Genomic DNA, 72089 nt, shown 5'->3' on the forward strand with positions numbered 1-72089 from the left:
AATCTCGACCGTAAGGACCAAGGGCAATCCGACGCAGGGAGAAAGAAGGAGCGGACACTCACCAGGGTCACGCACCCGTCGTCGGGGCGCATCAAGGGCTGTGAGAAGGCGCTGGCGTCTGGTTTTCCCAACGCGACGGCCACCCGCCCGTGGAGAACGTCGATGGGAAGAGGATCCGAGGACATCCGCGAGCCCTCCAAGTTGGCCTCCGGCGTCATCTCCCAAAGTGGCAACCGCCGCTCCGCCAAGGGAAGCACCCTACGATGGTGAATGGCGGCAATCACCCCCTCGGCGGTGAGTCCTCCTTTCCGCAACACCTCCAGGGCCTTGAGAAGGGGCTCGAGGTTTTTCTGTCTGTCGTGCGGGGTCCCGTAGCGCCAAGCATCGGCGGCGGCGGTGACCACTCGTTGGGAAAACAGCGGGAGCATCTCGCCGTCATTTCGGAGGTAGAACCACCGGCGCTGCCACCCTTTATTCGAGGACGCGGGGATGGCGGGGATGTACAGCGACGCCCGCGACTGCCTCAGCTGAAGGATACAACCGCCAGCCCACACTGCCGCGCGGACCCTTCTCTCCCCCGTCGGCGAAGCAAAAAGCTCCTCGGAAAAGAGATGAGTCCACAAGTCCCAGTGGGGGCGATCCCCAAGTATCCTTCGCACACCGCCACGAAGATGGCGGCTTGCGAGATGGAGTTGGGGCTGAGGTTGTGCAACTCCACCTCATAGTTGTACAGGATCGCCCGCATGAAGCGGCTTGCCGGCACACCGAACCCTCGCTCGTGGAAGGAGACGAAGCTCACGACGTACCCCGGCGGCGGGGACGGGGCAGCTCCGCTTGCGGGAGGAATCCACTCCGGCTGCCTCTCATCAGAGAGAGGGCAAAGTAAACCCTCAGCAACAAGATCCTCCAGGTCATCCGCCATGACTGTGGAGAAGGGCCATGGATCGCGCGGCGAGATGATGGTCACCTGGTCAGCCATCACCGAGCAAAAGGAGTGGCGGCGGGAAGGACTGGGTGGGCGGTTTCCTTTTCTCCGGCTAAACCTCTCAGGTTGCGAAAACCTAAGGAGGAGGCGAGAAGCGGAGCAAAGAACCGTCGCCAGACCCTCCCCCGGATATATAAAGACCAAGGCGAGACCCGTTCAACGTTTCGCTCGGACCCGCCGCGGGATTCAAAAACTCAAAGCGAAATGGTCGTTCCTCGAACGGCTCACACGTGCAACGGCCGCCCCGCGAACCGCTCGCCCCATCGCATTAACTCCACGGCGGGACAGGCGGCGCCTCTGGCAGGGGAAGCGAGTGACGCTTTGCCTTCTCCATAATGACCACGTTAAAAAAGGTACGCCACGTCATTCGATTTCGAATCCTTTTCCTTTTCCTCTTTCTCTCTCTTACAACAGGGGCCGGGAAAGGGGGATACCCCGAAAAGGATCCTTCTCCGTGAAGGAAGCAGGCTCCGAGCCTCCCTACTGATCAGAGGTTCGAAGGCTGGCCCCTCGGAGGGGTTCAACAGCCGCCTCAGAGCGCGTGGGCTCCACACCCACTACTGGTTAGAGGTTCGAAGGCCGGCCCCTCGGAAGGGTTCAACGGCTGCCTCAGGCCACTCGGGCTCCACGCCCACTACTGATCAGGGGTTCGTAGGTTGGCCCTCGAAGGGTTCACAGCCGCCTCAGACACAGAGCGAGGGATGACCCTGGGTACGTTCCATACATAACCGAGGCTCGGGCTACGCTCCCGAGGTACCCTATGACATTTCCGAGACCAGCGGGAACGATCTTGTAACGGAATCCCATCAGAGGGAGGCATCGAGCCCTCGGACCCCGTCGACAGGGGACCGGGTCCGGCAGATCACCCGCAGGTACTTTTGGGCGCGCCTTTGGGCCCCTAGCCGACCCCTAGCAAATGGGGCACGGGCGTCCACTCGGATTACCCGCCGGCAGCTCACTGGAGACACCATGTTCGGCGCCCTCCGAGGGCAACATGGCGCTCTCCCCCATCCTCCTTGCGGAAAGGCGACGCAGGGGCGTATCTAAAAAAGTCGAGTCTGTCCCTGACCGTCCTCTCGCCCTGTGCAGAGGCTCGGGGGCTGCTCTCGCAAACCCGGCTCCGGCCAAACCGTTGACAGCGTCAACATACCAGCCCGAGAACTTGGAACCCGACCATGCACCCGGGCTACGGCCAGCTCGCATGAGGGAACGACCAGACCAGTCGAAGCATTGCGCGAGGCATTAAGACCTCGGAGGAGTCAAACCACTCCTCCGAGGCCTCGGGGGCTACACCCGGCGGGTGCGCTCGCGCGCACCCACCGAAACAAAACGCAACCGAGAAAGGCTGGTCCCCTTGCAAAAAAAGTGCGACAAAATCCTCCAAGCGAGTGTTAACACTCCCTTCGAGGCTCGGGGCTACTGTTGGGGACCATAATTAGGGGTACCCTCAAGACTCCTAATTCTCAGCTGGTAACCCCCATCAGCACAAAGCTGCAAAGGCCTGATCAGTGCGACTAAGTCAGGGATCGGTCCATTCGAGGGACTCGATCACGCCTCGCCCGAGCCTAGCCTCGGGCAAGGGCAGCCGACCCCGGAGGATCTCCGTCTCGCCCGAGGTCCCTGTAACACCCTGAATTTGGGGGTATAAAATTTCTTTGCTCATATTCACAAATTCAAGTGTTACTTCTCTTTTCACATCCTTCCCCAATCTTATCTTTCTCATTTCTATAGGAGAAGAGTGGTTATTTTGTTTGTAATTATAGTCTATTAGCTCAAACTCCAAGGGAGTATGAATTGTTACATTTTGTTGAACCCTAGATTTCACTTTTGTTTGGTGCATAATTCTTAGAAAGTCTAATTTGAATTTGTTGCTTATTTGGATTTGAAGCAAATAGAGAAAATAAAAAGAAAAGAGAAAACAAATTCCAGAATAAAAGGAAAAAGGAAAGAAGCCCGTTTCCCCCGCCCCCTCAGCCTTTCGGCCCAGCTAGGCCCATCCCGCGCGCGCGCTCTTCTCCCCCCTCCTCTCTCTGCCCCGGCGGGCCCGCCCGTCAGCGCGGCCGCCTTCTCCGCGCCCGCCCCCGCTTTCCCCTCTCTCTCTGCTCGCGGGCCCGGGCTGTCAGCCCCGTCGTCCCCGCGTAACCGCCGCCCGAGCTGCGCGCTGTCGCGGACTCCGCGCCCACGTTGCGCGTGGAGCTCGCAACCGCCCCGCCCCCGGCCACTTGAGCCCAGAACCCCACTCGCCCTCTCCCCCTCCCTCATTTGCGCACCTACCGACCCCTCTCTCTCCTCCCCCGCGCCGTGCACACGCCAGAGCGCCTCCGCCATTAAACCGCCGCCGCCCGAGCCCGTTTCCCCATCGCCGTTGGAGCTCCGCCGTGTCCTCTGCCACGGTGAGCTTCGCCCCGACGTCCGCAACCCGGGACGCACTCCAATTTCCCCTCCCCCTCCCTATTTCCCTCTGCCCGCGCTCACCCGCCGTCCTCCGTGCAGCCACGGAGGTCCGCCACCGCCGACCCGGGCCGTCGTCGCGCCATTGCCGCCACCGAGGAGTCCCCGGAGCCCGCCTTGAGGTAAGGAACCTCCCCTGCCCTCTCCCTTCCTTTCTATTGCTCCCTGCTGCGCTTAATTCCTCGCCGGAGTTGATTAACGCCGCCGCCGAGCCGCTTTGTCGTGGACCGCCCCCCCTCCGGTGCCCCTGCCCCGACCCAGTCCCCACCGGACGATTCCCCGCGCCCTCCCCAATCTTCCCGGCCGCTCAGGTCGCCCCAGGGACCCGCCGAGCGCCCTCGCCCCTCGTCTCCGGCGAGTCCTCCGCCGCGGGGACAAGCGCCGCCGTCTCTGCTAGCCGTAGGAAAGGCCAAGGCCGGCCACCCGACCCCCCGCCGTTTATCCCAGATCGGGCGGCCCTGATTCAATTAGCCCGGGCCCAATCCTGGCCGTCCGCCGGAGATCCAACGGCCCAGGGCCGCTTCCCTCACACCCCGCGCCCGCTCTGCTCGCTGGCCCCGCCTGTCAGCCCGCCCGCGCCCGCGCTGCCCGCCTGGCCCCGCCTGTCAGCCCGCCGCCTCGCGCTGCCCGCCTGGCCCCGCCTGTCAGCCGCTCAGGCCGCCGCGCGCTCGCGCGCCCGCCCGCGGATCTAATCCTTCGCGTTGATCTGAGATCCGACGGCTATTAGAGCCCGATACCCCTTCGCCCGCGCATCTTCTTAAAGAGACCCCTGGTTTTCTGAAATTTAACCCGCCGTCCCTGGATTCTCGCAGTTAGGTCCTCGGACCTTTTATTTAATTCAAAATAAGTATTTAGAGTATATTTTTAATCCCTAAACTTGTAAAATTCATAACGTTGTCATATGAACTCCAAATTAGGTGCTTCAAATTGCAAAATGCTCACAATATTTTTGTCTATCTATTTAAACCATGTTTCCCTGTTGTTTCCATGTCCCAAATTAATAGTTGATCATTAGGATAGGATTAAGGTTATTGGAACCCTATTTGAGATAATTAGAAGATGGTAGACTTTAATAAAAGTTGGAGCACCTATGTTTATGGACTTAAACACCCAAGTTCAGGGACTTAAAACCATGCAATGATTTAACCCCACCACTGACTTAAACCCGATTAGTGGATAATGAATCACTTTGTATAGTCCTCTACCCTAGACCTAGGGAACACCAGAGTGTCTATCCCTTTTCTATTATGAACTTGTGATCTCTCTGTTGCATATGTTTGGTATATTGCTTTTGTTTGTTATTTTCCCAAGTGCATAGTGTGAATGATTACTTTACGTAGACAACGAGCAGTCTGTGTTTCCCGAGGAAGTTGCAGAGGAAGTCCCTGATCAGCAGTTTGGTGAAGGCAAGTGTCCTCTGTCCCATTATGTCCTATTCATTTATAACTTACTACCCCGCATTACTTACTTGAAACCTAAGGATTGACTAGCTTTACACTTTACTTTATCCTTGATGACCTTATGGGCTGTTATGGTTAGCACTCTGCTATTGCCTTAACTTAATCAATGAACATGATGTGACTATTTATGATACTGTTATCCTGATGATGTTGATGATCTGGTGATACTCTAGGGGGCTCAGGCTGTTTCCTGAGTACCTCTCCGTAAGGACCTGTTCGTTGAGAGACCACCCAGGATAACAGTGCAACCATGAGGGTGAAATGGGATGCCCTTAGCTAATTAATTAGAGGAACTAGAGGTGTAGTTGCTTAGCCGTCGTGCCGTCAATGGGGTCCAGGCACAGTGCTTGCTCTGCCGAGGCTGAGTGCCGAGGTTCTTTCGTTTTGCTCTTTGTTAGTCACTCTCCTGCGGGGAGGGGTACTGTGTTTATCAAACTGGAGAAACCTAACGGGCAGCTATGATCTCTAGGGAATCTTTGTAAAAGCTACGTAGTGATGCCCTGCCGGACCACCTAGGTAGTGGTCAATGGGGATTAGCTCTCCCCGGGTAGAAAGGGAATCATAACTCATGGGTAAAGTGTGCAACCTCTACAGAGGGTAGTGAAACTGGTATATCAGCTGTGCTCACGGTTAAGAGCAGCCTTGGGATCCTCTTTGATTAGAGATACAAATGGTTCGAGATACAAGGATTATGTTATGGTTTTGGTTCGACTATGATGATGTTGTTCCTCGATGAGGAAATGGTTTACGGGTTGGTTAATGCTAAAATCTGGCTTCTACTAACAATAAATACCTGACCAACTAAAAGCAACTGCTTGAGCCTAACCCCACATAAAGCTAGTCCACTTCAGCCAAACGGGACATTTGCTGAGTACGTTGATGTGTACTCATCCTTGCTTTACCACAAAACACCAGGTTGTCCGCATTGTAACCACTGCTCAGGAGAAGGTGAAGCCGTGGAAGGAGACTTCCAGGAGTTTCAAGACTACGACGAATTCTAGGTGTGGGTTGGCGGCAACCCCCAATTAGCTGCCTGTGAAGGCCTTATCTTTACTGCGTTTCGCTAGTACTTTGATTTACCTGTTAAGACAATGACTATGTGGATGTCTATGACTCTGTGATGTAATAAGTTAATACTCTTTTACGTTATTATTCGAGCACTGTGCAATGATGTTCATTTATGTAATCGCTGTGTACGTGAGTTCTGATCCTAGCACGTACATAGTTCGCATTCGGTTTGCCTTCCAAAACCGGGTGTGACATAAGTGGTATCAAAGCCGTGCTGACTGTAGGACCGCTGACCTAGAGTAGCACTGGTCGTACTAAGGACTATTGACCTTCCCTCTCACCTTGACCTCTGATGTTACTTCAAAAGTCGGTCACCTCGACCAACCCTATGTTTTACTACATATATATATATACTATATTATACCTTGTTAAAATTTTTATCTTATTCTGTCTATGGTTTATTCACTTGTCATATTAGTTCTGCTCTTACTCTTATGCTTACGGTGTCTTTTGTAGATGGCTCGCCTTAGACACACTGCACGTAAGTCGGTGATTCCTTTCCTGCCGTCTCGACTTGCGAAGCGTCCTCTGCGCCGCACCGTGTCCGGTCAGTCGAGTCACCTGGAGAGACTGCACCACCGCCTGCGTGAGGAGCAGGAACGCCGGCGCCAGCACAGAGAGCAGCAGGGCTCTTCCTCCCCACCTCAGCAAGAGGTGGAGTCCATGAGGCCCCGTTCCTCTGTTGCCCAGCTGGAGGCGCCCCCTGCACCACCGCGGGACGCCCCGGCTGTTGGAGGAGCTACTGGAGGAGGTCCTGGAGGAGACCCCGACGACGACGACTCGGACCACAGCACGGAGTCTTCTGAGCCGCAGGAGGCGGAAGGATGGGTCGCCCGACCCATCACCCGTGACGCCGCCCACGACTGTCACTTCCACGACGCACTCGACACCTTGCTGCGCCAGGCTTTCGACCGGCACACCTGGTCGATCGAGTATCGTTGTGTAGTCTACCAACACAGTCGCGGGAGGTACCCGGACCGCTGGGAGGCTACCTGCCTAGTTCGCCGTCCGGAGGATGATCTCCGGGGTGCGGAGGCCGTTTCGGAGCACTATTCCATCTCCGAGAGGGACACTGCAGAGGCGGCTATGCAGGATGCAGCACGACGTGCACTCTCTCAGTACTGTTCTTTGTTTGGTGGCGTGGCCGACGGTCTTAACCTTCGGTACTACCCCCGCCGTCCTACTGGCAGCACCGAGAGTGTGGTTGTCTCACCTGTTGGTGAGGGTAACCCTAGGTTGAGCAGCACAGTCAACCTAGTCGCAGTGCTTAACACTGAGCTGGATCACTCTCTGGACAAGCTAAGCAGGGCTCGAACGGAGATTGCGGAGTTGCATGCTGAGCTGGCAGAACGCCACCACCAGGAGGGTGGTTCTCCCGCTCCTGTTGGGACTCAGCACCCATACCGCTCGCCGCCACGTGGTCACCACACTTATGGTTCCCCTGCCTGTAAGACCAGGATAGATCTGGATCCTTAGATCGTTAGCGTCGGAGTTTGTAATAATTCTTAAGTCAGATGTCCCAGTCTTAGGTAGTCAGTTTAGTTTGCTTATCAGTTGCTTCCATTTAGTTTAGTTTGCTTATCAGTTGCTTTCATGCTTGTTATGATGAACTTGTGCTGGATTTGAATCTTTGTAATGACTGTAGCCAACATGTGGGTTTCCCCTGCAGTTTGGCTTAGCTAGTAATGTTAATGAAGACAGTTGTTTAGTTGGGAAACCATTTACTTCTGCTTTCCTTCTTATCTGAGAAGCTGTGTTGAATCATAATGAGGATCAGTGAAGCTCTTTATTCACTCAGTGTCATGAAGAATTCTGTACTCCCTTTTCTTATGCTGAAGGATTGTAAGATCAATGCTGATGTATGAATGTCTTCCACAGATGTCTGACAACAGGCGCCGATGCAACCGGCGTGCTCAGCAAGAGCAGCATGACCAGCAGGAGGAACATCAGAGGCAGCCTCCCCCACCACCCCCGATGTCAGTGGAGCAGATGTTCTTGATGCAGACTCAGGCAGTGCAGGCCATTGGGCAGACTCTGGCAGCCATGCAGCAGGCTCAACAGCAACCCCAACCCCAATTGCAAGTGCAGATGCCCCAGATGCCACGGGATAAGCGTGGCGAGTTCATGAGAGGGCACCCTCCTACCTTCGCCCATTCTGCTGACCCCATGGATGCAGAAGACTGGCTGCGCGCAGTGGAAAGGGAACTGCGCACCGCCCAATGTGACGACAGGGAGAAGGTTCTGTATGGTCCCCGTCAGCTAAGGGGAGCAGCCCAGTCCTGGTGGGAGTCCTACCTCGCCACACATGCTGACCCCGAAGCTATCACCTGGGAAGAATTCAGCGAGAGTTTCCGCAGGTACCATGTGCCAGAGGGACTGATGATCGTGAAGGAGGAGTTTCTGGCTCTGAAGCAGGGACCCATGTCTGTTAGTGAATACAGAGACAAGTTTCTGCAGCTGTCTCGTTATGCACCTGAGGATGTCAACACTGATGCTAAAAGGCAGTACAGGTTCATGAGGGGTTTGGTGGATCCCCTGCATTACCAGCTGATGAATCACACCTTCCCCACCTTCCAGCACCTGATCGATAGGGCAGTTATGACTGAGAAGAAGCGTAAGGATATGGAAGATCGAAAGCGCAAGATGAGTGGACCCCAGTCCGGAGGCATCAGCCGTCCACGTTTCTCAGGCAGTTCATCTCAGCAAGGCAGGCCTAGCCACCCACAGGGATATCAGAATCAGAATCAGCGTCCGCATCAGCAGCAGTTTCAGAGGCAGTACCCACAACAGCAGCAGCAGTATCGTCAGCACAGCCAGCAGGGAAGTAATCAGTATCAGAAGCAAAACAACCAGGCACCTCGCCTTCCTGCCCCCGCAACAAATCAGAGCAACCAAGCAGCCCCAGCACAAGGAGGAGGCAGAGGATGTTTCCACTGTGGAGATCAAGGCCACTGGGCGATGCAGTGCCCAAAGAAGTTGGCGCAGCAGCAGACCAACCCCAATGCTCCAACAAGGCAAGGTGTACTGCAGCCGGCAGCAGGCAATCGTAGCCAAGCGTACAACCGTGGGAAGGTGAACCACTTGGAGGCCGAAGCGATCCAGGATGCACCAGATGTGGCAGTAGGTATGTTCTCAGTCGAATCTCATCCCACGAAAGTGCTATTTGATACTGGTGCAACTCATTCATTTGTCACTGCAATATGGGTAGAAATGCATAACATCTCAGTAGAGGCAATGATGCCGCCCATGAGGATTAATTCGGTTGGTGGTAAAGTGCAAGCAGATAGAATATGCTCAAATATAAGGGTGGAAATAAGGGGGATAGGGTTCCCTAGTGACCTAATAGTAATAGACACCCTTGGGGTAGATGTCATCCTAGGGATGAATTGGTTAATGAAGTATGAAGCGAATGTTAGCTGTGACAAGAGGACCGTAACATTGAAGTCCCCATCCGGAGAGGAGGTAGTGGCTGAGCTAAGGATGCCTAAATCAGCGGAGGGAGATTGTCACCAGATTTCAGTTGATAGTAAGGAGGCCAAACCGCTTGAGGCTATCAAGGTTGTGTCAGACTTTCCGGATGTGTTTCCCGAGGAGCTAACGGGCATGCCACCCGAGAGAAAAGTCGAATTTGCCATAGAGCTTATCCCTGGTACCGCCCCCATTTCCAAAAGAGCCTATCGAGTGTCGGGACCAGAATTGGTGGAACTCAAGAAGCAGATTGACGAGCTGTTAGAAAAGGGTTACATCAGACCAAGCACCTCGCCTTGGGCCGCTCCAGTATTGTTTGTAGAGAAGAAAGATGGTACCAAAAGGATGTGCATAGATTACAGAGCCTTGAATGAAGTCACTATTAAGAACAAGTACCCTCTGCCAAGAATAGAAGATCTGTTTGACCAACTCAGAGGTGCCAGCGTATTCTCGAAGATAGATCTGAGGTCAGGCTACCATCAACTCAGAATCCGACCCTCGGACATACCGAAGACAGCATTCATCACCAAGTATGGGTTATATGAGTATACAGTTATGTCCTTTGGTTTGACAAATGCGCCAGCCTTCTTTATGTATCTGATGAACAGTGTGTTCATGGACTATCTAGACAAGTTTGTGGTAGTGTTCATTGATGATATTCTCATATACTCTCAAAGTGAGGAAGATCATGTGGAGCATTTGAAGATGGTATTGCAAAGACTTCGAGAGCACCAGTTGTATGCCAAGCTGAGTAAATGCGAGTTCTGGATTCATGAAGTCCTGTTTCTGGGTCACATCATAAATCAAGATGGGTTAGCAGTGGATCCAAAGAAAGTAGCAGATATCCTGAACTGGAAAGCACCGAAGGATGTTCGTGGGATCAAGAGCTTCATTGGAATGGCTGGGTATTATAGGCGTTTCATTGAAGGCTTCTCAAAGATTGCTAGACCAATGACAGCGTTACTAGCGAAGGAAGTTGAGTTTAAGTGGACCCAAAAGTGTCAGGAAGCATTTGAAGAACTGAAAAATAGATTGACTACAGCTCCTGTGCTAGTCCTGCCTGATGTTCACAAGTCATTCTCAGTGTGTTGCGACGCTTCTTACACCAGATTGGGATGTGTGCTAATGCAAGAAGGAAGAGTTGTAGCATACTCATCTCGACAGCTGAAGATCCATGAGAAAAATTATCCCACACATGACCTGGAGTTGGCAGCAGTGGTTCATGCTTTAAAGACCTGGAGACATTACCTCTATGGGCAGAAGTGTGACATCTACACAGATCATAAAAGTCTGAAGTACATATTCACCCAGTCAGAGTTAAACATGAGGCAGCGAAGATGGTTGGAATTGATCAAGGACTATGAGTTGGAGATACATTACCATCCAGGCAAAGCCAATGTTGTTGCGGATGCTCTAAGCAGGAAGAGTCAAGTCAATATGTTGGCCACGTACCCAATGCCGTATGAGTTAGCCAAGGAGTTCGACAGGCTGAGCCTCGGTTTCCTGAACAGTACGCAAGGAGTAACAGTGGAATTAGAGCCCACCCTAGAGCGGGAGATCAAAGAAGGGCAGAAGGATGATGAAAACATCAACAAGATCCGGCAGCTGATCTTAGAAGGAAGAGGCAAAGACTTTCGAGAGGACGAAGAGGGAGTAATATGGTTCAAGGACCGATTGTGTGTCCCCGACCTCAAACCTATTCGGGAGCTGATCCTAAAGGAAGCTCATGAGACAGCCTACTCCATACACCCTGGGAGTGAAAAGATGTATCAGGATTTAAAAAGGAGGTTTTGGTGGTATGGCATGAAAAGAGAGATCGCAGAATATGTCGCCATCTGTGATAGCTGTCAGAGGACCAAAGCAGAGCATCAGAGGCCTGCCGGATTGTTGCAGCCATTGCGGATCCCTCAGTGGAAGTGGGATGAGATCGGGATGGATTTTATAGTTGGCCTACCTCGTACCCGGGCCGGTTATGATTCCATCTGGGTGGTTGTGGACCGCTTAACAAAGGTGGCCCATTTCATACCCGTGAAGACAACATACACCGGAGCAACGCTAGCTGAGTTATACATGTCACGGATAGTCTGCCTTCATGGTGTGCCGAAGAAGATAGTGTCAGATCGAGAAACGCAGTTCACCTCTCATTTTTGGCAGCAGCTACAAGAAGCTTTGGGCACACATTTGAACTTCAGCTCGGCTTATCACCCACAGACAGACGGTCAGACTGAAAGAACTAATCAGATCCTAGAAGATATGTTGAGAGCCTGTGCGTTGCAAGACAAGTCAGGATGGGACAAAAGGTTACCTTATGCAGAATTCTCCTACAACAATAGTTACCAGGCTAGCTTGAAGATGTCACCGTTTCAGGCACTCTATGGACGGAGTTGTAGGACTCCGCTACATTGGGACCAGCCTGGAGAAAGACAGGTGTTTGGCCCCGACATTTTGCTTGAAGCCGAAGAGAATATCAAAATGGTTCGGGAGAATCTGAAGATAGCACAATCAAGGCAGCGAAGCTATGCGGACAGAAGGAGAAGAGAACTGAGTTTTGAAGTGGGAGATTACGTCTATCTAAAGGTGTCACCTATCAGGGGAGTCAGAAGGTTCAGAGTTAAAGGAAAGTTAGCACCCCGGTACGTCGGACCATATCAGATTCAAGCAAAGCGTGGGGAGGTGGCCTACCAGCTCAACCTACCAGAGAGCTTGTCAGCAGTGCATAATGTGTTCCACGTGTCGCAATTGAAGAAGTGTCTGCGAGTACCAGAAGAACAGTTGCCAGTGGAGGGTTTGGAGGTCCAGGAGGATCTGACATACATAGAGAAGCCAACGCAGATTCTGGAGTTTGCAGACAGAGTCACCCGGAGGAACACCATCAGAATGTGCAAAGTCAGATGGGGTCACCACTCGGAGGAAGAAGCAACCTGGGAACGAGAAGATGATCTGAAGGCCAAATACCCTGAACTCTTTGCTGACCAACCTTGAATCTCGGGGCGAGATTCTTTTAAGGGGGATAGGTTTGTAACACCCTGAATTTGGGGGTATAAAATTTCTTTGCTCATATTCACAAATTCAAGTGTTACTTCTCTTTTCACATCCTTCCCCAATCTTCTCTTTCTCATTTCTATAGGAGAAGAGTGGTTATTTTGTTTGTAATTATAGTCTATTAGCTCAAACTCCAAGGGAGTATGAATTGTTACATTTTGTTGAACCCTAGATTTCACTTTTGTTTGGTGCATAATTCTTAGAAAGTCTAATTTGAATTTGTGGCTTATTTGGATTTGAAGCAAATAGAGAAAATAAAAGGAAAAGAGAAAACAAATTCCAGAATAAAAGGAAAAAAGGAAAGAAGCCCGTTTCCCCCGCCCCCTCAGCCTTTCGGCCCAGCTAGGCCCATCCCGCGCGCGCTCTCTTCTCCCCCTCCTCTCTCTGCCCCGGCGGGCCCGCCCGTCAGCGTGGCCGCCTTCTCCGCGCCCGCCCCCGCTTTCCCCTCTCTCTCTGCTCGCGGGCCCAGGCTGTCAGCCCCGTCGTCCCCGCGTAACCGCCGCCCGAGCTGCGCGCTGCCGCGGACTCCGCGCCCACGTTGCGCGTGGAGCTCGCAACCGCCCCGCCCCCGGCCACTTGAGCCCAGAACCCCACTCGCCCTCTCCCCCTCCCTCATTTGCGCACCTGCCGACCCCTCTCTCTCCTCCCCCGCGCCGTGCACACGCCAGAGCGCCGCCGCCATTAAACCGCCGCCGCCCGAGCCCGTTTCCCCGTCGCCGTTGGAGCTCCGCCGTGTCCTCTGCCACGGTGAGCTTCGCCCCGACGTCCGCAACCCGGGACGAACTCCAATTTCCCCTCCCCCTCCCTATTTCCCTCTGCCCGCGCTCACCCGCCGTCCTCCGTGCAGCCGCGGAGGTCCGCCACCGCCGACCCGGGCCGTCGTCGCGCCATTGCCGCCACCGAGGAGTCCCCGGAGCCCGCCTTGAGGTAAGGAACCTCCCCTGCCCTCTCCCTTCCTTTCTATTGCTCCCTGCTGCGCTTAATTCCTCGCCGGAGTTGATTAACGCCGCCGCCGAGCCGCTTTGCCGTGGACCGCCCCCCCCCTCTGGTGCCCCTGCCCCGACCCAGTCCCCACCGGACGATTCCCCGCGCCCTCCCCAATCTTCCCGGCCGCTCAGGTCGCCCCAGGGACCCGCCGAGCGCCCGCGCCCCTTGTCTCCGGCGAGTCCTCCGCCACGGGGACAAGCGCCGCCGTCTCTGCTAGCCGTAGGAAAGGCCAAGGCCGGCCACCCGACCCCCCGCCGTTCATCCCAGATCGGGCGGCCCTGATTCAATTAGCCCGGGCCCAATCCTGGCCGTCCGCCGGAGATCCAACGGCCCAGGGCCGCTTCCCTCACACCCCGCGCCCGCTCTGCTCGCTGGCCCCGCCTGTCAGCCCGCCCGCGCCCGCGCTGCCCGCCTGGCCCCGCCTGTCAGCCCGCCGCCCCGCGCTGCCCGCCTGGCCCCGCCTGTCAGCCGCTCAGGCCGCCGCGCGCTCGCGCGCCTGCCCGCGGATCTAATCCTGCGCGTTGATCTGAGATCCGACGGCTATTAGAGCCCGATACCCCTTCGCCCGCGCATCTTCTTAAAGAGACCCCCGGTTTTCTGAAATTTAACCCGCCGTCCCTGGATTCTCGCAGTTAGGTCCTCAGACCTTTTATTTAATTCAAAATAAGTATTTAGAGTATATTTTTAATCCCTAAACTTGTAAAATTCATAACTTTGTCATATGAACTCCAAATTAGGTGCTTCAAATTGCAAAATGCTCACAGTATTTTTGTCTATCTATTTAAACCATGTTTCCCTGCTGTTTCCATGTCCCAAATTAATAGTTGATCATTAGGATAGGATTAAGGTTATTGGAACCCTATTTGAGATAATTAGAAGATGGTAGACTTTAATAAAAGTTGGAGCACCTAAGTTTATGGACTTGAACACCCAAGTTCAGGGACTTAAAACCATGCAATGATTTAACCCCACCACTGACTTAAACCTGATTAGTGGATAATGAATCACTTTGTATAGTCCTCTACCCTAGACCTAGGGAACACTAGAGTGCCTATCCCTTTTCTATTATGAACTTGTGATCTCTCTGTTGCATATGTTTGGTATATTGCTTTTGTTTGTTATTTTCCCAAGTGCATAGTGTGAATGATTACTTTACGTAGACAACGAGCAGTCTGTGTTTCCCGAGGAAGTTGCAGAGGAAGTCCCTGATCAGCAGTTTGGTGAAGGCAAGTGTCCTCTGTCCCATTATGTCCTATTCATTTATAACTTACTACCCCGCATTACTTACTTGAAACCTAAGGATTGACTAGCTTTACACTTTACTTTATCCTTGATGACCTTATGGGCTGTTATGGTTAGCACTCTGCTATTGCCTTAACTTAATCAATGAACATGATGTGACTATTTATGATACTGTTATCCTGATGATGTTGATGATCTGGTGATACTCTAGGGGGCTCAGGCTGTTTCCTGAGTACCTCTCCGTAAGGACCTGTTCGTTGAGAGACCACCCGGGATAACAGTGCAACCATGAGGGTGAAATGGGATGCCCTTAGCTAATTAATTAGAGGAACTAGAGGTGTAGTTGCTTAGCCGTCGTGCCGTCAATGGGGTCCAGGCACAGTGCTTGCTCTGCCGAGGCTGAGTGCCGAGGTTCTTTCGTTTTGCTCTTTGTTAGTCACTCTCCTGCGGGGAGGGGTACTGTGTTTATCAAACTGGAGAAACCTAACGGGCAGCTATGATCTCTAGGGAATCTTTGTAAAAGCTACGTAGTGATGCCCTGCCGGACCACCTAGGTAGTGGTCAATGGGGATTAGCTCTCTCCGGGTAGAAAGGGAATCATGACTCATGGGTAAAGTGTGCAACCTCTGCAGAGGGTAGTGAAACTGGTATATCAGCCGTGCTCACGGTTAAGAGCAGCCTTGGGATCCTCTTTGATTAGAGATACAAATGGTTCGAGATACAAGGATTATGTTATGGTTTTGGTTCGACTATGATGATGTTGTTCCTCGATGAGGAAATGGTTTACGGGTTGGTTAATGCTAAAATCTGGCTTCTACTAACAATAAATACCTGACCAACTAAAAGCAACTGCTTGAGCCTAACCCCACATAAAGCTAGTCCACTTCAGCCAAACGGGACATTTGCTGAGTACGTTGATGTGTACTCATCCTTGCTTTACCACAAAACACCAGGTTGTCCGCATTGTAACCACTGCTCAGGAGAAGGTGAAGCCGTGGAAGGAGACTTCCAGGAGTTTCAAGACTACGACGAATTCTAGGTGTGGGTTGGCGGCAACCCCCAGTCAGCTGCCTGTGAAGGCCTTATCTTTACTGCGTTTCGCTAGTACTTTGATTTACCTGTTAAGACAATGACTATGTGGATGTCTATGACTCTGTGATGTAATAAGTTAATACTCTTTTACGTTATTATTCGAGCACTGTGCAATGATGTTCATTTATGTAATCGCTGTGTACGTGAGTTCTGATCCTGGCACGTACATAGTTCGCATTCGGTTTGCCTTCCAAAACCGGGTGTGACAGTCCCCCTCCAGCGACGAACATACTTCTGGCTCGCCCGAGACCCAGTCTTCGCCAAGAAGCAACCCTGGCCAAATCGCCACGCCAACCGACCAAATCGCAGGGGCATTTAATGCAAAGGTGGCCTGACACCTTTATCCTGACGCGCGTCCTCCAGTCGACAGAGCCGAAGTGACCGCAGTCACTTCGCCGCTCCACTGACCGGCCTGACAGAAGGACAGCGCCGCCTGCGCCGCTCCGACTGCTGTGCCACTCGACAGAGTGAGGCTGACAGGCAGTCAGGCCCGGCCTCAGGCACCATAGGAAACTCCGCTCCGCCCGACCCAGGGCTCGGACTCGGGCTCAGCCCCGGAAGACGGCGAACTCCGCTCCGCCCGACTCAGGGCTCGGACTCGGGCTCAGCCCCGGAAGACGACGAACTCCGCTCCGCCCGACCCAGGGCTCGGACTCGGGCTTAGCCCCGGAAGACGGCGAACTCCGCTCCGCCCGACCCAGGGCTCGGACTCGGGCTCAGCCCCGGAAGACGACGAACTCCGCTCCGCCCGACCCAGGGCTCGGACTCGGGCTCAGTCCCGGAAGACGGCAAACTCCGCTCCGCCCGACCCAGGGCTCGGACTCGGGCTCAGCCCCGGAAGACGACGAACTCCGCTTCGCCCGACCCCAGGGCTCGGACTCAGCCCTGGCCTCAGCCGACAGTCTCCGCCTCGCCCGACCCAGGGGCTCGGACTCGACCTCGGCCACGGAAGACAGACTCGACCTCGACCTCGGAGGAGCCTCCACATCGCCCAACCTAGGGCGTGGACCGACCACGTAAACAGGAGGCGCCATCATTACCCTACCCTAAGCTGACTCAGGCTATGGGGAACAAGACCGGCGTCCCATCTGGCTCGCTCCGCGAGACAAGTAATGATGGCACCCCGCACGCTCTCTGACGACGGTGGCTCTCAGCCCCCTTACGGAAGCAAGAGGACGTCAGCAAGGACTCAACAGCCCCGACAGCTGTCCTTCCGCCAGGCTCCAGCGCTCCTACGACGGCCACGACACCACACGAACTGGGTGCCAAAACCTCTCCGGCTGCCACGATGGCATGTACTTAGGGCGCTAGCTCTCCTCCCCTAGACACGTTAGCACTCTGCTACACCCCCATTGTACACCTGGATCCTCTCCTTGCGCCTATAAAAGGAAGGACCAGGGCCCTCTTAGAGGGGGTGGGCCGCGCGGGGAAGAGGACGGGACTGGCGCTCGCGTGAGGCCGCTCGCTCCCTCCCGCGTGGAACGCTTGTAACCCCCTACTGCAAGCGCACCCGACCTGGGCGCGGGACGAACACGAAGGCCGCGGGATTTCCACCTCTCTCACGCCCGTCTCCGGCTGCCTTCTTCCCCCCTTCGCGCTCGGCCTCGCGCCGACCCATCTGGGCTGGGGCACGCGGCGACATTTCACTCGTCGGGTCAGGGACCCCCCGGTCTCGAAACGCCGACAATAAGATAAACATGATTGTTCAAATATATTACTCCCAATATAGCGGGTTGTTGTTCAAGACAACCCTCCAACACTTTATGGTGTTCAAAGATCCTTGACTAACGTGACAACCCACGAGATATAAAACACAGTTTTAGATCATATATTATAGTGTAACACCCTAAATTTGGGGTATAAAATTTCTCTTCTAATATCCACCAAATTCATGTGTTACCCTCTCATTCCTTTGCTTTCCTTCTCTTTTCTCTAAATAAAGGTGAGTTATTTTGTTATATATTGGCGTAAGACTAGTGTAGTGAGCCCAAGAGGTGCTTTGGTTGTTGCATTCATGTCGTTGCATAGTGTTTCTATGTGCGAAAAGTGTTTGAAACCTGTTAATATATCTTGTAGAAGTTTCCGGTAAATTTTCATAATTTTTTGAATATTTTTTCTATTTTTTTTTTTGAAATTCAAAATCTATTTATTTGAGGTAATTAAAAATATTTTTCAAAAGTTCTAAATATATTTTTTGAGTTCATTGGGTGCCAAATCATGTCTAAAAATTTTACTAAAATTTTTTAAGCCTTCGAGATAATTTTCGGATATTAAAAACGATTTCAGCCTTTTTCTAAAATTACTTTTAATTTTAAAAATGGGATTAATTACGAAAAAATATCTTCAAACCCTAGCAATATATATGGCTGGAATCCTCTTGTCGATTCTTTTCTGAATTTCGAAACCCCATTCCCAGTTTAGATCTGAAACTCCCGGAATTGCTCGTCGAAGTTCGGGACGGTTCCAACTCTGGCGATAACTCTGGCGATAACTCTGTCGAGCAATTACTTTAGATCCATACATCATTGGCGAAATCCGAGGATATCGCCACGTTCATCTCGTCGAGAGCTTCGTCCCGGTGCCTTCGATTCGTCGATCCGACCGACGGTTCGCCGTCGAACGGTGTTTTCCTTCTCGTCTCCGGTGAGCACCTTTTTCTCAGGTGAGCCGCCACCATAATTTTGGTTCCTTTTCTTCATTTTCTTCACTAATTTGTTGCAGCCCATTTCCTGTCCAGCCCCCTCTTTCCTTCTCCCCATGGCCTGCGCCTTGCCCTCTCCCTCCCTCTCCCTCTCTTCCCCTCCTCTCCCTTAGACTGTCTGCAACGGTTATCTCTAAATTTTTCCCCCTATATCACTTTTTTGCGTCACATCATCAACATTTTATCCTCTACTTTTTCATCTCCCGCAGCGGTTCCCTCTATATTCTCCCCCTATACCCCACTACAACTATAAAATATCACTATCCAAACCTACTCATCATTTATTACCATTTTTTCTTCACCTATTAAAAACTCACCTAACAAACAAACAGTGGGAGGGGGCGTCACGGACTCACGCTATCTGCAGCGTGCTCCTGTTCCCTTCCCCTGTGTAGAGGGGCTTCCAGGGGGAAGCACTGCGCGCGCAGGGGCGTGTCTATAGCCTGCATGCAAGGGGAGGGGGAGGTCGCGTGGCTACCGCTGCGCTCAGCCTTATGTTTTCCCTACGTGCTGCTACTTGCCCGCAGCAGCAGGTGGGCGTGCCCCTGCCCCTGCGCGCGGCCCCTTGTGGGCGCGACCGGCGCAGCCGCCGAGGCCCTGCCCCTCCCCTGCCGAGAGATCGTCCTGTCCCGCATGGGCGAGCATGGCCGGTCCCCTTTTTTCTCTCTCTTTGTTCTTGTTCAAAAGAAGAAGACCATTTTGCAGAAATACCCTCAGCGAATTGTGTAAATAAAACAATAATTTCTGAGTCTTAGTAATTTTATCTGCTAGCCTCATAAGCTATAGTTAATTGAGTGTAGAACCCTCTAATTTCAAACGTACATATCTTTCCCGTTTTAAATCCGTTTTGAGCCATTCAAGTTGCGTTAGGTTCATATTAACGTGATCTATGCGTTAAAGTTATCGTCTCATCATTTCACATATTTTAGATAATTTATTAAATATTTGTTTACCTAATATTTTAATATTAGTTTTCCGATTAAAGCTAATTTATCGTTTTAACCCACACTTTTATAAATAAATGCTAACTTAATTATTACCAACTTAAATGTTTGGATTCAATACTTGTTTAGTATAAACGCGTCATCTATTTAGTATTACTCGCGTGTCGCACATCATCGTTTGCGCGCGTTGTAGTTTGCGCGCGTCATCGCCGCTATTCGTGTGCTGTCTGCTCGCTGTTTCGCGTGTGTCCACTGCAGCATTCATGTGTTGTCGCACGATGTTTCGCGCGTTTCACGCGTCGGCAGCATGTTATTTCACGTGTGATATGGGCGCTGTCCGCGCGCGTGTCAAACTGTTTGCTTATATTTACTCATGCCAGTTAATTATCTATTTGCTTAATCGTCCACTATTAAAATAGTAAGTCAGTTAGCCTAAGTAGTAGTATTAATTTACATTTGATAAAGGTCAATTAATATAATTATGTTGAATTAAATATTCTTATTAATACTTGTTTGGTGTAAATGCTGTAACTTCTCGACCGTAGCACCGATTGTCGCGTTTCTTTTCCTCGCGTGACCGTAGTAGCAAGCTCTATTTCATATTGCATGTTTTTATTATGTTTTTCTTTGAATGGTGTAATGTTCTTATTCATATATATATATGTTTGTTTGCTTGTGCATGTTCGTCTTCGCTTTGCGTTGCGATTAGAATGCGGTCCGTTTCCGAGCTTCGGTGAACCGACGATCAAGCCTTGGCGACCAAGTGAACAAGCTCCTCGAGTTATACAAGGTTAAAGACCCTGAGCATGTGTTTGGTGAAGGCAAGTGTCCTCTGACCTATTTATGTCCTATTCACATGATAGTTCATTTCCCCGCATTAAATAATTCACTACAAGAGCTACAGTCATTTTCGGCGGCCAGAAGCTGCCAAAATAAGCTATTTTCGGCGGCTTTAGGCTTATTTTCGGCGGTTCCTGGCCGCCAGAAAAAAATAGCCAAAAATAAGGCCATATTTTCGGCGGCCAAGGTCTAGCCGCCGAAAGTAGCTTATTTTCGGTGGCCCCAAGTCAGTCGCCGAAAATAACAGGTAATTTCCGGCGGCCAGGGAGTCAGCCACCGAAAATAACGTGTGCCGAAAATAAATTTTTTAATTTTCGGTGGCCAGGGAGGCCGCCGAAAATTAACAATTTCAGAGAAAATTGTTTTTTGAAAAAATGCAAAAAAATAACAGAAAATTCATAAAATAACAGAAAATTCATACAATAACAGAAAATTCATACTTGAGTCCACAACATAAAACTTGAGTCCATACAAACATAAAGTCCACAAATAGTCCATACAAACATAAAGTCCACAAATAGTCCATACAAACATAAAGTCCACAAATAGTCTATTACAACGCACAATGCGGCACAAAGCTAACTCCATCACATATCGGGGTCGTTAGAGTTGTGTCCACTACCTCCAGAAGCGAAAAACTCGTTGACGAAGTCGTGTAACGGGTTTGGATTCTAAAGAAAAAAGAAGACATTAATAACGACATTGGTTACATGTATGACCACTATTCAAACAAATTATTTCTCAAACTAACTTCTCCTGGAGTAGCTCCCTCCCCTGCATAAGCTCCTCCTGGTGCTGGTATGACCGGTGGTGGCCTGTTGTGGCCCATAACCCCGGATCTCTACAAAATCAAGTTTAGTAAAGATTTGAAATTAGGTTGATACAAACGACAAGTCTTAACTAAATTGAAGCACCTGAGGTGGAGGTGGAGGTGGTGGAGCATGTAATCCCCACTGAGGCATCGGCAGCTGAAACTGAGGGAAAACAAATGGTTGCTGTTGTGCCTGCTGTGGAAACCAAGACTGTTGCAAATATAATATGTTAGTTATAGAACCAATATCGAGCGTGTTGAGAAGAAATAAGACACTCATGTTCATTGCTTGTTGGGCATGTGCGTTGTAAGCAGCTATGTACTCTGATTGCTCTTTGAGGAATGCCATTTGTTGTTGCCGCAGCTCTTCACGAAACTTTTCTTGCTGCTCCCTCATAGCCTCCTCCATGCTAGATACAGAGCAGCGACTACGGCTACTACTACCACAACCCGCCTGCGACGAAGAGCCGCCACGAGAACGCAACTCCGTCGAATCGATAACACCGGTAAACATAGAATATCTTGAAAAACAAGAAAATTAGCTATTCGGTCTGGGCCAGGATAGTCTGGGTCAGGATAGTCTGGGCCAGGAATGATTAAGCAAAGAAATTAGCTATTTGGAAAAGCTCCTTCAACTCTTCAATCAAGGGTTTTAACATGACATTAAGGTTCTTTCCAAGATAGTCTAGGCCAGGAATGATTAAGCAAAGAAATATAAATTCATATTTCATACAAAGAGAAGGTGGAAGGTTGTATGGAATAACAAAGACGGGCCAACATGAGTATGATGATGCCATTTGATCAAAAGGTGTCAAGCCATCGGTCGCAAGGCCGATTCGAACATTCCTCGGATCAGTTGCAAAGTCGGGATCAAACGTGTCGAGAGCCTTCCATGCATCCCCATCTGAAGGGTGCACGATTAGGTCATCGTTATCACGGACACCTTCTTTGTGCCATCGCATGTGCATAGTGGTTTTTTTAGATAGAAACATCCGTTTCACTCGAGGAGTTAGTGGCAAGTAGCGGAGCTGCTTATGTGCAACATCTGTCATCACCTTCTCACCCTCATCATTAACAACTTCCACAAATCTAGATTGTCCACATTTCAGACATTTTTTCTCTTCCGCATGCTCCTTCATGAAAAGCATACAATTATTTTTGCACACATCAATCTTCTCATAATCCATACCGAGACCTTTGATAATTGTCTTTGAATGGTACATGTCTTTAGGCAACTTATTGGGCTTTGGGAGCACATCTCCTAATAACTTTAAAATCTCATTGTAACAATTGTTCGAGAAAAAGTACTTGGACTTAATGGCCATGAGCCGAGTCACAAAAGCGAGTATACTCACATCTGTGTGTTCATGCAATGGCTCTTCAGAGTCTTTTAGTAGTTTGAAAAATCTGGAAACCTCTAGTGTGGCAGGATCCTCGGAGCTTAGGTTTAATTCTGGACGTAGCGAATCTAGCATCGCATCATCGCCAGCCCAATCATTGTTCTCCTCCTCTTCTACATACCGGTTGGGTACTACCTCACCATGATGTTCCCACACCTCATATCCGGGCATAAATCCAAACTGACAAAGATCTAGACTAACTCTTTCCTTATTAAGAAATATACTGTTTTCGTGCCGCCTACAAGGGCATCTAACAGTGCCGGTTAATGACAAGGAGAATACGTGGTCCACAAAATCTTTGGTCTTGGCTACCCAATCATCAGAATGACGTTCATTTCTACTCCAACCATTGTACATCCATGCACGATCGTCAGCCATTCCTGAGACTGTTAAACGGAACCATATCGTGAAAAAATTATTCAACTTCGTCAAGGGTATCGGTCCTACATGTATAGACAAGGATAGGTTCTAAACCCACATGAACCTAGCAGGACTCAAAAAAAATTCGGCAGCATAACCTCGCTACCACTAAACAATATAAGAATGAACCGCATATAACACATATGTCTTTACTAAACCAAATATACCACATATACAATATGCCTCGAACTAAACAATAATACTAATCACACACACTAATCAACAAACACATATACCACTAATACATTCCACATATACCACATATGCCTTCCCTAAACATATAACACATATACAAACGCACTAATCAATAATATTAATCAAACGCACAAATCAACAAACACAATTACAATATACTAATTTCGGCGGCAATTAAATAAAAGGCCACCGAAAATACAAAATAAAATACGCAAAATAAAATATCTTAATGAATGCGAGGTTGACGGGAGTCGAGGTCGACGGGACGGGGCAGAGCGCGGCGTGGTCGGCGGCGCGTCGGTGGCGTCGGCTGGCGGGGCGTCGGGCTTGGCGGCGGCACGTCGGGGGCACGGGCGGGCGGCGCTGCGGGCGCGTCGGACGGCGTGGTGGGCCGGGGGCAGCGCTGCGGGGGCTTGGGGTGGCGCGGCGGGCCGGGGGCGCCGCTGAGGTGGGGCGGCGCGATGGGCGGCGGCGCTGCGGGGGGCACCGCGCACTGCGGGGGGCGGCGCGACGGGCCGGGTGCGCGCGTGGGGCAGCGCGATGGGCGGGGTCTGCGTGTGGGGCGGCGTGACGGGCCGGGGGCGGCGCGGCAGGGCGAGGGGCGGCGCGGTGGGGCGAGCGGCGGCGAGAAAATGCAGCGGACAAGCGACGGCGCGAGCGACGGAGAGAGAAGAAACAGAACAGAGAAGAAGGAACCGGCTATTTTTAAATACCTAATTTTCGGCAGCTAGGAAGTAGGCCGCCGAAAATAAGCCTATTTTCGGCGGCCGTGTCAGAAGCCACCGAAAATAAGGTTATTTTCGGCGGCCTGCTCCTGCCGCCGAAATTCTTAGCTTATTTTCGGCGGCCTCCCCTGGCCGCCGAAAATAACAACGGCCGCCGAAAATGATATACAGTGTTGTTGTGATTAAAACTTAAGGATTGACTAGCTTTCTATTTACCTTTTCCTTGGTTACCTTTTGGGTTATTACGGTTATCTTTATGCTAATGCTCTACTTTAATCAATGAACATGATGAGATACATATATGATACTATGATTTTATTCTGGATATGATGTTGAACTTGTGGCATTTTAGGGGACTCGGGCTGTTTCCCGAGTACCTCTCTGTAAGGACATGTTCGTTGAGAGACTAACGGGGAAAACAGTGCAACCATGAGGGTGGTATGGGACGCCCTTAGCCGATTAATTGGAGGAACATGGGGTGTAGTTTGCTTCACCGTTGTGCCATCAATGGGGGCTAGGGCATAGTGCTTGCTCTGCTAAGGGTGGGTGCCAATTTTGTTAGTCACCCACCTTAGGGAGGAGTACTGTGTTTGTACGACTGGCGAAACCTAATGAGCAACTACACACCAGTAGAATCTTTGTAAAGGCTACATAGTGAAACATTGTCGACTCATCTTGGAACTATTTGATGGTTTGATTGACCCGAGGCAAAAAGGGAATCATAGCTCATGGGTAAAGTGTGAGACATCTGCAGAGGAATGAAAATGATATATCAATCATGCTCACGGTTAAGAGCAGCCTTGGGAACCTCTTTGATTAGAGTTACAGATGGTTCGAGATACTATGGTTTTATGTATGGATTTGGTTACAGATGATGATGATGGTTCAATTAATGATGTTTCTAACTATGGATTCTGGTGTTTCCTTTATGAGGAGGTACTCTTTGGGATAATGACTTGAGATTGATGATAAAACTTGGCTTATATTAATGAATAAAACTTGAGAAAGTAAAAGCAACCTGCATTGAGCCTAACTCCACATAAAGCTAGTCCACCTCAGCCAAACTGGACATTTGCTGAGTATGTTGATGTGTACTCACCCTTGTTTTCACAAAACATCAGGTTGCCTTTGGTGCAATCTATGCTCAGGTAAAGAAGAAGAAGAAGAAGGTGTCAAGGCAGATCTCCATGAGTTCTAGGACTTCGATGAGTTCAAGTATTAGGCTAGCGACCTCCCTCGGTCAGCTGCCTGTGGTGGGTTTGTGGCTATGTTTATATTATGTGTACTTTGATTTATATAATGTAAATGACTCTAGTTTGTAATATTGTTACTTACTATTTATTAATATTCGAAGCATTGTGCTATGATGAGTCATTTATGTATCGCTATGTACGTGAATTTTTGATCTTGGCACGTACATGGTTCGCATTTGGTTTGCCTTCTAAAACCGGGTGTGACATAGGCAAAAAGGTAAGCAACAATATTATTAAGATAAAGATAGTGTAAACAGAAATAAAACGAATAGAACATAATCCAAATAATATGCCAACAATTTTGTGTTCAACTCGAAAAATAATAAACAATGCTGAAATTATCAACACTCTAAAAACCATCTGACTGTCACGTTGTCAGGGATAAGATCCCCGGGGACCATCGGCCAGCGAGCGCACTAGGGAAAAGCCTCTGGCAACCGGGGCCCGTCAGTCAGCTGGAAGAAAGAGGAAATGTCTACCTTGGATGTACCCGCCCCCGGACAAACCCCGCGACACCGAGCCCAAGGTCGAGCATGGCAGAACCAGATAGGCGGTCGGACGAACCGAAGGCAAATCACTCGAGTGGATCCCTCATCCATTCTGAGATCGACCTGCCATAAGTGACCAGCTGCATTAACTATGCCTGGCACCGAGCCCCTATAGAGGCGTTGGTCTGCCTCCCACTCATAGCCTACGAGGCCCACGGGCTGCGGTGCACTCATGATCTACAACCCCTCGGACTGTGGTGCACTCATGACCTATTGAGACTAGGCCTAAGTGCCCATACCGCTTGCACAGCACAACAAGACAAGTCGTGCCAAGCCCTAGGTTATTGAGGCCAGGGGTCGGCGTCGCTCCAATGATGGCGCTCGGGTCACACATTGCTCGCATCGTTCATTATAAAGAATACAAGACAACTAGACGACCCCAACGCCCATGGGTGCACATGGCTTCACCCTGTGGTAGAACGCTCGATTTTACCATCATCCGGTGACTCCTTCCTAAACAAGCCATCACCGAATGACCTCTTCATTGGCCTATAAAAGGATGAGGTTGGTCCTCGTGCATGGAGGGCGAAAGAAAGACAAACACACACATGAGCAGATGCCTAGACGAACACCAAGACTCAAAGACAATGGACCGACTGGAGGATGGAGGATGCACCGAGGAGGACCCAAAGGCCATAGCCCCGACGACAAGCCAAGACTTAGTTAGAACTCCACTTTATACCCTTAGCTCCACTTCCTCCACCCCACAGAGACTTGGGAGCCTCTCCTCACTCTCTCTCCCGCTTGTAACCCCTACTACGAGAATTGATCTGCAATGGTACCGGTAGCGCACAGCGAAATTTACTTGTCGGAGCGAGGTTCGAAACACCGACACACACTACAATGCTACTATCATCGAGTAAAATAAATACACCCACAAATGTACAATCACACTCAAGCAGTAATAGTAGTAGATTGCATAAATATATGTACTAATCAAGAGAGGCAACAGGTAACTCAGAGCACCATCTCCACGCGGGCTTCGTCTACTCGGGAAAGGCTGAATCTCCCCTGGGAATTAGGCTTCTAAACTCGCCCTTAGCCTATGACCTAGGGTCTCATCTCTCTTGTTTTCTCATTTGGTCAATGATAACCATCCTTTTTTTATTTTATCCTCCTTGTCTTTTGTCTTATGGATTGATGCCTAGCTTATAGCATCGAGCTACCGCACGAACATCATCATGGACATGACATAGCAGCACCTCAGCGCTATAGAGTTATGGTGTTGAGCTCAGTGCCAAGATCTATGGTGTCGAGATTAGGGATGTAAAATGCTTCATAAAATATCCGTCTGAATCTAGATTCGAAGAAGGTGAACACAAGTTTGGATGCAAATTTTGGATATTCAGACGTTTTATCGGATAACGGATACAAATACAGATATTTGGTTCGGATATCGAATTCGAATACAATATGTCTGATATCCTTCGTATTTTAGATATTCGGTTATCTTCCCAGATATATCTTACCAATAGTTATGTGCATTTTGTTTATTTTTTGCAGAAAGAAAATAATAATACACAAATAGTCTCAGAAATTCATGAAATATGGAGCCACAACTTATGTCCACATATAATCCTAAAAATTTTTGGACTATAAAATCCATCATATATCAACATTTCTTCTATTTCACTTCCACTTGTTGCGTGAGTTACACTTGAAATCACTCTAAGTATCCAAGTTTCAACATAATTAATACTTCACTTTATCTTTTTCATCTAGGGACTTTAGGTTATCTTCTTATAGAATTTTATTAGTCTTAGTAACTTATTTGCAATTTCCATTCGTCACTAGAATATTTTATTATTTTAATTGCATTTTGATGTTTTTACATAATAATAATAATAATAATAATAATAATAATAATAATAATAATAATAATAATAATAATATATAAATAGCCTCAGGAATTCATGAAATTTTACGAAGGTGCAAAATATTCCACATATAATCCTAAAAAATGTTTGGACTGTAAATTCTATAATATGCCAATGTTTTTATCATTTCACTTCCACTTGTTGCGTGAATTACACGAGAAATCACTCTAAGTATCCAAGTTTCAATATAAGCAATACTTCACTATATCATTTTCATATGAAGACTTGAGATTATATTCTTATAGAATGTTTATTAGTATTGGTAACTTAATTGTAATTTTTGGTAGAAACTAGAATATTTTATGGATTTAATTGCATTTTAATGATTTTCTAAAAAAGAAGTTTATAATATACAAATAGCCTCAGAATTTTATGAAAATTTACGGAGGCACAACATATGTCCATATACAATCCTAGAAAATATTTGGACCATAAATCTATAATATACCAATGTTTCTTTCATTTTACTTCCATGTGTTGCGTGAGTTACACGAGAAATCACTCCAAGTATCTAAGTTTAAACATAATCAATACTTCAATTTATAATTTTTATGTGAGGACTTGAGATTATCTTCATATAGAATCTTTATTAGTCTTGGTAACTTATTTACAAATTTATTTCGAGGATAGAACATTTATGAATTCAATTGCATTTTTATGATTTTCTGCATAAAGAAATTAATAATACACAAATAGCCTCAGAAGTTCATAAAATTTTATGGAGGCGCAACATATATTCACATATAATCCTAAAAAATGTTTGGACCATAAATCCATAAGATGTCAGCGTTTCTTCCCTTTCACATCCACTTGTTGCGTGGGTTACACGTGAAATCACTCTAAGTATCCAGTTTCAACATAATCAATACTTCAATTTATCATTTTCATATGGGAATTTCATGTTATCTTCATATAGGATGTTTATTAGTCTTGGTAACTTATTTGTAATTTTCTGTCGACACTATAATATTTTATGATTTTAATTGCATTTTGATGATTTTATGCAAAACGAAATTAATAATACACAAATAACTTAGAAAATGCATGAAATTTAACGGAGATGTAACAATGTACACATATAATGCTTAAAAATATTTGGACTCAATGAGTGGATAAATGATTACAACCACGATATGTGTGGAGTGATGTCTTACATGGTATCCAATAAAAAATTTGTTACCGACGATATCCTAGTCCGATTAGTTTCATATTCAACACGCGACTAAATGCATTTTCATCCGAAAACATATGTATTTGTATTCGTATCCAAGGCTATCCATATTCGAATTTGAACCCGAATAAAAATATGAAAACAAATACGGTTTCATTGATATTTGTCCGTATTCGATCCGATTACATCCCTAGTCGAGATCCAACACCTAGGCCACGACTTCTCTTTTTTGTTTGGCAGCTCTCGCTCGCCTACCTCTATTTATTTTTTATTTGCCTTCCTATTTCCCTCTTTCCAGTCCTTTCAATTTTATCTAATCCATTGATTCAATGTTTAAAGCTTGGATTTCATAGACTAAGATATTCTTCCTCTTTCTCAATTTATACATTTCTATTGGTTTATGTTAGGTCTATATTGTAAGTATAGTTTTCTAGGTAGACATGATTTAAATGAATTTTGATTTTGATGTACAAGCAAAGGTATTTAGGTAGAAATGTTTGCAAACATGTGTTTAGTTTCTATCATCGCTTTGTACTTGATATATCAGTGCATGTGGTTTATGATCAGGTCATAATGTTAGTTATTATGTTTAGTTTTGATATAGGTTAATATAAATTTGGTTGTTATGTGAAGGTTTTATTTTGTTAACTATAATATTTAGTTTGTTAGTTATTTAGTTTAGAGTATAGGTCTACATCAATTTAAAATGTTTATATTGTGATATAAGGAAATGAGACTTGTTTTCTTATAATCTTTGTTTTGGTACATGCAGGACATATGGCAAGAGGAGAAATGGCAAACAGAGTCATCCCATCGATTTATACCCGAACATGTCTTACATAGATGCATATGCCTCTCCTAAGCTATCGATATCTAATTTTGACTACGGTAAGCTAGCTCACATGTTTCAATTGATACATACAGATACAACTCATGTTACTCCTACTCATACCGTAGTTTTAATGTAAGTAATTATTTGTCAATATTTTGTTTTATTGTTCATTTATGTCTTATTAAATTATTGTTAAGTTTATGGCATCAACTTGTTTAGGACTATAAGAAGTGTTTTTTGTTTTAGTGGATCGATGATCCCGATAAGTTTGGTCCAAGATACCTCTTTTTCAACCACTTGTTGAAAGAGGTAGCCACACGAGTCGTGGTTCCACCACCTTCCCCAACACTTCATCGATGACGAACAAGGAAGAGTCACCTTCTGTGGATAAAACACTAATTCACTTGTTGGAAAGGCCTCGACATGGGCCTCAATGAAGATGGCTCTTCGGAATTTCAGAGCAAGCATAGGCTCCAAGAAGTTCTCTATTTGGGCCTACCTCATAGGCCTAGGACAAATGAATCTGCTTCGGAATAACTTGAGAAGATGAGAGAAGAGAAGCGAGCTATAAACTTATCATCATCTTAGACACAAGAACCATTTTTTTTGTGAAAGGAGAGTGGGTAGGTCATGCATTAACAGTGAAGGACTAACTAATATACGGATAAGCTGCATCTGTTGCGAGTTGTCGATTGTGGAAGAGCTAAAACATGCGCAACTGAGAATGTATAAAGAAATGAACAATGCATAATGAAGGATTACCAAAGCAGTGTCTTAGTTGTACACTGCTCCTTTAGTGGGTATTTGGTTTTTAGAGACTATTATTTAGTTCATCTATTTTATTACATTTTAGTCTCTAAATTAACAAATATAGAAACTAAAACTTTAATTTAATTTTCGTATTTGACAATTTAGGACTTAAAATAAAATAAAATGAAAGGACTAAAAAATAGTTCTTAGACACCAAACACCCGGCTCTTGTGCGAGAATATTAGTTACCTGCCATAGAAGACGAGTATCTTTTTTTGTCAGAGAAAAGCAAAAGTTGGTGCCCCTGCTGATGCAGCCATTATGCTGTGCCTTACGTTTAGAGAATGCCCAACAGTCCAACACTACTTGCCAAAACAGGTTAACAACTCGCTTGCATTGCATGGGCCAGTAGTTAATTAACGAGCCTGGAACAGGTGAACGATAAGTTCGATCAGAGATCATCATGGTACAGCCACAGCAGCGCGAAGGAGCCAACACCCAGGTGCAAGTGCAAGCTTCATTCGATGTTTGTTTACAAAATGAGCGAGCCGTTAGGTCGCCTTTCGTTTCGCCGATACCCGGCCATCCATTCCACGGCACCGAAAGATTGATTGAAACAGCGTAAACACGGGAACAGCACAGAACCGAGCACCTCGACGCGCTCGTCCACCGCCACGGTCTCTCGGTCGCACCCTGATCGAGCATCACACTACGGCGGCCGCGGCCGCGGCGTTCTGTCTCTCTGCGGCCACCGAGCACCCGTCGTCTTTCCTGTGCCAGCCACCGTGGTAGAGCTGCTGCTGCAGCCGCGCCCAGAAGTTGCCCCTCCTCGCCTTCCTCTCCTGCTGCTCCGCCTGGCGGCCCGCGGCCAGCGCCGGTGCCGCCTCGCTCCCCGTCCCCTCCTGGTGCAGCAGCAGCAGCGCGAGGCTTCCGCGGCGGGGGCGCGGCGCCTGGGCCGACGACGAGTGCGCTGCGGTCTCCTCCGAGGGCGAGGACGGGGAGAAGGAGGAGGACGCCGACGCCGACTCGTGGGCGGCGCCGGCGGAGAGGCGCGATAGGCGGTCTCGTAGGCAGAAAGGGCACACCCCGGCCGCGTGCCGGTGCTTCGGGTGCGTCATGCACCGCGCGGGGTTCGACCTGCCGGCGCCGGCTGCCATGGTTGGGCGGCGATCGGAAACGGCTGCACGAGCACGAGCCCAGCACAGGGCCAAGAAATGAGTGGGGTGGGGTTGGGGTTGCGCGCGTGCGGGAGCTGGCGGTGGTGCGGCGTGGTCTGGCCGTGCCGTGCGGGTGGCGTTGTCCTATATATGTATGGCGATTGGCGCAGGAGGCGGGACCTGGAGAAGTTGCGCGGACGCGGGCGGAGCCAGTGGGCAGTGAGTTGGGGGCAGTTGGGGTGCGTGCGTCCATACGCGTGGTTGGCTCGGTTGGATTGGATGCCGCTTGGGTCCGGCCGTCTTGGCCGGCCGGTGAGCGCGCTACGACGTTGCACGCGCGCACAAGCACACGTCCCTAGAGCTAGAGGACCGATGTTTCGGTGCTTTTTCTTTTGGTTGAACCGCGTCACTCATCGATAGCTAAGCGGTCGATAAAATCAGGTATTAGACTGATGACTCATGACTGGTTCTTGATGTTTTATTAGATTCACAATAGGAGAAGAAGATATATAAAAGACTGTTAAGAGTTGATGCGTCATCACAGTTCACAGTGCATGGTCGTCGTTCTACAAGAATCGCTATGAAGCTGACAGTTACATAGCATCATCGTACTACTACATTTTAAACGATGGCAAAGATTGTCAAGTGTCAACACAATCTCTACTAACAATTAAGAGTGTTGTGTAGACCGCCCCCGCCCCCGGAAACCCCGCGCCCGCCTCCGCCCGCCCGCACGCCGGAAACCTCGCCGCAGGAAACCGCGGTCCCTACCACCCGCCCGCCCTACCGCCCGCCCGCAAATCCTTCCGCGAACCGCCCTACCACCCGCTCCCACGCCGCAATCCCACTGCGACCGCTGCGAACCGCCCTACCAGCCGCCGCAATCCCGCCTCGTTTTCCTGCTACAGCTCCAACCTCCGCGAAAGGACCTCGGGGACGGTGTCGGGTGCTGGTGTCAGGAAAGTTATTTTTGCATCTGTTCTATATCATTCTTCTTATTTTCGCTGCTCGATTGGAGCGTGGTTGTGTTCTTGTAGTTTATTTACAGAGTTTCTGCTGGGGTCCCCTGATAGGTTCAACGTCGTTCGTCCGCTTGTTCAGTTCTGTCACTAATGTCCATGCTGCTGCTCGTCCGCAGGTCCGTACTACTGGGTGAAGTGCAAGCCTGCAGACGAGCCCATACCAGTTAGTCAGCCGAACCAAGGGAGCGTGCGAGGGAGGAAGGAGAAGAAGCGGATCAAGCAGCGCAAGGACTTTATCATGGTGAATGCCCTTTGCATTCTCTATTAGGGGTGAAAACGGGCGGATACGGACGGATAGTAGCTCATCCTGTATCCTACCCTAATGTATTTAAAACGGATTCGGGATCGGATACGGATAGTTAGAAACGGGACGGATACGGATACAGGGACCGGATATTTATCCGGGCGGATAAGTGACGGATACGGATATTATTTGATCGGATATCGGATACTTGTCGGATAATGCATTAATTGGTTATCATAAAATATTCTTGTTCGATCACGAAATTGCAAGTAAATTAATACTAATAAACATTTAATAGAATATAATCTCAAGTTCCCACATAAAAATGGTAAAGTGAAGTATTGATTATGTTAAAACTTGGATACTTAGAGTGATTTTATGTGTAACTCACGCAATAAGTGGAAATAAAATAGAAAAAACGTTGACATCCTGTGAATTTTATGGTCTCATTTTATTCAAATAAAACCTCAAGTCGCCACATGAAAATGATAAATGAAATATTAATTATGTTGAAACGTCGATACATAAAATGATTTCACGTGTAACTCACGCAATAAGTGGGAGTGGAATGGAAGAAACACCAACATCTTGTGGATTTTATAATCCAAATGTTTTTTGAGAACTATATGTAGATATATGTTGTGTCCCACTAAAAATTGATGAATTTTTTAGGCTATTTGGTGTATTATTAATTTCTTGTTGTAGAAAATCATCAAAATACAATTAAATTCATAAAAATATTGTAGTGTCGACCGGAAATTGCGAATAAGTTACCAATATTAATAAATAGTTTATAAAGAGATAATTCTAAGTTCCCACATGGAGATAATCTTAAGTCCCCACATTTTCATGTTAAAGTCTATTATTTTGATATAAATTTAGACATTATTTCAATGATTTTGGCCTAAAGATATGTTTAAACAAAAATGTGTTGTACTACAAAGTTATAGATCTCTTCGAGCTCTACAATTTTCATATAAACTTTATCTTCATCCGATTTCATATGTAAAAGTTATGATTTTATAACTATATTATTATGCAGAAAAAGAAAAAACGGGTACCCGAATTCCGGGTACCCGTATCCGACCCGAATATCCGGGTAGTACTCGTTCCGTATCCGACCCGAATCCGAAGCTGTACTATCCGGGTATTACCCGTATCCGTTCCGAATATAAAAATACCCGTATCCGTATCCGAAAAATGGTCCCGAATGAGTATCCGTATCCGGTACCCGTTTCGGGTACCCTACCCGTTTTCACCCCTATTCTCTATAGCCGTTACTGTTATTATTATAATAAATATATTACTTGATTTACTGCTACGGTATTCTGTTTTATGCTATGTGAGCCTAGCCTGATTTTCCTTTATGCTGGAAGGGGGATTTTTTTCACCAATAAAATCTTGAGAGTTGATAGGTAGATGTCGCCTAGCAGTCCCAAGTGTCACCATGAAACGGATCTACACAATAACTTTTTATGCCACCCAGTCAATTCTAGCGGTGCTCAACAGAGTTTAAAATCAACCTTCTTTTGATTCACTATTTTACAATTTGTTCATTTTCCTAGACCCAAGCAAGTGAATGGCATAACCCAAGCCTGGCATAGAGATACATGAGTAAACTGAAGTATCAACCAAAGCAACTTAGTCGATATGGCTGAGTAGTGTTACCTGGATCTGAGCTCTAATGTATCGCCCTTAGTTTCTAATGAAACACTTAAAATGCATGTGTTACTTGTACAGGCTGAGAAGAAGAAGCGCAGAGCTCTGTATTCTGCTGCTGTTAAGAGAAAGGAGGCAGAACGAACAGAAAGGAAGATGGCTGCTGTGGCAAGAGAGCGGGCATGGGCAGCAAGGTTGATAGAGCTAAAACAGCTTGAGGAAGAAATTAAAGCTGTAATGGCATAAGGGCCTGCTCTAGAAAATGGCAAGACGTCTAACCTGTTTCTGCTGCTCTATTTTCTCCTCCTTTGTTCCTACATAGTTTAAATTGTCACAATTCTTGTGATGGAATGGAAGACCAGTACCACTTCTTTCAACAGTAATATCAAATGCTGGAACTGTTTTTTAATACAGACTCTCATTAGACCATGTTTGGAGTTTGTTTACTTTTGATGTAATTTAGAATAAGTGATGCGATGGTATCTGTGTGCTTGACATCTGAGATGGTTGTTGTCTGCAATATATAGTTTTGGTACACTTATTCTATGATACATAATTTGTACTGTCAGTATTCAAGCAACTAATGCTACATGCTTTTGTGGCTGTGCCTGATTAATGAAGCATATAATGTTGTATAGTATGTGTCGTTTATACAGGTCCATATATATATATTGATATGCATTTGTCCATGCATGATGCTTATTTTACCTGAAATGGAAGAAGGGCCCAAGAAACCCGACCTGTCCTTGAAGGAAATAATCATTTTTAAAATAAATGATTTGTATTGTTGGTGTGCTGCGCTCCATCGAGAACATCGAGTGAGGTGGTGTGCTGCTGCTCTAAAGAAGGGAGGAGAGGAAGTAGCGACAAGGTCGCCAAGACCATCTGGCGTGATGTCTCCTACCAAATCACCAAGATCAACATGTACAAGGTGGTCCAGTCTCGAGCCCTCTCCCTGCATGCTTCCATTGATTTTTTATTTCATTCAAATCGATTTGTCGTGATATATGCAATGTAGGATGGTCGGCATGTACAAGATATGCTTAAGGTGAGGTTGCAATTCAGGATGTGCATATATTTCTTGGACTTGAATTTGTTTAATCTAAATAGATTATTTTTTATCCTATCCAAATTTCCAATGACTTGCCATATCATTAGCATCAGAGGCTCCGTAAAGCAGCTCTGCTGGGATTAACAGATTCACTGTCAAGGTCAAACATCACTATGATATTGCTGAGATGGTCCAATCAGTGACAATGCTGGTGGTATTGTTGAGATGGCTGGAATGAGCCACAAAATCTGAGAGAACTGATGCTCTTGGTGTTGCTGGCAACCCAACTGCTGCTATTAGAAAGGTAGAAATGCTTTTTATCCATTTGTTGGCTCAATTTGTTCATTTGTCACTGCCATCATTGGCACTATTGGTAGGGTATGTATTTCTTAATATTTTAACATACGAGAATGAACTAATGAAGTAGTAGTAGTAGTAGCAGATAATATACAACAAAAGAACCATTGTACTCGTCTGGTAACCTAATTCATCTGTATCTCTATTTTACATGAGGTTTGTTCATCCCTTATCAATGCTAATTTCATGCTTAAACATATTGCATCGTAGCTTAATAAGGGGCGCGTGTGTGTATATATAGGTATGCATTGCCCTTCTGTTTAACTTCTGGCATTTTAATAATGGTAGCATTTCTCTTCTGTTTAACTTCAATAGGATGTGCTTCTCCTAATCAGAAAAAAAGAAGCGCATCCGAAGAAACCATTTCTGGTTCTCCTCACCTCCCAACCCCAGATAATGCCACTCATATACTCATTTTTGATACACTAATAACACCATATTTTCAGTTTTTGAACATGCGGGTTCTGAGAGAGTACTTAGAGATTGAATTCAAGATTCTGGAACCATTCTGTGAGTCTGATATTGAGAGGCTAATTTATGGCACATTATAGGGAAACCTATAGCTGCTGACACGAGCAGAGTTAGGGAGGTTAAGTTTTAGGTTTTAGACTGTCTCCAACAAGGTTCTGTATATGGTTCTGTTCGGTAAGTTTAGAGGATACAGACGTTCGGTGTGCCTCCAGCAATGACCGGTAAATGGCACTCTAAATTTTACCGTTCGCCTTCTATCCTGTAAATGTGGCGGACTCTATGCGTTCGCTACACATCGGCCGCTGGTGAATCCCGTGCCGACGCGGAGGTTTCCCTCTCCATTCGTATGGCAACCATTTCCCCTGCGCCGTCGGACCGCTCGCGGCAAGCTTCGTCGTCGGCTCGCCGGCGCGGCCGGGCACGCACAGCTACCTCAACGACCTCGTCGCCCGCTCGGGCGCCATCGGCGTGTCCGTCTACTACCGCCTCGCGCGCGGAGCACAAGCTGCCCGCTGCGTACGATGACGCGTGGGCGGGGCTGCGGTGGGCGGTGACGCTCGGCAAGGACCCGTGGCTGCTGGAGCACGCCGACCTGTCCCGCGTGTTCCTGCCGAGCTGCAGCGCCGGCGCCAACATCGCGCACGACACGGTCGTGCGAGCCTCCGCCGCCGGCGTGGCCATCCGCGGGCTCGCCTCAGTGCCCCCGTACTTCACTGGTAGGGAGGCCGTGGGCGGCGAGACGGCGTTCAGCCCCGAGATCCGGCTGTCCATGGACCGGACTTGGCGAGACGGCGTTCGTGGACGACGCGGCGCGCAAGGCCTCCGCGCGTGCTGGTGTGTGTGGCCGAGAACGACTTCCTACTCAAGGGGAATAACAATGTTAATTAAATTTGACAATTCGAAATTATTAATTCAAAAATTAATAAATACACTTTTTTCCGCATCATTTGTATAGCGTGAAATGGGAACAAAACAAAGAAAACAGAAAAAGAAATGGAAAAAGGGAATCTGTTAACACTGTAGCTTTAGGGGATCGAATTTAGAAGACGCTGCTGGAGACTGAGAATATATAGAGGACAAAATCTTTTAGAATGTGCTGTAAAGGACAGAAAATATTCCTTTAGGGGATGGAATTTAGGGGATGTTGCTGGAGACAACCTTAGGTTGTTTATTTAGGGTACATAGAAGCAGAAAGGAAAAGGTTGATGCATTTTACTTAGATGTCATTAATTTGGAGCACTCCTTTTCTTGCTCTATCCATTTTCTGTTTGTAATTTTCGTCGGGCTTCGGCAAAAAAACTGACAAACGAGTTGTGCTCCAACTTCTAATCTCTGATTCAATGTGAAATGGAATTATTCCTTTTGTTTTGCTTGTATGCAGTTAGCGGCTTCTGATTGTAGAAATTGTCATTCCGTGTACTCAAATCACACAAAGCATTCCATGTATTTGAAGGAACGGGAGCTGGCTACCTCTTCTAGAGAGACAAGCAGTAGGCGGTGGATTGCTGCTAGCAAGTTTTCTAAGTTCATGATGTTAGAGTATATTCCTTAAAAAGTGACTTACTCTGGCATATACCTTATTATATCTTTTAAGATATGAAAACATCTACTTTTAATGATGCTAACAAAAGTATAGAATAATAATTAGTATTTTTGCATATCAATGTATCTTATCATATTGATTTCATAGCAACAGACGAATATACACATATATCTTTTAAGGTATGTAAACATCTACTTTTAGTGATAATAACAAAAATATAGAATAACAATTAGTGTTTTTGTATATTAATGTATAGGTAGGATTACAAATAAATTATGAAACCTTTTCCTATAATATTATAACACATTTGTATATAAGTTATCGTAGTATTTTATCTTCTCGTTGCAACGCACGGGCATCCAGCTAGTAAATTCTTATGGAGGAAACAAAAAACACACACAAGCTCACGACCAGCAGCGATAAGCATGCAAGAGGAGTATCGTGGAAGGGATGGATGAATAGCTTGAAAATCTCCGCAAAAACAATAGTTGACTATACCTGTCTCACGATCGATGCCTCAGCGTGCGCGCTGTTGCATTTGGCACGTGTGCACCGCCACACATTTCCGAGGTTAGGTAGCCGTGCCGCATCACCAGCAAAAACATGCACACACGGCTAGGGTAAATAACTACGGATAATTATCCATTGGATACGATTATAGTGGAATTTGGTATCCGTGGGTACTGTTATGGATATAATAAGGTATCCACAGATATTTTTTGCGAGTATGGATATCCATTATCCATACCTATTACCCAGTCGATATCTAACATGTGGGCCATTCGAATTTATATGTTATCATAAATTCTTATTTTTCAATTTTTGTTCATAACATGTTGTTTGGTGCTAAAATTATCATTTGATGCTACTAGAATGACAATTATTTCGAAATGTGATAAAATTGTTGTTTGGTGTTGAATGCTAAAATTGTAGTGGGCGAGCGGGTAACGGGTATCCACTGGATAGCGGATACCCAACGGGTACGGGTATGGATACAGATCTATACCCACGAACGTCTATGGGTACAGATATAGGTTGAGTTTTGTCTCACAGGTACGAATTCGCGAACTATATATCCGTGTACTACCCGCCTGATTGCCATCCCTACATACGGCACAGCCACGAAGGCTTCCATGCCCGCACCTCCCCCGCCCGTAGGAAGGGTACGTTTGGTTGGCTAGGAGAATTTGGGCGTGGAAAAAATCTAAGTATCTTTTAATTATCTATTCAATAGACTAGGTTAACATTTTATATTTTATTTACCTCCGTCTCATATTGCAAATTATGCATACGCTTTAATTTCTTTTTGGCAACTCTAGAATATTCTTTATATATAAAAAGGAGAGGAGTCTATTCATCATAATGTCAAAATATTTGGATCCATCTTCCAGGTGTTACAATTAATGTTTCCAAAGGGGTAGTTTTCCAACAGGTGGGTAAATCTTTTTCACATTAGGGAGAGTACTTCACCAAATTGAGAGAACTTCTCTAAGGGAGAAATCTTTTTGGGATGTCACAAGTTTTTTATGCTTCCTATATGCTTTAAAATATCTTCCTTCTTCTCAGTGGCTGATTCCAAAGTAGGAGAAATTCGAGGACCAAAACACATAAAAGCATGTTGTTTGTCACATGTTCTCAAATACTGTGAATTAAGAAAACAAGGCAACACAATTGTTAAATATTAAGGACCTTCGTCCTTCAGGTCATTATCTCCTTTCGAGTATAATGATCTTCAGACGAAGGTCATGAAGGACACACCTTCATCATTTATCAAAAATAATAATCCATAGAAACAATATGTTATATATCCATCCACTTATTCATTTATGTGTCCAAATTGTAATGTATATATCCATGAACATTAACAAAAATTATATTACATTGGTACCTTTGGCTTGATCGAAGGTGGTGATACGAGAGCAGATACAATTCAGCGTGAACAGTACGGGATACTGTTCACCTATTCATAGACACGGGACGCAGCCCGAGTAAAAATACATTTATAACCTTAACATGTACACATAATCGTAACATAAGTCATCAGGGATTAACTAGTCTTTTCCTTTTCGGCTCAGCATCATATTTGACCTTCGTCGCCGCCTTGAGCCAAAGTCGCTGCCCTTCGGCTGAAAGCTTCAGCATTCGATGTTGTTGCTTTCAGACAATATCTTTGTCTTAAGAACACTCACCGAAGAAGACGACCCCCAACATCGCTTACAAACGATGTCTTCGTCTTGAGGACCTTCGGTGAAGAAGAAGACCCCCAACAGAAGCCCCTTTACAGTGTTGGATCGTTTTTTCATAACGAGCTCGATCCGCGAAAAATACGAAGGCTTCTGGATGCCGAAGGTCCGAAAACACCTTCCCTGAGCTTGTTATTAAAAACGAATATAAAATTCACGGCGCTTACCAGTCCACCGATCAGCCAGTACGCGTGTCTCGGTGGTTCGCCTTCTTCACCTGCGGGCCAATATAAACAGACGAGTTGGTGAGAAGTTACCACAACATTCATTGCTATTGCACCATTGTGCTGCTAAAAATTTTTGTTGAAGCCGAAGCTTGTTGCTTTTCTGCGAACTTGTGGTATACGCTTCGGAGAAACGTTCAATCATTTAAGTGTAGCTTCGTCTGTCAAAACTAAAAACTAAAATGGCTAGAGTGAGATCTACTGCTAGAGTGGCACGCGAAGGATAAGAGGCTAGGACTTCTGAAATAGCCCCCATTTCAGAAATGATGAAGTGTTCTGGGTTGGTTGTATAAGAAGAGAAAGAACCAGTTCCAACAGAAGATGTTGTTGATGCTGAAGTTGAACCGACCACCGCCGAGGCTGATAGTGAAAATGAAGAAGATGATGATGGCATTTTAAGCCCGAGCAAACCCAACCATATTGAATTCGGGAAATCCACAGTTAAAGCGGATCATCTGGTTTTAATGAAAAAACTAGGATATTTGGAGAGAATGATGATAGACTAGTTCGGTTTGCTGGGGAAGAGGTGATTCTAGAACCAAAAGATGACGAAGTCGTAGTCTTTAAAAGCTTCTTCAGGGCAGGTCTTCGGTTCCCCCTATACGAGATGATCGGTGAGGTTCTGAAGAAGTTTGAAATTTACCTTCATTAGCTGACCCCAATGACATAGTTAGACTTAGTGTGTACATCTAGGCTCTCCGAAGCCAAGGGAAGAGTGCCAATGCTGAAGGGTTTTGTCGGGTGCACGAACTCCATTATCAGACAAAGGCTAGAGCCGATGGTCTGCACAAAAATTTTGGATGCTACAACTTTGCATACTGAAAGGACACCAAGGCTCCTGTGATTGGTTACCGCACTAAGTGGCCGACCGGGTGGACAAATGAATGGTTTTATGTGAAGGCTGACGAGAAGAAGAGGGAGAAGCTTATGAGTATGATGATGAGTCCCTTAAAATTGAGCTTCGGCATGACACAGCCCTTATGCAACATGCAGCTGGAGTCCCCTGCCAACTGGCCGAAGTGGAATATAAAGTCATGGCAGAGCATATTAGCACTAGGGACTTGGTGCAAGACTATTTGGCAAACAGAACATTTCCAACTTCTGGTGGGTGGGAAATGCCTAAGAAAAAGGAAGAAAGGAAAAATATGAACTTGTGCGAGTTCCTTATCGGTTTAAATTCCAAAAAAGCTTAGCAAGCCCTGCATTGAATGGTTAGAACTAATAGAAACAATGTGCAATGAAATTCTTGGGAACTACACGAAGAAAGAAGTTCAGTTGATGACAGTTGCCTTCGGTACCCGGGAAAAATGAAGGCTGAATCGAGTGATGGATGCTCTTAACTTTGAATATCCCGATTACAAAAGACTTGACGAAGGGGTCGGGGAGCAAAGAAAAAGAGGGTTGTGAGTATTCTGAAAAGGCAAGCCATCCGATCCGTCAAAGAAGATCAGAGGGTTGGTAAAAAGTAGAAAGTTCTAGCGAAGCCAATGGATTCGACTCCCAAGAAACGAAAACATGTCAGGATGGCTCCTGCAGAGACGAAGGTACAAGATGTACCAGAAAAGACCGCCGGCACTTCTCCGTCTTCCTCTGTTGATGTTTGAGAGCACCTAGAGGGGGGGTGAATAGGTGATCCTGTGAAACTTGAAAACTTAAGCCACAAAACTTGGTTAATCGTTAGCACAATAGTTGCCAAGTGGCTAGAGAGGAGTCAAAACACAATAACCACAATAAATCAATCACAGAGATGGCACGGTGGTTATCCCGTGGTTCGGTCAAGACCAACGCTTGCCTACTCCACGTTGTGGCGTCCCAACGGACGAGGGTTGCAATCAACCCCTCTCAAGCGGTCCAAAGACCCACTTGAATACCACGGTGTTTTGCTTTGCTTATCTTTATCCCACTTGCGAGGAATCTCCACAAATTGGAATCTCTCGCCCTTACACTTGAAGTTCACAAAGAAGCACGGAGTAAGGGAGGGAAGCAACACACACAAATCCACAGCAAAATGCGCACACACACGGCCAAGAATCGAGCTCAAAAGACTATCTCAAAGTTCTCACTAGAACGGAGCTCGAATCACAGAGAATGACAAACGAATGCGCAAAGACTGAGTGTGGATCATCAAGAATGCTCTAAGGTTGCTTGGTGTTCTCCTCCATGCGCCTAGGGGTCCCTTTTATAGCCCCAAGGCAGCTAGGAGCCGTTGAGAACAAATCTGGAAGGCCATCCTTGCCATCTGTCGTCGGGCGCACCGGACAGTCCGGTGCACACCGGACAGTGTCTGGTGCCCGATTTCCTTCCTTAAATGGCGAAGCCGACCGTTGGCGGCCAGAGAGCCGTTGGCGCACCGGACATGTCCGGTGCACACCGGACAGTCCGGTGCCCCCTTCCGACCGTTGGCTCGGCCACGTGTCCCGCGCAGATCGCGCGGCCGACCGTTGGCCCGGCCGACCGATGGCTCACCGGACAGTCCGGTGAACACCGGACAGTCCGGTGAACACCGGACAGTCCGGTGAATTTTAGCCGTACGTTGTCGGCGAATTCCCGAGAGCGGCCACTTCACGCCGAGTCAGCCTGGCGCACCGGACACTGTCCGGTGCACCACCGGACAGTCCGGTGTGCCAGACTGAGCTGAGTCTTGGCTGTACACAGCCAAGCCTTTTTCACCTCTTTTCTTTTCTTCTTCTTTCTGTTTCTAACACTTAGACAAGTATATTAGTACACAAAACCAATGTACTAAGGCTTAGAAACATACCTTTACTCTTGATTTGCACTTTGTTCATCCATGAGCATAAATTCACATTTAAGCACTTGTGTTGGCACTCAATCACCAAAATACTTAGAAATGACCCAAGGGCACATTTCCCTTTCAATCTCCCCCTTTTTGGTGATTTATGCCAACACAACATAAAGCAACTAGAACAAGTGCAAAATCACTTCAAATAAAACTCAAATTTATTTTGATTCAATTTTGGCATATATAGATCATCCTTTGCCACCACTTGGTTTGTTTTTGCAAATCAAACTCAAATATCTATCTCTAAGTCAAACACACATGTTGAAGCGTAAAGAGAGTCATTCCAAAAGAGATTGATCAAAGATTTCAAAAACTCCCCCTATTTCCCATAATCAACACTTCTCCCCACAAGAGGTCAACTTTTGACAAAAGAGACAATGCAAGAGTTTTGACAAACCAAAAGCTCTATTCTACTATTTTCAAAGTTTCTCAAGTGGTAGCTAATCCATCTATTGCTTTGGCCTTTATTTTCTCTCCCTTTGGCATCAAGCACCAAAACGGGATCAATCTTGGCCCTTTAACCCCATTGCCTCACCAAATTCTTCAATTAAGAGCAAATAGGCAATAAGAGTTTAAAGATGAACTTGGAATAGTTACTCTTTTCATCGGAGTGCAGTGGAAGTCTTGTATGGTCCAAGTCCACCTTTTCCTTTCAATCCTCCTTTGAGGCTAAAACAACCAAACTCAAGCATATGGTTAGTCTCAAAGGGTCAAGTTGTAACACATCTCCCCCTAAATATGTGCATCACTTGCACAAGGACTTGTGAGGTCCGAGGAGTGCTTGTACAACTTGAGCACCATAATAAGCAACAAAATGCAGAATGAACATGATCAAAGGCATAAACACATGTATGCTACAATTCAATCCAAGTTCCGCGAATCTAAGACATTTAGCTCACTACGCAGCCTGCAAAAGGTCTTCTCATCTAGAGGCTTGGTAAAGATATCGGCTAGCTGGTTCTCGGTGCTAACATGAAACACTTCGATATCTCCCTTTTGCTGGTGGTCTCTCAAAAAGTGATGCCGGATGTCAATGTGCTTTGTGCGGCTGTGTTCAACAGGATTTTCCGCCATGCGGATGGCACTCTCATTATCACATAGGAGTGGGACTTTGCTCAGATTGTAGCCAAAGTCCCTGAGGGTTTGCCTCATCCAAAGTAGTTGCGCGCAACACTGTCCTGCGGCAACATACTCGGCCTCAGCGGTGGATAGGGCAACGGAGGTTTGTTTCTTAGAGTTCCATGACACCAGGGACCTTCCTAAGAATTGGCACGTCCCCGATGTACTCTTCCTATCGACCTTACATCCAGCATAGTCGGAATCTGAGTATCCAACCAAGTCAAAGGTAGACCCCTTTGGATACCAGAGCCCGAAGCAAGGCGTAGCAACCAAATATCTAAGAATTCGCTTCACCGCCACTAAGTGACACTCCTTAGGATCGGATTGAAATCTAGCACACATGCATACGCTAAGCATAATATCCGGTCTACTAGCACATAAATAAAGTAGAGACCCTATCATTGACCGGTATGCTTTTTGATCAACAGACTTACCTCCTTTGTTGAGGTCGGTGTGTCCGTCGGTCCCCATCGGAGTCTTTGCGGGCTTGGCGTCCTTCATCCCAAACCGCTTTAGCAGATCTTGCGTGTACTTCGTTTGGGAGATGAAGGTGCCGTCCTTGAGTTGCTTCACTTGAAACCCAAGGAAGTAGTTCAACTCGCCCATCATCGACATCTCGAATTTCTGCGTCATCACCCTGCTAAACTCTTCACAAGACTTTTGGTTAGTAGAACCAAATATTATGTCATCGACATAAATTTGGCATACAAACAAATCACCATCACATGTCTTTGTAAAAAGAGTTGGATCGGCTTTCCCAACCTTGAAAGCATTAACAATTAGAAAGTCTCTAAGGCATTCATACCATGCTCTTGGGGCTTGCTTAAGTCCATAGAGCGCCTTAGAGAGCTTACACACGTGGTCGGGGTACCGTTCATCCTCGAAACCAGGGGGTTGCTCCACGTACACCTCCTCCTTGATCGGCCCATTGAGGAAAGCGCTCTTCACATCCATTTGGTACAACCTGAAAGAATGGTGAGCGGCATATGCTAGCAAGATACGAATTGATTCTAGCCTAGCCACAGGAGCAAAAGTCTCCTCAAAGTCCAAACCTGCGACTTGGGCATAACCTTTTGCCACAAGCCGAGCCTTGTTCCTTGTCACCACCCCGTGCTCGTCCTGTTTGTTGCGGAACACCCACTTGGTTCCCACAACATTTTGCTTGGGGCGAGGCACCAGTGTCCAAACTTCATTGCGCTTGAAATTGTTGAGTTCCTCTTGCATGGCCAACACCCAGTCCGGATCTAGCAAGGCTTCCTCTACCCTGAAAGGCTCAATAGAAGAGACAAAGGAGTAATGCTCACAAAAATTAACTAATCGAGATCGAGTAGTTACTCCCTTGCTAATGTCACCCAGAATTTGGTCGATGGGATGATCCCTTTGAATCATCGCACGAACTTGGGTTGGAGGTGTCGGTTGCGATTCTTCCTCCATTTCATGATCATCTTGTGCTCCCCCTTGATCACATGCCTCCTTTTGATGAACCTGTTCATCGTCTTGAGTTGGGGGATGCACCATGGTTGAGGAGGAAGGTTGATCTTGCTCCAATTTTTCCTGTGGTCGCACATCACCAATCGCCATGGTGCGCATAGCGGCCGTTGGAACGTCTTCTTCATCTACATCATCAAGATCAACAACTTGCTCTCTTGGAGAGCCATTAGTCTCATCAAATACAACGTCGCTAGAGACTTCAACCAAACCCGATGATTTGTTGAAGACTCTATATGCCTTTGTATTTGAGTCATATCCTAACAAAAACCCTTCTACAGCTTTGGGAGCAAACTTAGAATTTCTACCCTTCTTTACTAGAATGTAGCACTTGCTCCCAAATACAAGAAAGTAAGATACATTGGGTTTGTTACCGGTTAGTAGCTCATACGAAGTCTTCTTGAGGAGGCGATGAAGGTAGACCCTGTTGATGGCATGGCAAGCCGTGTTCACGGCTTCCGACCAAAAGCACTCGGGGGTCTTGAATTCTCCAAGCATCGTCCTCGCCATATCGATGAGCGTCCTGTTCTTCCTCTCTACCACACCATTTTGCTGTGGTGTGTAGGGAGCGGAGAACTCGTGCTTGATCCCCTCCTCCTCAAGAAACTCCTCCACTTGAAGATTCTTGAATTCGGACCCGTTGTCGCTCCTTATCTTCTTCACCTTGAGCTCAAACTCATTTTGAGCTCTCCTGAGGAAGCGCTTGAGGGTCCCTTGGGTTTCAGACTTATCCTGCAAAAAGAACACCCAAGTGAAGCGGGAAAAGTCATCAACAATAACTAGACCATACTTACTTCCTCCGATGCTCAGATAGGCGACGGGTCCGAAGAGGTCCATATGTAGCAGCTCCAGGGGTCTTGAGGTGGTCATCACATTCTTGCTGTGATGCGCTCCTCCCACTTGTTTACCTGCTTGACAAGCTGCACAAGGTCTATCTTTTTCGAACTGCACGTTAGTCAAACCTATCACGTGTTCTCCCTTTAGAAGCTTGTGAAGGTTCTTCATCCCCACATGTGCTAAGCGGCGATGCCACAACCAGCCCATGCTAGTCTTAGCAATTAAGCATGCATCTAGACCGGCCTCCTCTTTTGCAAAATCAACTAAATAAAGTTTGCCGTCTAATACACCCTTAAAAGCTAGTGAACCATCACTTCTTCTAAAGACAGACACATCTACATTTGTAAATAGACAATTATATCCCATTTTGCATAATTGACTAACAGATAACAAATTATATCCAAGCGACTCAACTAAAAACACATTAGAAATAGAGTGCTCAGATGAAATAGCAATTTTACCTAACCCTTTTACCTTGCCTTGGTTCCCATCACCGAATATTATTGAATCTTGGGAATCCTTGTTCTTGATGTAGGAAGAGAACATCCTCTTTTCCCCCGTCATGTGGTTTGTGCATCCGCTGTCGATAATCCAGCTTGAACCCCCGGATGCATAAACCTGCAAGGCAAATTTAGGCTTGGGTCTTAGGTACCCAACTCTTGTTGGGTCCTACAAGGTTAGTGCAAATATCCTTAGGGACCCAAATGCAAGTTTTGTCTCCCTTGCATTTTGCCCCTAACTTCCTAGCAACTATCTTCCTATCCTTTCTACAAATAGCAAAGGAAGCATTTAAAGCATGATATATTGTAGAAGGTTCATTAACTTTCCTAGGAACATTAACAACATTTCTCCTAGGCATATTATGAACAACATTTCTCCTACTAACATTTCTATCATGCACATAAGAAGAACTAGAAGCACACATGGCATGAGAATCAAAAACATCATATGCATTATAACTCCTATAAGCATTTCTAGATTGTCTCCTATCATGATACAAAAAGGCATAGTTCTTTTTAGCACTACTAGCCATAGGGGCCTTCCCTTTCTCCTTGGCGGGGATGGGAGCCTTATGGCTTGTTAAGTTCTTGGCTTCCCTCTTGAAGCCAAGCCCATCCTTAATTGAGGGATGTCTTCCAATTGTGTAGGCATCCCTTGCAAATTTTAACTTATCAAATTCACTTTTGCTAGTCTTAAGTTGGGCATTAAGACTAGCCAATTCATCATTAAGTTTGGAAATTGAAACTAGGTGTTCACTACAAGCATCAATGTCAAAATCTTTACACCTAGTGCAAATCACAACATGTTCTACACAAGATGTTAATTTACTAGATCTTTCTAGTTTAGCATTTAAATCATCATTTATGCTCTTTAAACTAGAAATTGAATCATGACATGTAGACAACTCACAAGAAAGCATTTCATTTCTCTTAATCTCTAATGCAAGTGATTTTTGTGCTTCTACAAATTTGTCATGTTCTTCATACAACAAATCCTCTTGCTTTTCTAAAAGCCTATTCTTATCATTCAAGGCATCAATCAATTCATTAATTTTATCTACCTTGGTTCTATCTAGGCCCTTAAATAAGTATGAATAGTCTATGTCATCATCATCACTAGACTCATCCTCACTAGAAGAAGCATAAGTAGAGTTTCGAGTACTTACTTTCTTCTCCTTGGCCATGAGGCATGTGTGACGCTCGTTTGGGAAGAGGGATGACTTGTTGAAGGCGGTGGCGGCGAGTCCTTCATTGTCGGAGTCGGAAGAGGTGCAATCCGAATCCCACTCCTTTCCAAGATGTGCCTCCCCCTTGGCCTTCTTGTAATTCTTCTTCTTTTCCCTCTTGTTTCCCTGTTCCTGGTCACTATCGTTATCGGGACAGTTAGCGATAAAATGACCAATCTTACCGCACTTGAAGCATGAGCGCTTCCCCTTTGTCTTGGTTTTGCTTGGCTGTCCCTTGTGACCCTTTAGCACCGTCTTGAATCTTTTGATGATGAGGGCCATCTCTTCATCATTAAGTCCGGCCGCCTCAATTTGCGCTACTTTGCTAGGTAGCGCCTCCTTGCTCCTTGTTGCCTTGAGAGCAATGGGTTGAGGCTCATGGATTGGGCCATTCAACGCGTCGTCCACGTACCTCGCCTCCTTGATCATCATTCGCCCGCTTACAAATTTTCCAAGGACTTCTTCGGGCGACATTTTGGTGTACCTAGGATTCTCACGAATATTATTCACCAAATGAGGATCAAGAACGGTAAAGGACCTTAGCATTAGGCGGATGACGTCGTGGTCCGTCCATCGCGTGCTTCCGTAGCTCCTTATTTTGTTGATAAGGGTCTTGAGCCGGTTGTATGTTTGAGTTGGCTCCTCGCCCCTTATCATCGCGAATCGTCCAAGCTCGCCCTCCACCAACTCCATCTTGGTGAGCAAGGTGACATCATTCCCCTCATGAGAGATCTTGAGGGTGTCCCAAATCTGCTTGGCATTGTCCAAGCCGCTCACCTTATGGTACTCGTCCCTGCACAAGGAGGCTAGCAACACAGTAGTAGCTTGTGCATTTTTATGAATCTGTTCATTAATAAACATAGGACTATCCGTACTATCAAAGTGCATTCCACTCTCTACAATCTCCCATATGCTAGGATGGAGAGAGAACAAGTGAGTACGCATTTTGTGGCTCCAAAATCCGTAGTCCTCTCCATCAAAGTGAGGGGGCTTGCCAAGTGGAATGGAGAGAAAATGTGAATTTGAACTTTGCGGAATACGAGAGTAGTCAAAAGAAAAGTTCGAATTAACCGATTTCCTTCTCTCGTAGTCGTTGTGGTCGTCGTCCTTTTGGGAAGAAGTAGACTCATCGCTGTCGTCGTAGTAGACGATCTCCTTGATGCGCCTCGTCTTCTTCTTCTTCCCTTCCTTCCGTCTATGGCCCGAGCCGGAGTCGGTAGGCTTGTCATCTTTGGGCTCGTTAATGAAGGACTCCTTCTCCTTATCGTTGATCACTATCCCCTTGCCCTTAGGATCCATCTCTTCGGGCGGTTAGTCCCTTTCTTGAAGAGAACGGCTCTGATACCAATTGAGAGCACCTAGAGGGGGGGTGAATAGGTGATCCTGTGAAACTTGAAAACTTAAGCCACAAAACTTGGTTAATCGTTAGCACAATAGTTGCCAAGTGGCTAGAGAGGAGTCAAAACACAATAACCACAATAAATCAATCACAGAGATGGCACGGTGGTTATCCCGTGGTTCAGTCAAGACCAACACTTGCCTACTCCACATTGTGGCGTCCCAACGGACGAGGGTTGCAATCAACCCCTCTCAAGCGGTCCAAAGACCCACTTGAATACCACGGTGTTTTGCTTTGCTTATCTTTATCCCACTTGCGAGGAATCTCCACAAATTGGAGTCTCTCGCCCTTACACTTGAAGTTCACAAAGAAGCACGGAGTAAGGGAGGGAAGCAACACACACAAATCCACAGCAAAATGCGCACACACACGGCCAAGAATCGAGCTCAAAAGACTATCTCAAAGTTCTCACTAGAACGGAGCTCGAATCACAGAGAATGACAAACGAATGCGCAAAGACTGAGTGTGGATCATCAAGAATGCTCTAAGGTTGCTTGGTGTTCTCCTCCATGCGCCTAGGGGTCCCTTTTATAGCCCCAAGGCAGCTAGGAGCCGTTGAGAACAAATCTGGAAGGCCATCCTTGCCTTCTGTCGTCGGGCGCACCAGATAGTCCGGTGCACACCGGACAGTGTCCGGTGCCCGATTTCCTTCCTTAAATGGCGAAGCCGACCGTTGGCGGCCAGAGAGCCGTTGGCGCACCGGACATGTCCGGTGCACACCGGACAGTCCGGTGCCCCCATCCGACCGTTGGCTCGGCCACGTGTCCCGCGTAGATCGCGCGGCCGACCGTTGGTCCGGCCGACCGATGGCTCACCGGACAGTCCGGTGAACACCGGACAGTCCGGTGAATTTTAGCCGTACGCTGTCGTCGAATTCCCGAGAGCGACCACTTCACGCTGAGTCAGCCTGGCGCACCGGACACTGTCCGGTGCACCACCGGACAGTCCGGTGTGCCAGACTGAGCTGAGTCTTGGCTGTACACAGCCAAGCCTTTTTCACCTCTTTTCTTTTCTTCTTCTTTCTGTTTCTAACACTTAGACAAGTATATTAGTACACAAAACCAATGTACTAAGGCTTAGAAACATACCTTTACTCTTGATTTGCACTTTGTTCATCCATGAGCATAAATTCACATTTAAGCACTTGTGTTGGCACTCAATCACCAAAATACTTAGAAATGACCCAAGGGCACATTTCCCTTTCAATGTTTTAGAAATATTGAAGGTAATGACTGAACCTTTCCTGTTTGCCATGCTAAGTCCCCTAGGGTCGGATCTGACTAGCCTATTGCAGTCAAAGGAGAAGGGATTTGAACAAAGCTCGGGAGGAAAGTAGACTGCTTCGGCTACCGGGGAAATGCCAGGGGTCAGAAGAAACAGCGAATGATGAACGTGATGCAAGCCATCCAAAATACCCCGCCATCGGCCTCGGCGAAAAAAATTGTTCTACCTGCTAATGCCGAATATAATGCCGAAGCCGAAGCTAATGAAGCTGCGCCTGAAGCTGAGAAGCTCGGGACCATAATGTTAGAGATTGACAGACTTATATCTGATGTGGCTACCGAGAAGGACATAGCTGAAGTATCCACTGATAAAGCTTCGGCTTTAAAAATGAAAGAATTGAAAAAAGGCTTCTTCTTAGGACACAGAGTTGGACCTGCGGCACCTAGGCGGCCAAGAACTCTCCGGTGAAGATATTTCTGAATTGAAAGAATTCGCCCTTGCTCGCGGATACAAGCCCGGATCTGTGCTCTTTGGCGGCGTGAACGAAGAGATTTTGGGGTGTATTCCTGACCGTGCCAGAGCAAAAATTGTTAATACTTTATCAAAGACTATCAGATTTCCGAAGCTTGAGCGGGACCTCAGTAACTATAGGAGACAACACCTTACTGGGAGCTTATTCTACTCGAATTGTAAGGTATAAACTCTTATGTCTGCCTCTTTGACTTTTTAGTTTTTAAATTTCTAGGTTTTATGGCTAACTTTTGTTTTTCTATAGAGCTTACTGCTGAGTAAAGCTTTGAAACTTCAACAAGAAGATGAAGATATGAAGAATGAACTCATTATCAATAACCTGGAGAAAAGGGTGAAAGAACTTGAAAGTTCACTAGCAGAGAAATATTTGAAGATTAAAAATGTCGAAACAGACCTGGCCAAAGCTCATCTTCGGATCAAGGATCAGGCTGCTCACATTTGTGATCAAGATAACGAGCTTAAAAAGTGCATTCAAAATTAAAGGAAGCTGAAAATCATTATGAGCACGAAGTCAGAAGCTTGAAAGATAGGATCAAAGCCAATGCCGAAAAAAGTTCTAAATTATATAAAGCTCTAATGTTGCTTCGGGAGACATGCTCAGGCTTTGTAGCTCGATGCTCCACCCACCTATGTGAAATTTTCAACTCAGTTGGGGCAATATCAGGGGAAAAGAATTACTCTATCAAAGACATTCCAAAGGCCCTCGATTTCGTGGAAAAATAAATTAATGAATTTGACGAAGTAATGGAAGGGCATGGGGACTTCTGCGCGTTGGTGGCTTCCCGGGGAACGGCCAACATCTTCACAAAAACTGGATGCAAACACGTCAACAAGCCCACTTTTGCTATTTCTCCTGCCGACTTAGCTAACATTCCAGCTGAAGCCAAAAGTATAGGCAACAGGTTTATTACTCAAATCTGGGCTAAGGGCGGCCGAGAGGCTGCCGAAGACGAAGCTCGAGCTTTGCTTGGCAAAGTATGGCAATTTTCTTTACTTTTATGTTTTTATTTCAGATTTTTTTTCTTATTACATTTCTCAATACCTTTGCCTTGTCGTTTTTAGGGTGATGTTGGAAGAGACTGATGAACCGAAGCTGACTCTGAGGCTTAGAAGGAAGCTTCAGAAGTTTTTCTTTCTTCTGTTAGTGTCTGCAAAAACACTTTTGAAGTTTCTCTGTACAAGAAAATGCACTATTCAGCGAGGGATTGTAATTGAATGTAAAAAGTTTTGTAAATATTTGTGAATACCTCGTAATGTTGCTTTACCTTTTATCCCACTGTTGTTTGCTTTGTTGTGGACGAAACCGATGCTCTCAGTTTTTTGAGCCAAAGGCGAAAAACACCTTCCCTTCTTTTCGTTCACATCGAAGCACCTTCCGATCGATATCAATGGCAAAAACATTTATTTTCCTATTAAATATCTCAGTTTGTAACGAAGCATCTTCGTGTTGAAGGGAAAAACCTTCTCTTCTTCTTTGTTAGTTCCCTGTGCGATATGTCATGATGCGATGAAGCTACAAATGTCTAATGTATGCTCGTATGGATGCAAAAAATGATGTGATGGTGTATGCAAATGTATGCCGAAGATGAAAAACTCACGTGGATACACACTCAGACTCTGCATCCCCTTAGGAACGACTTTGGAGTCTCTTCACCTTTTACTTAGGTGGTTTTTCAGCTCTTCATTCCCTTAGGAACGACTTTGGAGCTAAGCTCTGCATCCCCTTAGGAACAACTTTGGAGCTTCTTCACTTCTGACTTAGGTGGCATTTTAGCTTTGCATCCCCTTAGGAACGACTTTGGAGCTAAGCCCTGCATCCCCTTAGGAACGACTTTAGAGCTTCTTCACCTTTTACTTAGGTGGTATTTTAGCTCTGCATCCCCTCAGGGACGACTTTGGAACTTTTTCATACTTTTTTACACTCGATGGTGTAATCTTAGATCTTTACATTTTACATGTGGGGGGGAGTTGGCCCTTTTATTGCATAGGGCTTCGCAAGAAAAAATGAAAATTACAACTTGTGGCCCCATTAAAAAACTTTGTCCCCTCTTAAAAGGAAAAGGGTGCCATAGGAAAAAGAAGGAAAATTACATAGTTTACATGTAATATCTTTGAAGCTCATCTGCATTCCAAGATCTTGGGACGCCATTCCTGTCCATGTCCTTCAACCTGTATGATCCAGTTCTTGACGAAGACACTACTAAGAAAGGATCGTCCCACTTAAATTGTAGCTTCCCCACTGTGTCTGGGTTGGCTATTCTTCAGAGCACTAAATGTCCTGGCTTGATATTCTTTAGTCATACTTTTCTATCTCGCCACTTGACCGTTTTGGCTTGGTATTTATTGATGTGGTCTATTCCCTGAAGTATGACCCCCTTCTATAGTGTCTTTTGTTATTTTGCAAGCATCTTCGTCCTCTACCGAAGCTAGAGTCCTTATTGATCCTGTTCTTGCTTCTTTCGATGTTATTAGTTCATCCCCGAAAAAAGCTTGAATGGAGTAAACCATGTTGATCTTGAGACAACAGTGTTATGACTCAATACCACTTTCACCAATTCCTCTAGCCACTTTCCTTTTGACAAATTGAAGATTGATTTCATTATTCATGTGATGATGATGTCATTAGCTCGCTCTACCAATCCATTAGATCCTCGATGTCTCACAGATGCAAAGTGTGTCTTTGTGCCAATTTGGTCACAAAAAGTTTTAAATGTTTTAGCATAAAATTGGGTTCCATTATCAACCATGATAGCCTTTGGCACACCAAACTGACAAACGATGCTCTGCCAGAAGAACTTCTGAATTGTGGCCAAAGTGATAGTTGCTAGGGGTTTAGCTTCGATCCACTTTGAAAAGTACTCCATTGCTACCACAACATATCTCAAGTTCCCTTGCGCTAGTGGAAGTGGGCCTAGTAAGTCTAAACCCCACCTTTGTGGTGACCAAGTGGGCTGAATCAGCTGAGTTAGAGATGAAGGTTGCTTTTGATCTCTAGCGCACTTCTCGCAGTTTTCACATTGAACTAGGTCCGCTGCGTTCGAAGCTACCTTCGGCCAGTAAAATCCTTGTCTAAAAGCCTTTCCAAGGAGAGGTCTGGATCCGATATGAGCTCTGCATATCCCTGCGTGTATCTCTTTCATTAGCTCCTGATCTTCGGATCTAGACAGACATTTTAACAGTGGAGAACAAACTCCTTGTTTGAACAATTCTCCTTATATGATCATATATGGTCTTGTTCTGGCTTGCATCCTTTTATGTAAGCTTCTTCATCCGAAGGATAATTGCCTTGGAGGAAAGATACAATCTCAGTTCTCTAATCTTCATTGTGCACAGGTGAAATTGTAAGCACTGCTCGCTCCATAAGCTCGATTGAAGGTGATTTGAGACTTTCGAAGAACACTTCTGAAGGGAGTGGGAGCCTATGTGCCACTGATTTAGCTAGTAAATCTGCCTGCTCGTTTTCTCCTCTTAGAATGTTTTTCACTGAAAAACCTTCGAAGGAAGCTTCCATTCTTCGTACTGTGTCAAGATACTTTTTAAACTTTAGATATCTTGCTTTGTTGCTTTTATCAACGTGCCTTGTGATGACTTGTGAGTCCGATTTGAGAACTGTCTTTCTTATTCCCATTGCCCTGAGCTTTCGAAGCCCCAAAACAAGGGCTTCGTATTCTGCAATGTTGTTTGTGCAGTTGAACTCCAATCTGGCCGAATAACAGGTTTTGATTTTGGATGGTGAGATTAGAATAGCAGTTGCACATGCACCAAAGGTGCCCCACGATCCATCACAGAACATTGTCCAAGCTTCAGTGTTAGTTGTGCATCCTTCTTCGTGAGCCCCTAGCGTCCAATCAGCAATGAAATATGTTAATGCTTGGGATTGGATTGAGAATCTATGAACAAAATCGGTAGTGAATTCATTCGATTCTGTAGCCCATTTTCCAACTCTTCCTGTAGCTTCTCTGTTTCTTATGATATCCTTGAGAGGTTGGGATGAAGGTACTCTAATGTGGTGTGACTAGAAATAATGCCAAAGCTTCCTGGAGGCCATCAGTACAACATATAGTACCTTCTCTAGCTCTGTATAATTTCTTTTTGATGGACTTAATACTTCGGAGACGAAGTATACTGGGACTTGCTTCTTTGCTTGATCATCTTGTCTCTCTTGTACCAACGCTGCACTGACTGCGACGTGGGAAGTAGCCACATACAATAGCAATGGGGCTTCTGACAAAGGTGGAGTTAATGTTGTTAGCTGTATTAGATATTGTTTCAGATCTTCGAAGGCCTTTCGTTGAACTAGTCCCCATTGGAAGACTTCAACTGATTTTAGCACTTCGAAGAATGGTAAATTTCTTTCTGTTGATCTTGAGATGAACTTGTTCAAAGATGCCAGCCTTCCTGTTAGCCTCTAAGCACCTTTTATTGTCCGTGGTGGCTCCATCCGAAGTATAGCTTCTATTTTGCTTGGGTTTACTTCAATCCCTTTTGTTGATACTAAGCACCCAAGAAATTTTCCCTTCTTCACCCCAAAAACACATTTCTCTGGATTTAGCTTGAGACTAGCCTTTCTGAAGTTGACAAATGTTTCTTGCAGATCAGCAATATGATTTTCTTGCTTCGTGCTTTTGACTATGATATCATCAACATATGTCAGAACATTTCTGCCAATCTGAGAGCTAAGGACTTTGGAAGTCATTCTGCTGAAGCTTCCTCTAGCATTCTTGATCCCCTCGGGCATCCAAAGGTAGCAGTAAGTTTCACTAGGAGTTATGAAGCTTGTTTTAGGCACGTCATCCTTCTTCATCCAGATTTGATGATAACCTGAATAGCAGTCCAGCAAGCTCATGAGCTCCGAAGTGGTTGTCGCATCTACGAGGGAATCTATTCTTGGCAAGGGGAATTCATCCTTCGGGCACGCCTTGTTGAGATCTGTAAAATCAATACACATTCTCCATTTTCCATTGGCCTTTTTTACCATAACTGTGTTGGCTAGCCATTCTGGGTATGTTACTTCTCTGATCACTCCGGTGCTGAGAAGCCTTTTAACTTCATTTCTTGACTCTTCGGCTTTATCATCGAACATCTTCTGAAGCTTCTGCTTCCTCGGTCTGATAGCTGGGTCTACATTGAGTGAGTGCTCAATAACATCTCTGTTGACACCACAAAGATCATTGGCTGACCAAGCAAAAACATCCTTGTTATTGAACAAAAAATTTAGCAGAGCTTTTTCTTGTTCATCAGACAATTGAGACCCAAACAACACCTTCTGCTCAGTTATGTCTTCGCACAAAAGCATAGACTTTGGTTGATCCGTTGAAGCAGCTTTGTCTCTTATATGCTTATGCTGTTGATGAACTTCGGCTTCACCTATGTTATGGATGGCCCTTGAATCTGTCCAATTCCCTTGTACCCTTCTAGTAGCCTCTTGACTTCCATCCACAGGAATGGGACCTTGATCTGATGGTATCTTCATGCATAGATATGCTGGATGGAGTTTTGCTTCGAAGGCATTCAATGTCCCTCGTACAATGATTGCATTGTAAGGGTAGTCCATGTTGACAATGTCAAATACAATTTGTTCTGTTCTTGTGTTATGAACATAACTGAAGCTGATTGGCATTGTTATTTTCCTAAGTGCCACTAATTGTCTTCCTCTGAAGCCACACAAGGGGTGTGTTGCATCATGTATTTTGTCATCCTGTTCTTGCATCTGCCTGAAGGCTTTTGCAAAGATGATGTTTGCTGCACTGCCCGTGTCTATGAGGACATTGTGAACCAGGAACCCTTTGATAACACATGATATGACCATTGCATCATTATGGGGGTAATCCTTGAGCTGAAGGTCTTCCTGAGAGAATGTGATTGGTACATGAGACCATTTAGATTTGATTAAGGGTCCTTGCACTCCAACATGTTGTACCCTTCTCTATGCCTCCTTCTTCTGCTTCTTATTGGCTAGTTTGGAACTTGAGCGCCTGTGATTGAGAGCACCAGCTTCGTAGCCGAAGGTGTCACAACTTGATCACCTTGTGAAGCCATTGTCGTGGTTGTGGAAGTGAGTTCACCGGAGGTGGGCGCCAATGTTGGTCACTTGTTCTCAAATAATGTGAATCAAGAACAAGGCAACATGATTGTTAAAGATTAAGGACCTTCGTCCTTCGGGTCATTATCTCCTTTTGGGTATAATGATCTTCAGACAAAGGTCATGAAGGACACACCTTCATCATTTATCAAAAATAATAATCCATAGAAACAATATGTTATATATTCATCCACTTATTCATTTATGTGTCCAAGTTGTAATGTATATATCCATGAACATTAACAAAACTTATATTACATTGGTACCTTCGGCTTGATCGAAGGTGGTGATGCGAGGGCAGATACAATTCAGTATGAACAGTACGGGGGTACTGTTCACCTATTTATAGACACGGGACGCGGCCCGAGTAAAAATACATTTATAACCTTAACATGTACACATAATCGTAACATAAGTCATCAGGGATAACTAGTCTTTTACTGTTCGACTCAGCATCATGTTTGACCTTCGTCGCTGCCTTGAGCCGAAGTCGTTGCCCTTCGGCTGAAAGCTTCGGCATTCGACGTTGTTGCTTTCAGACAATATCTTTGTCTTAAGAGCCCTCGATGGAGAAGAAGACCCCCAACATCGCTTACAAACGATGTCTTCGTCTTGAGGACCTTTGGCGGAGAAGAAGACCACCAACACATATCAAATACCAAAAGCACTTTTCTTAAAAATCAAATGTTTTCAAGTGATTGTTTGTGTTGGTTTCGGTCCATAATAGGATGGATGTGGATTATGGACTTAGAGGGACGCTTAAGTCCATAATCACACATTGTGGGTATAATTTTCCATAAGCAAGAATGTTTAAAAATAACATAATCCTTCAATTTCGTATCACAGACATCTTGCCTATGCACATGCATCCTAGCAACTAGATTACATATTTTCATTCAATATTTCATATAATTGCTTCTCAGGTTGTGTTGTCAGCAATCACTAAAAAGGGAGAGATTGTAAGGAAAATGGATGGGACCCATTTGCTTAAGTGATTTTGGTGTTTGATAGTGTTTATGTTTATAGTTCAAAGGATGTAGAGTGGACTTGGATTGAGGTGTTGAGGGAGCAACACCTCAAAGAAGACATGAGAAGATTCATTAAACAGTTACCAACATCAATCAAGAGTCCAAGACACAAGACAAGAAAGTCCTAAAAGTTCCCATTGCCCGAGAACAAGATCTGGATGTCTCCTAGAGGGGGTGAATAGATGAATAAAAAATACCATAGAAACTTAGAAATCATAGTCTACTCGAAGACTGGATCGCAACAGAATGAAGATCACTTTGAGTATGTCGCAGCGGAATCAGAGACCCTGTCTCAAGATAGGCTGCACTTCGAAAATAACTTATACCAGAGATAAGTATAGAAGTTCAAAGAGTAAAACAATCAAAATAGAGAGATAGAGAACAAGACAACACAGAGCATACAGAACACAGGGATTTATGTCGTGGTTCAGCCAAGCCTGAAATGCTTGCCTAGTCCGCGTTGGAGTTAGCCAAACCTTGGTTTGGAGTCTATTTCAACTCCATCCTATGTTTGCTCAGATCTGTCACCAGGTGGCAGATCGAGGCTTCTACTATGTCGAGGTTACAGCAGAGACGTGGTTATTTGCAAGTCTTCACAGCACTCCGGCAGAGTAACAGTATTCCCTTGCACAAGATCTTGCTCACTCTAACTTGCAGCAACACTCCTCTACTCTCTCTTGGCTTATAACTACGCCAACACACGAACTAGAGAGAAATACACAATAGAGGGAGGTAGAGATTATTTGCAATATGTCTACACTTGTATGCTGCACTTGGGTGCCTTGGTGAAGCATCCCGATCCTTTGGGACTCAAATGTGTACAATTACTAGTCCCAGGAGGCTAGTAAATACATCCATTTCATCAGATAGTACAGAGTCTTACATACTAATTATTACAATACCAAAAGCAAACTCTAGCAAGCTTGGAATAATAGCGGAGCGGGAGAAAACCAACCCGAGCCACAGGCAGACTGGGTGCAGACACAACCCCCTTTTAGTCGAACATTGCATAAAGGAAGTTTTCGGTAGCTGAAAAACATAAATAAAGCTGGTAATGAGAGAGGGACCTATACAATACATGCTTGATATGGTGGAGTTGTAGTCACTCTTTATTTTTCTTTGAGAAAGGCGATACTTAATGTTTTTACCCAGAGAAGGGAGAAGTAGCACTTTTCACCCTCAACCACCACTGAGCTTCCTGCTCCCGTGGCCTCATCTTTATTTCCCAAAATACTCACGCATTTCCCTATTTCTTAAGATGAAAACCCAAATTGTCATACCACACTAGACTCGTCCATACCAGTGGACACGGACTATTCGAATAGGTTTCAAACTCTGCGCAGAGGGGTACACTTTACCCACTAGTCCGGCTCTGCGATCTCACTGCCATGAGATCCGACACCGAAACTCTTTCCTTCCATGCACGACCTTACCTTAGCGATTATACTGAAAGGAACAAGGCCATCTCCATGCCCAAAACAGGACAAAAATTCCCCCTCCTTGTCGTCTCGGTGCTCCCCAGCCGTCATAACCCTGGGGTTCGGACCGTGCAAGTTCAGACCGAGTGACTGCCCATACAGTCTCGAGTGGTTGTGTACTGGTCATGGGTACAGGTAGTGAAGGATGACAAACCGATCCTTAGACGAGTGGGACGATCCTTCATGCTCACACCTAACCCGGCTGAGCCATCATCTCGGGGCCTTACCAAACTGAAAGGGAATTAGGCTTACACCTAGTTCCTAAATAATTTTGGTGGTTGAATTGGCCAACACAAATAATTGGACTAACTAGTTTGATCTAGTGCAAAAGTTATACAGGTGCCAAAGGTTCACACTCAGCCAATAAAAAGACCAAGTATTGGGTTCAACAAAAGAGCAAAGGGACAACCGAAGGCACCTCTGGTCTGGCGCACCGGACTGTCCGGTGTGCCACCGGACAGTGTCCGGTGCACCACCAGACAATGTCCGGTGCACCAGAGGACTCCAACTCAAACTCGTCGCCTTCGGGAAAATCCAGAGGCGCTCCGCTATAATTCACCGGACTGTCCGGTGTACACCGGACAGTGTCTGGTGCTCAAAGCAAGAGCGGCCTCAGGAACTCGCCAGCCTCGGGAATTCACAACGGCTAGTCCGCTATAATTCACTGGACATGTCCGGTGTACACCGGACTGTCCGGTGTAACTCCGGAGCAACGGCTCCTTCGCGCCAATGGTCACCTGCAACAACAATTAATGCGCGCCAGAGCGCGCATAAGTCAGGCACGCGCATAGTGGCGCGCCGGACACTCTACAGTACATGTCCGGTGCGCCACCGGACATCAAGGCGGACCCAGAAGACAGAGCTCCAACGGTCGGAACCCAACGGCTTTGGTGACGTGGCTGGCGCACCGGACATGTCCGGTGTGCACCAGACTGTCCGGTGCACCATGCGACAGACAGCCCCACCAAACGGCTAGTTTGGTGGTTGGGGCTATAAATATCCCCAACCACCCCACCTTCAATGCATCCAAGTTTTCAACCTTCCAATCACTTACAAGAGCTAGGCATTCAATACAAGACACAACCAAGTGATCAAATCCTCTCCCAATTCCTCGAAAGCTTTAGTGTTAAGTGAGAGAGATTTGTCGTGTTCTTTTGAGCTCTTGCGCTTGGATCGCTTTCTTCTTTCTCATTCCTTCTTGTGATCAAAGCTCACTTGTAACCAAGGCAAGAGACACCAATTGTGTGGTGGTCCTTGCAGGGAAGTTTTGTCCCCGGTTGATTTGAGAAGAGAAAGCTCACTCGGTCCGAGGGACCGTTTGAGAGAGGGAAGGGGTTGAAAAAGACCCGGCCGTTGTGGCCTCCTCAACGGGGAGTAGGTTTGCAAGAACCGAACCTCGGTAAAACAAATCCTTGTGTCTCACCGCTTTACTCGCTTGCGATTTGTTTTTTATGCCCTCTCGCGGACTCGTTTATATTTCTAACGCTAACCCGGCTTGTAGTTGTGATTATTTTTGAGAATTTCAGTTTCGCCCTATTCACCCCCCTCTAGGCGACTATCAATTGGTATCAGAGCCCGGTGCTTCATTAGAGCCTAACCGCTCGAAGTGATGTCAGGAGAACTCGCCAAGAGGGAGATGGAGACCGGCGACAAGCCCGCTACAAGCCACGGGTCGACTTCATCGGAAGAGTCCCGCAACAAGAGGAAGGAGAAGAAAAACTCCTCCAACAAAGGGAAGGGGAAGGAGAAGAAATCCTCTTCCCACAAGTCGGATCGGAGAGGCGACAAACACAAGAGGATGAGGAAAGTGGTCTACTACGAGACCGACTCTTCATCACCATCGACCTCCGACTCCGATGCACCGTCCGTTACTTCTAAGCGCCAAGAGCGCAAGAAGTATAATAAGATTCCTCTACGCTATCCCCATGTTTCAAAACGTACTCCTTTGCTCTCCGTTCCATTAGGCAAACCACCGGTTTTTGACGGTAAAGATTATAATATGTAGAGTGACAAAATGAGGCATCATCTAACCTCACTCCACACAAGCATATGGAATGTTGTTGAGTTTGGTGTACAGGTACCATCCGTAGGGGATGAAGACTACGACTCGGACGAGGCGGCCCAAATTCACCACTTTAACTCCCAAGCCACTACTATACTCCTCGCCTCCCTAAGTCAAGAGGAGTATAATAAGGTGCAAGGGTTAAAAAGTGCGAAGGAAATTTGGGACGTACTCAAGACCGCGCACGAAGGAGACGAGGTGACAAAGATCACCAAGCGGGAAACGATCGAGGGGGAGCTCGGTCGCTTCATGCTTCACCAAGGGGAGGATCCACAAGCTATGTACAACCACTTGAAGACCTTGGTGAATCAAGTGCGCAACCTCGGGAGCGAAAAATGGGATGACCATGAGATGGTCAAGGTTATTCTTAGATCCCTCGTATTTCTTAACCCTACACAAGTTCAATTAATTCGAGGTGATCCTAGATATAAGCTAATGTCTCCCGAGGAAGTTATAGGAAAATTTGTGAGCTTTGAGCTAATGATTAAAGGCTCAAAGAAAATCATCGAGCAAGGCACCTCCTCCACACCCGAAGCACAACCGGTCGCGTTCAAGGCGATGGAGGAGAAGAAGGAAGAGTCTACATCAAATAGACAACCCATCGACGCCTCCAAGCTCGACAACGAGGAGATGGCGCTCATCATCAAGAGCTTCCGTCAAATTCTCAAGCAAAGGAGGGGGAAAGATTACAAGCCCCGCTCCAAGAAAGTGTGCTACAAATGTGGTAAGTCCGGTCATTTTATTGCAAAATGTCCAATATCTAGTGACAATGACAGGGGCGACGACAAGAAGGGCAAGAGGAGAGAAAAGAAAAGGTACTACAAGAAGAAGGGCGGTGATGCCCATGTTTGCCGGGAGTGGGACTCCGACCAGAGCTCCACCGACTACTCCTCCGATGAGGACGCCGCCAACATCGCCGTCACCAAAGGCCTTCTCTTCCCCAACGTCGGCCACAAGTGCCTCATGGCAAAGGACGGCAAAAAGAAGAAGGTTAAATCAAAATCCTCCACTAAATATGAATCTTCTAGTGATGATAATGCTAGTGATGAGGAAGATAATTTGCGTACTCTTTTTGCCAACCTTAACATGGAACAAAAGGAAAAGTTAAATGAATTAGTTAGTGCCATTCATGAGAAGGATGACCTTTTGGATTCCCAAGAGGACTTCCTAATTAAAGAAAATAAGAAGCATGTTAAGGTTAAAAATGCTTATGCTCTTGAAGTAGAAAAATGTGAAAAACTATCTAGTGAGCTAAGCACTTGCCATGAAACTATTAACAACCTTAGAAATGAAAATGCCAAATTAATTGCTAAGGTTGATTCTCATGTTTGTAATGCTTAAACTTCCAATCCTAGAGATGATAATGTAGATTTACTTGCTAGGATTGATGAGTTGAATGTTTCTCTTGCTAGCCTTAGGATTGAAAATGAGAAATTGCTTGCTAAGGCTAAAAATTTTGATGTTTGCAATATTACTATTTCTAACCTTAGAAGTGAAAATGATATATTACATGCTAAGGTTGTAGAGTTAAAATCTTGCAAACCCTCTACATCTACCGTTGAGCACACTTCTATTTGTACTAGATGTAGAGATGTTGATGTTAATGCTATCCATGATCACATGGCTTTAATTAAACAACAAAATGATCATATAGCAAAATTAGATGCTAAAATTGCCGAGCATAACTTAGAGAATGAAAAGTTTAAATTTGCTCGTAGTATGCTTTATAATGGGAGACGCCCTGGCATCAAGGATGGCATTGGCTTCTAAAGGGGAGACAATGTCAAACTTAATGCCCCTCCTAAAAGATTGTCTAATTTTGTAAAGGGCAAGGCTCCCATGCCTCAGGATAACGAGGGTTACATTTTGTACCCTGCCGGTTATCCCGAGAGCAAAATTAGGAGGATTCACTCTAGGAAGTCTCACTCTGGGCCTAACCATGCTTTCATGTATAAGGGTGAGACATCTAGTTCAAGGCAACCAACCCGTGCTAAGTTGCCTAAGAAGAGAACTCCTAATACATCAAATGATCATGACATTTCATTCAAAACTTTTGATGCATCATATGTTTTAACTAACAAATCCGGCAAGGTAGTTGTCAAGTTTGTTGGGGGCAAACACAAGGGCTCCAAGACTTGTGTTTGGGTACCCAAAGTTCTTGTTTCTAATGCCAAAGGACCCAAAACCGTTTGGGTACCTAAAGACAAGAACTAAACTTGTTTTGTAGGTTTATGCATCCGGGGGCTCAAGTCGGATCATCGATAGCGGGTGCACAAACCACATGACTGGGGAGAAGAAAATGTTCTCCTCCTACGAGAAAAATCAAGATCCCCAACGAGCGATCACATTCGGGGATGGAAACCAAGGTTTGGTCAAAGGATTGGGTAAAATTGCTATATCTCCTGACCATTCTATTTCCAATGTTTTTCTTGTAGATTCATTAGATTACAATTTGCTTTCTGTATCTCAATTATGCAAAATGGGCTACAACTGTCTCTTTACTGATGTAGGTGTCACTGTCTTTAGAAGAAGTGATGATTCAATAGCATTTAAGGGTGTGTTAGAGGGTCAGCTATACCTAGTAGATTTTGATAGAGCTGAACTCGACACATGCTTAATTGCTAAGACTAACATGGGTTGGCTCTGGCATCGCCGACTAGCCCATGTTGGGATGAAGAATCTTCATAAGCTTCTAAAGGGAGAGCATATTTTAGGACTAACCAATGTTCATTTTGAGAAAGACAGGGTTTGTAGCGCATGCCAAGCAGGAAAGCAAGTTGGTGCCCATCATCCACACAAAAACATCATGACGACCGACAGGCCGCTTGAGCTACTCCACATGGATCTATTCGGCCCGATTGCTTACATAAGCATCGGCGGGAGTAAGTATTGTCTTGTAATAGTGGATGATTATTCTCGCTTCACTTGGGTATTCTTTTTGCAGGAAAAATCTCAAACCCAAGAGACCTTAAAGGGATTCTTGAGACGGGCTCAAAATGAGTTCGGCTTAAGGATCAAGAAAATTAGAAGCGACAACGGGACGGAGTTCAAGAACTCACAAATTGAAGGCTTCCTTGAGGAGGAAGGCATCAAGCATGAGTTCTCCTCTCCCTACACGCCACTACAAAATGGTGTAGTGGAGAGGAAGAATCGAACTCTATTGGACATGGCTAGAACCATGCTTGATGAGTACAAGACTTCGGATCGGTTTTGGGCGGAGGCGGTCAACACCGCTTGCTACGCCATCAACCGGTTGTATCTACACCAAATCCTCAAGAAGACATCCTATGAACTCCTAACCGGTAAAAAGCCCAACATTTCATATTTTAGAGTCTTTGGTAGCAAATGCTTTATTCTTGTTAAAAGAGGTAGAAAATCCAAATTTGCTCCTAAGACTGTAGAAGGCTTTTTACTAGGATATGATTCAAACACAAGGGCATATAGAGTCTTTAACAAGTCCTCCGGACAAGTTGAAGTTTCTTGTGACGTTGTGTTTGATGAGACTAATGGCTCTCAAGTAGAGCAAGTTGATCTTGATGAGATAGGTATTGAAGAGGCTCTGTACATCGCGCTAAGGAACATGTCCATTGGGGATGTGTGTCCTAAGGAATCCGAAGAGCCTCCAAATGCACAAGATCAACCATCCTCCTCCATGCAAGCATCTCCACCGACTCAAAATGAGGATGAAGCTCAAGTTGATGAAGTAGAAGATCAAGCAAATGATCCACCTCAAAATGATGGCAATGATCAAGGGGGAGATGCAAATAATCAAGACAAGGAGGATGAAGAACAAAGGCCGCCACACCCAAGAGTCCACCAAGCAATCCAACGAGATCACCCCATCGACACCATCCTCGGCGACATTCATAAGGGGGTAACCACTAGATCTCGTGTTGCACATTTTTGTGAGCATTACTCTTTTGTCTCCTCTATTGAGCCACACAGGATAGAGGAAGCACTACAAGATTCGGATTGGGTGGTGGCAATGCAAGAGGAGCTCAACAACTTCACTAGGAATGAGGTATGGCATTTAGTTCCACGTCCTAACCAAAATGTTGTAGGAACCAAATGGGTCTTCCGCAACAAGCAAGATGAGCATGGTGTGGTGACAAGGAACAAAGCTCGACTTGTGGCCAAGGGATACTCCCAAGTCGAAGGTTTGGATTTCGGTGAAACCTATGCACCCGTAGCTAGTCTTGAGTCAATTCGAATATTATTAGCCTATGCTACTTACCATGGCTTCAAGCTTTACCAAATGGACGTGAAGAGTGCCTTCCTCAATGGACCAATCAAGGAAGAGGTCTATGTTGAGCAACCTCCCGGCTTTGAAGATAGTGAGTACCCTAACCATGTTTATAAACTCTCTAAGGTGCTTTATGGGCTCAAGCAAGCCCCAAGAGCATGGTATGAATGCCTTAGAGATTTCCTTATCACTAATGGCTTCAAAGTTGGAAAGGCCGATCCTACTTTATTCACTAAAACTCTTGAAAATGACTTGTTTGTATGCCAAATTTATGTTGATGATATTATATTTGGGTCTACTAACGAGTCTACATGTGAAGAATTTAGTAGGATCATGACACAAAAATTCGAGATGTATATGATGGGGGAGTTGAAGTATTTCTTAGGATTTCAAGTGAAGCAACTCCAAGAAGGCACCTTCCTAAGCCAAACGAAGTATATTCAAGATATTCTAAGCAAATTTGGAATGAAGGATGCCAAACCCATCAAGACACCCATGGGAACCAATGGGCATCTCGACCTCGACGAGGGAGGTAAATCCGTCGATCAAAAGGTATACCGGTCGATGATAGGATCTTTACTTTATTTATGTGCATCTCGGCCGGATATTATGCTTTCCGTATGCATGTGTGCAAGATTCCAAGCCGACCCTAAGGAAGCTCACCTTACGGCCGTTAAACGAATCTTGAGATATTTAGAAGTTTGGGCTTTGGTATCCTAGGGGATCCACATTTGATTTGATTGGATATTCAGATGCCGATTGGGCGGGTTGTAAAATTAATCGAAAGAGCACATCGGGGACTTGCCAGTTCTTGGGAAGATCCTTGGTGTCTTGGGCTTCAAAGAAGCAAAATTCCGTTGCTCTTTCTACCGCCGAAGCCGAGTACATTGCCGCAGGCCATTGTTGCGTGCAACTACTTTGGATGAGGCAAACCCTTAGGGACTATGGTTACAAACTAACCAAAGTTCCTCTTCTATGTGATAATGAGAGTGCAATCCGCATGGCGGACAATCCCGTTGAGCATAGCCGCACTAAACACATAGCCATTCGGTATCACTTTTTAAGGGATCACCAACAAAAGGGAGATATCGAGATTTCTTACATTAATACTAAAGATCAATTAGCCGATATTTTTACCAAGCCTCTTGATGAACAAACTTTTAACAAACTTAGGCATGAGCTAAATATTCTTGATTCTAGGAACTTCTTTTGTTGATTTGCACATATAGCTCTTCTATATACCTTTGATCATGTCTCTTTCATATGCTATGACTAACGTGTTTTCAAGTCTATTTCAAACCAAGTCATAGGTGTATTGAAAGGGAATTGGAGTATTCGGCAAAGACAAAGGCTTCCACTCCGTAACTCATCCTTTGCTGTCACTCCGAGCAACTCTCCATCTTTTGAGGGAGAGTTCAAAACAAAAGGACTTCGTCTTTGGTACAATCCTCACTCATTTGTTTATGACCAAAGGGGAAGAAAGTAATTAAGGGCTCTAATGATTCCGTTTTTGGCGATTCATGCCAAAGGGGGAGAGAGTATGAGCCCAAAGCAAAAGGACCGCACCACCACCAATTTCTAAAACTTTAGTTTTTCAAAGAATAATTTCAAATTGGTATACCCTCTTGAACACTAAGAGGAGGATTTCATTAAGGGGAATTTTGTATAGTCAAAGGAAAGGCATTTGAAACAGGGGGAGAAAATTTCAAATCTTGAAGATGCTCTGCAAAATCTTATTCATTTACCTTTGACTATTTGCAAAAGAACTTTGAAAAGGATTTACAAAAGAATTTGCAAAAACAAAACACGTGGTGCAAACGTGGTCCAAAATGTTAAAAATGAAGAAACAATCCATGCATATCTTATAAGTATTTATTGGCTCAATTCCAAGCAACCTTTGCACTTACATTATGAAAGCTAGTTCAATTATGTACTTCCATATTTGCTTTGGTTTGTGTTTGGCATCAATCACCAAAAAGGGGGAGATTGAAAGGGAATTAGGCTTACACCTAGTTCCTAAATAATTTTGGTGGTTGAATTGGCCAACACAAATAATTGGACTAACTAGTTTGATCTAGTGCAAAAGTTATACAGGTGCCAAAGGTTCACACTCAGCCAATAAAAAGACCAAGTATTGGGTTCAACAAAAGAACAAAGGGACAACCGAAGGCACCTCTGGTCTGGCGCACTGGACTGTCCGGTGCACCACCGGACAGTGTCCGGTGCACCAGAGGACTCCAACTCAAACTCGTCGCCTTCGGGAAAATCCAGAGGCGCTCCGCTATAATTCACCGGACTGTCCGGTGTACACCGGACAGTGTCCGGTGCTCAAAGCAAGAGCGGCCTCAGGAACTCGCCAGCCTCGGGAATTCACAACGGCTAGTACGCTATAATTCACCGGACATGTCCGGTGTACACCGGACTGTCCGGTGTAACTCCGGAGCAACGGCTCCTTCGCGCCAACGGTCACCTGCAACAGCAATTAATGCGCGCCAGAGCGCGCAGAAGTCAGGCACGCGCGTAGTGGCGCACCGGACACTCTACAGTACATGTCCGGTGCGCCACCGGACATCAAGGCGGGCCCAGAAGACAGAGCTCCAACGGTCAGAACCCAACGGCTTTGGTGACGTGGCTGGCGCACCGGACATGTCCGGTGTGCACCGGACTGTCCGGTGCACCATGCGACAGACAGCCCCACCAAACGGCTAGTTTGGTGGTTGGGGCTATAAATACCCCCAACCACCCCACCTTCAATGCATCCAAGTTTTCAACCTTCCAATCACTTACAAGAGCTAGGCATTCAATACAAGACACAACCAAGTGATCAAATCCTCTCCCAATTCCTCGAAAGCTTTAGTGTTAAGTGAGAAAGATTTGTCGTGTTCTTTTGAGCTCTTGCGCTTGGATCGCTTTCTTCTTTCTCATTCCTTCTTGTGATCAAAGCTCACTTGTAACCAAGGCAAGAGACACCAATTGTGTGGTGGTCCTTGCAGGGAAGTTTTGTCCCCGGTTGATTTGAGAAGAGAAAGCTCACTCGGTCCGAGGGACCGTTTGAGAGAGGGAAGGGGTTGAAAAAGACCCGGCCTTTGTGGCCTCCTCAACGGGGAGTAGGTTTGCAAGAACCAAACCTCGGTAAAACAAATCCTTGTGTCTCACCGCTTTACTCGCTTGCGATTTGTTTTTTATGCCCTCTCGCGGACTCGTTTATATTTCTAACGCTAACCCGGCTTGTAGTTGTGATTATTTTTGAGAATTTCAGTTTCACCCTATTCACCCCCCCCCCCTCTAGGCGACTATCACAAACCAGGGAGTCCCTGATCATCCCTCTCAGGTGGTGATAAGGGTGGTAACCCTTTGTCATACACGTTTTGAAAAAAACATTTCTCTCTTGAAAACCATTACCATGTCCCACTTTTTTGTAGCAAAAAGGTATTCTTTAATGCAGGCTATCACTCGACTCACAATGCATAATAACCATCCCATATCCCAGGCTTAGGTAGTGGTAGAAAGAATAGGTAATTTATGCATCAAGAGTAGAATAAACTTGCCATCGTCGAAGCTCTCTTGGCACAAAAGTTCTATTTCTGGGAGGTTGGGCTCCTTCCCTTCTTTCGGAGCTATGGGTTCCGGAAAGTCGAACCCCTCTTCGTCTTGCAAAAATAAGCAATAAACAATACATCAAACATTGCTTGCTAAGTAAGGTGTGTCAAGTTCCTAATCATCATTTTTGTGACTTATAAAGTGTTTTGGATCATTTTTGGTGCATAAATATCAACATATAAAAATATGTGTGAAAAGGGGGGAAAGGAAAAAGATAAATGTTTTTGGTTAAACGGACCGAGGGGGAATTTTGCCCAAGCCGATCGCGGGCGTGCGCGGCCGCGCGGGGACGGCTTCATGGGCACGGGCCCACATGCCAGTGAGAGGGAAAAAGGACGACGTTAGGGGGGAAACGGTTGTCCGACCACGGAGGAGGACCGGCTGCCGGCGGGTTCGACGACGGTTCCTCACCGGTGGTCCGATTCTTGGGAATTAGGAAGGTGGGCTACCATGGGCAGGGGTAGGTGGTTACGGTGGTGGGATCAATTTGGTCAGTGGAGGCTTGGGACGGGCTGTCCACGGAAGGTGGCAAGCCTCCGCGGTGGTGAAGTCGCCGGCGGGCACTAGAGTGGGGTGAGTGGGGCAGGATGAGGTGCCCTGTGGTCGTGGCGACATAGTGAAGTTCACTGGCCACTTTGATTTGACAATGGGCCAAGTAAGGAAAATGGACCCCGACACATTTGGCTCAATAGGTTTTTATGTTTGATGATCAACACTACCTATGGACTAATGCATTTGCTAGTGTTTTTGTTTGTAGTTCACACAATGAGAAGAGGATTGGACTAAGGCAATGAGGATGCAACACCTCAAAATACGACATAAATAGAAGCATAGAAGTCCAAGACTCAAGAACAAAAGAAGCCTAAAGAATCAGCAAAGAAATCCATGAAGTGGGCAGTCAGTCAACGCCCTGGTGGCGCACCGGACAGTGCATAGTACATGTCCAGTGTGCATCAGACTGTCCGGTGGGACACCCGGATAGTCTATGTAGAGAGGCCCATGACGGGCGCTCTCGGGCTATAGCACGGACTGTCCGGTGTGCACCGGACAGTCTGGGTAACGGTCGGATCCAACGGTCCACTGCTACAGACCCCAACGGCCGGCTGACGTGGTAGGCACCGGACAGTGAACAATGCCCTATCTGGTGCGCACCGGACTGTCCAGTGTGCCCGTCGATAGAAAGCTGCTGCGAAGTGCTTAGGTGTGGGAGCCCAAGCAACATTCCAAGTCATAGTGTAGACATTTCCAAGTGCTCAAACACCCAAGTGCTTAATAGAATCACTCGGTGATTAGTGTAGGTGCTTTGCGAAGTGCTTAGGTTAGTTAGACCGCTTTAGCACTTGCTCTAGGTGAATCCTAGTTACCTAGTTAGTTGAGTGAGTTTAGAAAAAACCACACAACCACTCGGCTCTTGCGTGAGCCGTTGTAATTGTACCGAGTGGGGCGAGAGTCTTGCGAGATCATGACAACCGAGTTTGTGTCACGGCCGCCACCGTGTACCGGAGGGAATGAGGCCCGCGGCGTTTCGGCCGGAAGCTCGACCGTGGTGCTTGGCCCTCACATGGGCTTCCCTTTGCGTAGGGGCACCAACGAGGATTAGTCGGAACCTTGCGTGGTTCCAGATACCTCGGTAAAAATATCGACGTCATCCACGAGAGTTTGCATATCTACTTTGCTCTTTAGCTTCCGCATTTATATTAAGCATTTAAGTTTCAATATTGTCTTTATACTTAGATTGTTGAGGATTGAAACTTAGACATTGCGGTAGAGATAGCAACACTTAGACAAAACCTAGTTTGCACATTCTAGTTTGTTTATTTGCATAGGTTTTGATCTAGGGATTTAATTGTGACCTAGTTTAGAGAAAGTTTTAGCAGCCTAATTCACCCCCCCCCCCTCTTAGGTGTCACCTGTTGTCGGCGTTTCGACCCTGGGGGGTCCCTGGACCGACGAGTAAATTGTCGTCGCGTGCCCCAGCCCAGATGGGTCGGCGCGAGACGGAGCGCGAAGGGGGGAAAACCGGAGGGAGACAGGCGTAAAAGGGGAATCCCGCGGCCTTCGTGTTTGTCCCGCGCCCAGGTCGGGTGCGCTTGCAGTAGGGGGTTAAAAGCGTCCGCGTGAGAGGGAGCGAGAGGCCTGCACGCGCTGTCTCGTCCTCCCCGCGCGGCCAACCTTCTGTAAGAGGGCCCTAGACCTTCCTTTTATAGGCGTAAGGAAAGGGTCCAGGTGTACAATGGGA

At 46.3% G+C, this 72089-nt stretch overlaps 1 protein-coding gene and 1 long non-coding RNA gene across 2 annotated transcripts; both read left to right on the plus strand.

Moving 5' to 3' along the window:
• Positions 1 to 31999: 31999 nt before the first annotated feature.
• LOC103639698 (uncharacterized) lies at positions 32000 to 34846 on the plus strand. The gene is made up of 4 exons (XM_008662430.3): positions 32000 to 32011; positions 32107 to 32365; positions 32558 to 32682; positions 34426 to 34846. The coding sequence occupies exons 1-4, from the start codon at positions 32000 to 32002 to the stop codon at positions 34588 to 34590; spliced, it is 561 nt and encodes a 186-aa protein (XP_008660652.3). The 3' UTR covers positions 34591 to 34846.
• A 405-nt stretch (positions 34847 to 35251) lies between these two features.
• On the plus strand, positions 35252 to 35661 carry LOC103637865 (uncharacterized). Its single transcript, XR_558411.2, has 3 exons — positions 35252 to 35275; positions 35363 to 35392; positions 35556 to 35661. It is a non-coding gene; the product is annotated as an uncharacterized lncRNA (long non-coding RNA).
• Positions 35662 to 72089: the final 36428 nt, after the last annotated feature.

This window comes from Zea mays, chromosome 9 (assembly GCF_902167145.1).
Source record: "Zea mays cultivar B73 chromosome 9, Zm-B73-REFERENCE-NAM-5.0, whole genome shotgun sequence".
NCBI classification, from domain to species: domain Eukaryota; kingdom Viridiplantae; phylum Streptophyta; class Magnoliopsida; order Poales; family Poaceae; genus Zea; species Zea mays.

Excerpts from the sequence above, each read along its gene's own strand:
- LOC103639698 (XM_008662430.3), top strand. Across the intron at positions 32,366-32,557 it reads GACCTCGGGGACGGTGTCGG|GTCCGTACTACTGGGTGAAG; the intron begins GTGCTGGTGTCA and ends GCTCGTCCGCAG. Across the intron at positions 32,683-34,425 it reads AGCGCAAGGACTTTATCATG|GCTGAGAAGAAGAAGCGCAG; the intron begins GTGAATGCCCTT and ends TTACTTGTACAG.